We start from the raw sequence: 72,089 nt of genomic DNA on the forward strand, positions 1-72,089 counted from the left end.
CTATAGTGACCACAAGGAGGGCACCCTCTCCGGCTTTTCCAACGGGAAAGAGCCCATACGCTCTTCCAAGGGGAAAGCGCCCGTCTACGACATCAGGAAGGGCACCCTACAGCCGTGCTCTTCCAAGGGGAAAGAGCCCATCTGCGACAACATGGAGCGCATCCAGGGTCCGTGCTCTTCCCACGGGAACGAGCCCATCTGTGACAAGTGAGGAAACCCATGATTTGTTTTGCCGTGCCTCTTCACAGGCACTACTAGGGAAAACCTTATACACAGAATCTTAGCAGCAGCGTGGTTCAAAAACAAATGCTACTGCTACTTAGCAGTAGCAAGCTTCAGGAAACCGTGCTACTAATAGCTGAGTAGCAGTAGCGCTCTAGGTGAAACGAGCGCTACTACTATAATTGCCACGACGTTGCCTCCAGGCTAGATATAGTAGCAGCGCCCTTATCCTGAACGCGCTGCTGCTAAAGTACTTAGTAGCAGCGTTTTTCTTCAAAACTGTAATGCCCACGATGCGGCTATATCTCCCACGTGTCGAGGCACGACTTAGAGACATAACCGCATTGTGGTTTTGTCGCAAGAAGGGTCATCTTCACACAATCCCACGTAATGAACAAGAATGGGATAAAGGGTTGGCTTACAATCGCCACTTCACACAATACAGAAATATATTTCATACATCATCCAAAATACACACATAGACCGACTACGGTCAAGATCCAAATGAAAATAAGATAACCCCAAATGCTAGATCCCCGATCGTCCCAACTGGGCTCCACTACTGATCATCAGGAAAAGACACATAGTAACGACCACGTTCCTCATCGAACTCCCACTTGAGGTTGATCCCATCATCTGCACTGGCATCGTCGGCACCTGCAACTGTTTTGGTAGAATCTGTGAGTCACGAGGACTCAGCAATCTCACACCCGCGAGATCAAGACTATTTAAGCTTATAGGAAAGGATGGTGTAATGAGGTGGAGCTGCAGCAGGCACTAAGCATATATGGTGGCTAACATACGCAAAAGAGAGCGAGAAGAGAAGCAACGGAACGGTCGTCATCTAGCAATGACCAAGAAGTGATCCTGAACTCCTACTTACGTCATTCATAACTCAAACCGTGTTCACTTCCCGGACTCCGCCGAGAAGAGACCATCATGGCTACACACGCAGTTGATGTATTTTAATTGGGTCAAGTGACAAGTTCTCTACAACCGGACATTAACAAATTCCCATCTGCCTCATAACCGTGGGCACGGCTTTCGAAAGATAATACCCTGCAAGGGTATCCCAACTTAGCCCATCATAAGCTCTCACGGTCAACGAAGGATAAACCTTCTCCCGGAAAGACCCGATCAGTCTCGGAATCCCGGTTTACAAGACATTTCGACAATGGTAAAACAAGACCAGCAAAGCCGCCCGAATGTGCCGACAAATCCCGATAGGAGCTGCACATATCTCTTTCTCAGGGCACACCGGATTGTCCAAGCTTCCGATAGGCAAGCCCAGAGTTTCCCCTGGTGGCCACTGGCGACTGACAGGTTGGACCAATACTCAGAGGAGCACTGGCCCGGGGGTTTAAATAAAGATGACCCTCGGGCTCGCGAAAACCCGGGGGAAAAGGCTTAGGTGGCAAATGGTAAAACCAAAGTTGGGCCTTCCTGGAGGAGTTTTATTCAAGGCAAACTGTCAAGGGGGTCCCATAAATCACCCAACCACGTAAGGAACGCAAACTCAAGGAACATAATACCGGTATGACGGAAACTAGGGCGGCAAGAGTGGAACAAAACACCAGGCATAAGGCCGAGCCTTCCACCCTTTACCAAAAATATATAGATGCATTAATTAAATAAGAGATATTGTGATATCCCAACATATCCATGTTCCGACATGGAACAAACTTCAACTTCACCTGCAACTAGCAACGCTATAAGAAGCGCTGAGCAAAAGCGGTAACTTAGCCAAACAACACTTTGCTAGGAAAGGATGGTTAGAGGCTGACATAGCAATATGGGAGGCATGATATAGCAAGTGGTAGGTACCGCAGCATGGCAATAGAGCGAACAACTAGCAAAGCAAAGATAGAAGTGATTTCGAGGGTATGGTCATCTTGCCTGCAAGGTTCTCAGAGTTGTCGAAAGCTTGATCCTCGTAAGCGTACTCAACAGGTTCCTCATTCACGAACTCGTCTCCCGGCTCTACCCAAGACAAGAACACAAGCAATGGAACCACAATCAATCACGGGAAATGCACAAGCAACATGATGCAAAACATGAATGATATGCAAAATATGATATGCGATGCATATGCGTGCTCCGGAAGAAAAAATGATGAACAAGGCAGTAACTTGGCAAACCAAGCATGCCACTGGAAATATGAGATGATTTCGGTTGAAATCGATATAAAGATCACCGGAAACGGATGCACGGTTTGCAAATGGCAAGCAAAACAAAATGACACGAATCTGCGATTAACAGCATGATAGCACTTAGAATGCAACAAGTAACAATGCTACAGCACTCCAACATAGCAACAAAGCATATGACAGTAATCTACAGGAGATGCTTGACAAAAGATGAATACTGAGCTACGGCTAGATCACAACATAACAGCTCAAACAAGCATGGCAAAAGTGCAAAAGATAACAGGTTCACAGACTTGGTGAAATTACTGGACATGGCAGAAAACAGCATCAGGTAGCAATGTTGAGAGCATGAAATAAACATGATACAGGAAGTTAACATGGCAAAACAAGGCATGGCAGTATTCTACTAAATGCATATGACAAAAGTCCCTTACTGGCCATAAGCCAAAAAGGACCAGAAGATATGATGGCAACCATGTAAACATAGCAAGTTTCGTTAACAGGTTTCTGATTTGGCAGAAAACAGAGCATGGCAGAAACAATAATATGAAGGCATCTTGATGAGCTTGATGCACTCCCCCCGAGGCAATTCATGACAAAACAAGCATACCTACAGCAAGAGCAAGTACATAGCATGTATGAAACAACTACAACAATCTTGGAAAAATTGAATAACATGTAAACAATCTGCCAGAAATATTTTATAGCAAAAGTAGAGCAAGATTGAGTCATGCTATGGCACTCCATAATTGCAAACAAGGGCAGGAATGGATCAATTACAACAATATCTACAAAATATCCTTACTGAACATCTCCAAAATATGCATGGATCTCTCTGTAGCATCAAGTTTACATGGCAACAAAATAACAGCAGACAAAGACTTGGAGAAACCACTAAGTCCCTGAAATCAGAAACATTACGGAGCCTAGTTTGCATGCTTGTGCTAATCACCACAGATATCACAAAAATACATGGCATATACGTCTGGAAAGATGGCATGGCATACAACAAAACACATGTAGAGCTCATGCTCATAAGATGCACGGATTAAATGATACAAAAATAACAAATCTCCAAGTTCTGCTAAGTAACAGCAGACAACAGCAACTAGCACTCTTGCATCAGAGATTTGGGCATCAAGATGGACCCAGATGAACATGCTTCGATTGAACGAAATGTACAGAATCATGAGGCGAACAATTCGATATATTACACGCGCGAAACGGAGCTATATACAGAGAGTTACGATGCTATGAACATGGGCACATGCTGTAAAAATAAATGACTTGGGAAATTTTCGGGGGTCTCGGGAAAGTCAACCTTGACTGAGATCTGGATCGGGACGACCTTCGGCACGGCTGCTCGAGCTCGCCGGCGACGGGAGAGGAAGGAGCGACGGTGGCCGGCGTCGGGAGAGGAGAGGAGGCGCTCGGGCGCGCGGCGAGGCGCGGCGCCGCGGGCTCGCGCCGGCGACGGGTGGCCGGGGCGGCGGAGATGGCGGCGGGGCCGCGGGCGGCGAACGGCGGCGGAGATGGCGGCGGGCCGGCCGGTGGACGCGGGGAAGGACGGCGGCCTCGGGCGCGCGCCGGCAGGCGGCGGCGGCGGCTGCGGGCTCGCGCGGGCCCGCTGTGGGCCTGGCGGGCCGCGGCGGCGGGGCGCGAGGTGGGAGGCGTGGGGGCGACGTGGCGGCGGCTGATTCGTCGGGGCGGCGGCGCGATTTCGTCCGGCGGCGGTACGGACACGTCCGCCCGCGGAGAGGGGAAGGGGACTAGGGTTGGACTGCGAATGTAAATCGGGAGAGATGCAAATTTATAGGTAGAGGGAGCTAGGAGAGTCCAAATGAGGTGCGGTTTTCGCCCACACGATCGTGATCGAACGACCTAGAGCATGGAAGAGAGTTTGGTTGGTTTTGGGCTGTTTAGAGGGGGGTTTTGCTGCAACACACAGAAGGCATCTACGGTTACCCGGTTAACCGTTGGAGTACCAAACGACCTCCAAATGGAACGAAACTTGACCGGTGGTATACCAAGGCCACTTGACAAGCCTCGGTCCATTCCGACAATGTTTGACACCCACTCACGAAAGAAAACAAGAGGGGTGCGTCGGAGGAGATGGGAGCGCCGGATTGCAAAACGGACAACGGGGAAAATGCTCGAATGCATGAGACGAACACGTATGCAAATGCAATGCACATGATGACATGATATGAAATGCATGACATGAACAAAATGCAAAACGAAAGACAAAACCCGACCACGGAGGGAATATCATAGCACATAGCCGAAAATGGCAAGAGTTGGAGTTACAAATATGGAAAGTTACATCCGGGGTGTTACAACACTCCACCACTACGAGAGGATCTCGTCCCGAGATATAGGACTGAAAGAACTCCGGATATTCGGAACGGAGATGGTCCTCACGTTCCCAGGTGGCTTCTCGGTCGGAATGGTGTGACCACTTCACTTTCAGGAATTTGATTGACTTGTTGCGAGTCTTGCGCTCAGTTTCTTCAAGAATAGCAACGGGGTGCTCATGATAAGACAAATCTTCTTGGAGGTCGATCTCTTCGAAGTTGATGGTGCGCTCAGGCGTCTTGAAGCACTTGCGAAGCTGTGACACGTGGAACACATCGTGCACGTTCGCGAAGTTGGAAGGAAGCTCAAGTTGATAGGCGAGGTCGCCTCTTTTGCCAATGATCTTGAAAGGACCCACGTATCTAGGGGCAAGCTTCCCTTTGATACCAAAGTGACGAGTGCCTTTCATTGGAGAGACGCGGAGGTAGACATGGTCTCCGATCTCGAAAGCCACATCATGGTGCTTACTATCATAGTAACTCTTCTGGCGCGATTGCGCGGCTTTGAGATTTTCACGGATGACTTTACACATTTCTTCAGCTTCAATGATTAAGTCATTGCCAAGAAGTTGGCGTTCACCAGTCTCTGACCAATTGAGAGGAGTACGGCACTTTCTGCCATAGAGAATCTCGAATGGGGCCTTGCCCGAACTTGCTTGGAAGCTGTTGTTGTAGGAGAATTCAGCATATGGAAGACAATCTTCCCATTTCATGCCAAAGGAAATGACACAAGCCCTGAGCATATCTTCAAGAATTTGATTGACTCGCTCGACTTGGCCACTAGTTTGAGGATGGAAAGCTGTGCTGAAGTGAATGTTAGTGCCCATGGCCTTCTGGAAGGAGTCCCAGAACTTAGAAGTGAAGATGCTTCCACGATCTGAAGAAATCAATCGTGGAATGCCGTGCAAGGAGACAATTCTGGAGGTGTATAGCTCTGCCAACTGAGCTGCTGTGATGGATTCTTTGATTGGAAGGAAATGAGCCACTTTAGAAAGCTTGTCGATGACAACGAAGATAGCATCATTTCCGCGCTTGGACTTTGGAAAACCAGTCACAAAGTCCATTTCGATATGATCAAACTTCCATTCTGGGATAGCAAGAGGTTGGAGGAGACCGGCTGGTCGTTGGTGTTCTGCTTTCACTCTTCGATAGACATCACATTCATTCACGAATTGAGCAATTTCTCGCTTCATTCGAGTCTACCAATACGACTGCTTGAGGTCATGGTACATCTTCGTACTTCCAGGATGAATGGAAAGGAGAGAATTATGTGCCTCGTTCATAATGACTTTCCTTAGATCACCTTTAGGAACCACAATCCGGTCCTCGAAGAATAAAGTGTCTCTGTCATCAATGCGATAGCACTTGTATTTGGAAAGACCCTTGTCGATACCACGTTTCACCTTCTTCACCATGGCATCAAGAAGTTGTGCCTCACGAATTTGATCTTCCAAAGTAGGAGAGACTATGAGGTTGGCAAGAAAGCCTTGAGGAACAACTTGGAGATTCAGCTTGTGGAAAGCTTCACAAAGATCCGGTTGGAATGGCTTGAGAATTAAGCTGTTGCAATAAGCCTTCCTGCTTAAAGCATCTGCAATGACATTGGCTTTGCCTGGAGTATATTCAATACTCGGATTGTACTCTTGAATCATTTCGACCCATCGAGTCTGCCTGAGGTTGAGGTTGCGCTGAGTGAAGATATACTTGAGACTCTTGTGATCGGTGAATATGTCCACTTGTCTTCCCAACAAGAGATGTCTCCATGTTATTAATGCATGGACAACTGCCGCCAACTCAAGATCGTGAGTGGGGTAGTTCTTCTCATTGGGCTTCAACTGACGAGAGGTATAGGCCACAACTTTCTTCTCTTGCATTAACACAGCACCGAGACCTTGGAGAGAAGCATCACAGAAAACTTCAAATGGCTTGGATTCATCAGGAGGAGTCAAGACAGGAGCTGTGACTAGTTTCTCTTTGAGAGTGTTGAAAGCAACGTCACACTCAGGAGACCAGACATACTTCACATGCTTCTGGAGGAGGTTGGAAAGAGGCTTTGCAATCTTAGAGAAATTCTCAACGAATCTTCGGCAATAGCTTGCAAGACCAAGAAAACTGCGGAGCTGCTTGACATTCTGAGGAGGTTCCCAATTCACAATTGCGGACACCTTCTCGGGGTTAACAGCGATGCCCTTGGCAGAGATGATGTGACCAAGGTAAAGAACTTCATCAAGCCAAAACTCACATTTTGAGAACTTCGCATAGAATTGATACTCTCTGAGCTTGTCGAGCACCAATCGCAAATGTTTGGCATGATCCTTCTTATTCTTGGAGAAGACCAATATATCATCGAGATACACCAGGACGAATTCATTGGTATAAGGGTTGAAGATGAAATTCATCATCCGAGAGAATACTGGAGGAGCATTGACAAGGCCGAAAGACATGACAGTATATTCATAAGAACCAAAGCTTGTTCTGAATGCTGTCTTGGGAATATCTTCTTCACGAATGCGAATCTGATGATAACCCTACGGAGGTCAAGCTTGGAGAATACTTTAGCACCTTTGAGTTGCTCGAATAGCTCATTGATGTTGGGAAGTGGATACTTGTTCTTGATTGTCTTCTTGTTCAATGGACGGTAGTCGACACAAAGTCGGTCCGTGCCATCCTTCTTCCGGACAAAAAGAACACCACAACCCCATGGAGATGAACTCGGTCTGATCAAACCCAGACGCTCTTGTTCATCGAGCTGTTTCTTCAATTCCTTCAGCTCCTTGGGTCCAAACTTGTATGGAAACTTGCAAACGGGTTCAGTGCCTGGCTCAAGATCGATAACGAACTCAACTGGCCGGTGAGGCGGCATACCCGAAAGCTCTTCTGGAAAGACATCTTGATACTCACAAACGACTGGAATTTGAGAGATGGCATTCAATTTGCCCTTCTCATTGAGAGAAAATAACCGAATGGTTTCATCACGAGCGGCATAAATGATCACATCCTCAGAAGAGTGTGTCAATTGAATTTCTCGGGCAGCACAATCAAGTTGAGCCTTGTGCTTAGAAAGCCAGTCCATCCCGAGAATTAGATCAATATCCGAGTCACCAAGAACAACTTGAGAAGACAGAAATTTATAGGTCCCCATCTTGATGGAAACATCTGCAACCATGGAACTTGCATTCATGCATTTGCCCAGAGAGACAACTGCTAACGGTCTAGGCAAACCTTGAAAAACCAACTCATGCTTGGATGCAAAAGGTCTTGATATGAAAGAAAGCGATGCACCAGTATCAAAAAGAACTTTTGCAGGAATATCATTAACAGGAAGATTACCCATTATCACGTCAGTCGATTCCTCCGCTTGAGCTGCATTCATCATGTTCACCTTAGCAAACTTTGGATTATGCTTGACCACTGCATTGCTGGAAGATCTGACAGGAGGAAGAGGCGGAAGACGCCTTTGGTTGAAGCACTTGTTAGCATAGTGACCTTTTTGCTGACATTTGTTGCAAGTCACCTCTAAGAGTGGACGGTGATAAGGAGCATTGGACTTTGGAGCTTGATTCTGAGACTTGTTCTGATAGCCAGGGTTGGAAGAGTGGGAAGAACCATGGCCACCTTTGTTCTTCTGCTGGTAAGGCTGACGAAACGGAGGAGGAGGAGGCAACCAGAACTTCTGTTGCTTAGCAGCCACAAGTGAGGAAGAAGAAGACTGAACTGCGTCCCTGACTCTCTTCTTAGAAGCCTCACACTTGAGCTGAGCAGCCTCTTGCTTCAGTGCCATGTTATAGAATTGATCAAACTGAGTAGGCTCAACAAGAACGAGAGCTAACTGCAGGTCCTCTCTAAGGCCACCTCTGAAGTGATAGATCATGCTCTTTTCATCAGGAACGTCTTGTTTAGCAAAGCGAGCAAGTTTCTGAAACTGGATGTTGAATTGATACACAGACATGTTGCCTTGCTTGAGATTGCGGAACTCCTCACGCTTGCTTGCCACAACACTTTGTGGAATGTGGTGCGCTTTGAAATCCCGACAGAAGTCAGTCCAAGTGATCACACGACCTCCTCTGGAATCTTTGTATTGTTGATACCAATCAGCAGCTTGGTCCTTGAGCTGAAAAGAAGCAAACTTGACATAGTCCTCAGGCCTGACATTGCTACATTCAAAATGCTTGTTGATGTCCACGAGCCAATCATCGGCATCAAAGGCCTCGGCACAGTAGCTGAAAGACTTGGGCTGATTTGCAAGAAACTGGTTGAGTGTAGCGAAGTGAGGCTGATTGTTGCCTTGACCTTGATTGCCTTGATTGCCTTGCCCTTGGGTGCGTTCTTGCAAGAGTTGCAGAATCATCTGAGCATTGGCGTTGGTGGCTGCCATGATAGCTTGCCATGCCTCCGGAGGCGGAGGTGGTGGCGGAGGGTTCGCTTGACTCCCTTCATTGCGACCCGGATTCTGACGCGTTGGCGGAGCCATCCTGAAGAGGGTGACATCCGTTAGCATCTTGATAGACAAATAGACAAGTAGAATCAACGGATAGAAATTGCAACATATAGTCTTCACAATAAACATTCGAACGAGGATGAACGAATGAATTCCATAGTAATTCATCACACTTCCATAAGTTAAGAAGCCACTTAGAAAACGATATGGAATCAACATATGACTTCGAAGCAACTCGAATACCACAATACAAAACAAAACAAAGTATTGGCTTGCAGAATAAGCCGGAACAAACATATGATAGAGATTTCGTCCGAAGTTTTCGTGGTGGGGCCCACACGGGCTCGATCGTACAGCACCATCATGTACAAGGTTGTGCACATGACATACGAAGCGTCCCCGAGTCGGCATAGCCAAGGACTCTTTAAGACACTACGAGACCACTGTAAAACCAACCGTGTACAGGCGCACCACTAGACGTCGAACCCCAATCTCATATCATGCGTCTGTCGGAAAGATATCCTAAGAGCTACTTGAATTCGCACTTATAAACTCCCGAAACTTTCTGGTTATGCAATCTGGTGTTGGGGATACAGGGGACACAAAATATATCACCCAAACTAACAATCCCTAGATCCAGCTGTATCCATCCGTCAACACATAACCAAGAAACCTTCGGAAATCGTGTACCTCAACCTTCGAAAAACATCCGTTATACGAGTTATGGCAATACTCCCGAACTCCCGCCCCAGTACTGGGTGGCGTCGAGGTGATCTCACCAACAACTGCATAAAAGAGATTTCGATGTCGGCGAAACTCAGGTATTCCAGAACTGCAACGATAAAATTGTGACGACAACACCTCGGAGCTCAACTCCCCAGGACACTGCCACAACCCCTAAATGTCAGGAGGCACCAAGAACAATGTTCTCGTCACAAAACCATCGGAACGATTCCAAGATACCCGCGTGATCCTAAAAAAATTTAGTGAAATTTGAGAAGAGAACAGTCAAAACTTCAACGTCAGGAGACCTCACCAGAGCGACGCAGGGACTGAGGAGTAAAAAGAATCCTACTCTCCGATATATATAATCCTAAGACTCAAAACATTTTTGTTCTAGACTCAACAACGTCAGCGATTCGATCAAGCAGGAGGCTCCTAAGTCGGGGATGGCTCTGATTACCAACTTGTAACGCCCACGATGCGGCTATATCTCCCACGTGTCGAGGCACGACTTAGAGACATAACCGCATTGTGGTTTTGTCGCAAGAAGGGTCATCTTCACACAATCCCATGTAATGAACAAGAATGGGATAAAGAGTTGGCTTACAATCGCCACTTCACACAATACATAAATATAATTCATACATCATCGAAAATACACACATAGACCGACTACGGTCAAGATCCAAATGAAAATAAGATAACCCCAAATGCTAGATCCCCGATCGTCCCAACTGGGCTCCACTACTGATCATCAGGAAAAGACACATAGTAACGACCACGTTCCTCATCGAACTCCCACTTGAGGTTGATCCCATCATCTGCACTGGCATCGTCGGCACCTGCAACTGTTTTGGTAGAATCTGTGAGTCACGAGGACTCAGCAATCTCACACCCGCGAGATCAAGACTATTTAAGCTTATAGGAAAGGATGGTGTAATGAGGTGGAGCTGCAGCAGGCACTAAGCATATATGGTGGCTAACATACGCAAAAGAGAGCGAGAAGAGAAGCAACGGTACGGTCGTCATCTAGCAATGACCAAGAAGTGATCCTGAACTCCTACTTACGTCATTCATAACTCAAACCGTGTTCACTTCCCGGACTCCACCGAGAAGAGACCATCATGGCTACACACGCAGTTGATGTATTTTAATTGGGTCAAGTGACAAGTTCTCTACAACCGGACATTAACAAATTCCCATCTGCCTCATAACCGCGGGCACGGCTTTCGAAAGATAATACCCTGCAAGGGTGTCCCAACTTAGCCCATCATAAGCTCTCACGGTCAATGAAGGATAAACCTTCTCCCGGAAAGACCCGATCAGTCTCGGAATCCCGGTTTACAAGACATTTCGACAATGGTAAAACAAGACCAGCAAAGCCGCCCGAATGTGCCGACAAATCCCGATAGGAGCTGCACATATCTCGTTCTCAGGGCACACCAGATTGTCCAAGCTTCCGATAGGCGAGCCCAGAGTTGCCCCTGGTGGCCATCGGTGACTGACAGGTTGGACCAATACTCAGAGGAGCACTGGCCCGGGGGTTTAAATAAAGATGACCCTCGGGCTCGCGAAAACCCGGGGGAAAAGGCTTAGGTGGCAATGGTAAAACCAAAGTTGGGCCTTGCTGGAGGAGTTTTATTCAAGGCGAACTATCAAGGGGGTCCCATAAATCACCCAACCGCGTAAGGAACGCAAACTCAAGGAACATAATACCGGTATGACGGAAACTAGGGCGGCAAGAGTGGAACAAAACACCAGGCATAAGGCCGAGCCTTCCACCCTTTACCAAAAATATATAGATGCATTAATTAAATAAGAGATATTGTGATATCCCAACATATCCATGTTCCGACATGGAACAAACTTCAACTTCACCTGCAACTAGCAACGCTATAAGAAGGGCTGAGCAAAAGCGGTAACTTAGCCAAACAACGGTTTGCTAGGAAAGGATGGTTAGAGGCTGACATAGCAATATGGGAGGCATGATATAGCAAGTCGTAGGTAGCGCAGCATGGCAATAGAGCGAACAACTAGCAAAGCAAAGATAGAAGTGATTTCGAGGGTATGGTCATCTTGCCTGCAAGGTTCTCAGAGTTGTCGAAAGCTTGATCCTCGTAAGCGTACTCAACAGGTTCCTCGTTCACGAACTCGTCTCCCGGCTCTACCCAAGACAAGAACACAAGCAATGGAACCACAATCAATCACGGGAAATGCACAAGCAACATGATGCAAAACATGAATGATATGCAAAATATGATATGCGATGCATATGCGTGCTCCGGAAGAAAAAATGATGAACAAGGCAGTAACTTGGCAAACCAAGCATGCCACTGGAAATATGAGATGATTTCGGTTGAAATCGATATAAAGATCACCGGAAACGGATGCACGGTTTGCAAATGGCAAGCAAAACAAAATGACACGAATCTGCGATTAACAGCATGATAGCACTTAGAATGCAACAAGTAACAATGCTACAGCACTCCAACATAGCAACAAAGAATATGACAGTAATCTACAGGAGATGCTTGACAAAAGATGAATACTGAGCTACGGCTAGATCACAACATAACAGCTCAAACAAGCATGGCAAAAGTGCAAAAGATAACAGGTTCACAGACTTGGTGAAATTACTGGACATGGCAGAAAACAACATCAGGTAGCAATGTTCAGAGCACGAAATAAACATGCTACAAGAAGTTAACATGGCAAAACAAGGCATGGCAGTATTCTACTAAATGCATATGACAAAAGTCCCTTACTGTCCATAAGCCAAAAAGGACCAGAAGATATGATGGCAACCATGTAAACATAGCAAGTTTCGTTAACAGGTTTCAGATTTGGCAGAAAACAGAGCATGGCAGAAACAATAATATGAAGGCATCTTGATGAGTTTGATGCACTCCCCCCGAGGCAATTCATGACAAAACAAGCATACCTACAGCAAGAGCAAGTACATAGCATGTATGAAACAACTACACCAATCTTGGCAAAATTGAATAACATGTAAACAATCTGCCAGAAATATTTTATAGCAAAAGTAGAGCAAGATTGAGTCATGCTATGGCACTCCACAATTGCAAACAAGGGCAGGAATGGATCAATTACAACAATATCTACAAAACATCCTTACTGAACATCTCCAAAATATGCATGGATCTCTCTGTAGCATCAAGTTTACATGGCAACAAAATAACAGCAGACAAAGACTTGGAGAAACCACTAAGTCCCTGAAATCAGAAACATTACGGAGCCTAGTTTGCATGCTTGTGCTAGTCACCACAGAGATCACAAGAATACATGGCATACACCTCTGGAAAGATGGCATGGCATAAAACAAAACACATGTAGAGCTCATGCTCATAAGATGCACGGATTAAATGATACAAAAATAACAAATCTCCAAGTTCTGCTAAGTAACAGCAGACAACAGCAACTAGAACTCTTGCATCAGAGATTTGGGCATCAAGATGGACCCAGATGAACATGGTTCAATTGAACGAAATGTAGAGCATCATGAGGCGAACAATTCGATATATTACACGCGTGAAACGGAGCCATATACAGAGAGTTACGATTCTATGAACATAGGCACATGCTGTAAAAATAAATGACTTAGGAAATTTTCGGGGGTCTCGGGAAAGTCAACCTTGACTGAGATCTGGATCGGGACGACCTTCGGCATGGCTGCTCGAGCTCGCCGGCAACGGGAGAGGAAGGAGCGACGATGGCCGGCGTCGGGAGAGGAGAGGAGGCGCTCCGGCGCGCGGCGAGGCGGGGCGCCGCGGGCTCGCGCCGGCGACGGGTGGCCGGGGCGGCGGAGATGGCGGCGGGACCGCGGTCGGCGAACGGCGGCGGAGATGGCGGCGGGCCGGCCGGCGGCGGACGCGGGGAAGGACGGCGGCCTCGGGCGCGCGCCGGCAGGCGGCGGCGGCTGCGGGCTCGCGCGGGCCCGCGGTGGGCCTGGCGGGCCGCGGCGGTGGGGCGCGAGGTGGGAGGCGCGGGGGCGACGTGGCGGCGGCTGATTCGTCGGGGCGGCGGCGCGATTTCGTCCGGCGGCGGTACGGACACGTCCGCCCGCGGAGAGGGGAAGGGGACTAGGGTTGGACTGCGAATGTAAATCGAGAGAGATGCAAATTTATAGGTAGAGGGAGCTAGGAGAGTCCAAATGAGGTGCGGTTTTCGCCCACACGATCGTGATCGAACGACCTAGAGCATGGAAGAGAGTTTGGTGGGTTTTGGGCTGTTTAGAGGGGGGTTTTGCTGCAACACACAGAAGGCATCTGCGGTTACCCGGTTAACCGTTGGAGTACCAAACAACCTCCAAATGGAACGAAACTTGACCGGTGGTCTACCGGTGGTATACCAAGGCCACTTGACAAGCCTCAGTCCATTCCGAGAATGTTTGACACCCGTTCACGAAAGAAAACAAGAGGGGTGCGCCGGAGGAGATGGGAGCGCCGAATTGCAAAACGGACAAGGGGGAAAATGCTCGGATGCATGAGACGAACACGTATGCAAATGCAATGCACATGATGACATGATATGAAATGCATGACATGAACAAAATGCAAAACGAAAGACAAAACCCGACCACGGAGGGAATATCATAGCACATAGCCGAAAATGGCAAGAGTTAGAGTTACAAATATGGAAAGTTACATCCGGGGTGTTACAAAAACTCGCTGCTGCTAAGTATCACCGCAACTAATTAAGTTTAGTCCCATACTACTAAGCGAACAAGGTGTTTACCACCCAAATATGTTACTTCTCAAACTATCTCGAGCACCTGGTCTTCATTGAACTATCTGTGTAGGATTTGTGGCTGCAATATGAATCCTCGCCTGTACCTATACAGGTACAGTGAGGATTCATGTTGACTATTTAGATTCTACACAAAAAGATCGATGATGACCAATGTATATTTTTGATGTTTTTACATTTCTTAGAATTATAGCGTTTTTCTCTTAAAAATAACTGCTTCCATTAGCGGTAGCGTTTTTCTTCGAGACGCGCTATAGCTAAATTAGCTACGGCGCGTTTCCTCATGAGCGCTACTGCTAGTTCGACTTAACCACCCGCACGGGCATAAAATTTTGCTAAATCCCTCTCCTTTCTCCCCCTGTTCCCCTACTCCTCTGTCGCCGCCGCCCGAGCCCGAGCCTGCCCTCACCACCGCCGCCCTCAACCTCACCGCCACCGCCCGCCGCCTCTCTCGACCTCACCGTCGCCACCATTGACCTCACCGCCGCTGCCCTCAACCTCACCGCGGCCGCCCGAGCCCAGGACAGCCGCCTCCCGAGCCCACCCTCGCCGCCCCTACCTCCGTCGCCGAGCACCTCCCCACCACCGTCTCTCTCCTCTCCGTAAGCCCCCCACCCCTCCCCCACCCCCTCTCTCTGCTTAGTTAGTAGATGTTAATTTAGGTTTCATAGATAATGATTTTTAGTAGTAGTTGAACTAGTTTAGTTTTAGTTGAACTAGTTTAGTAAGTAAATTAATAAACTAGTTGAATTAATAGAACTAATGTATTTTTAGTAAGAAAATTAATATAACTAGTTGAACTACTTTATTTTTAGAAAGAACTAGTTTTTTCTATTTATAGTAAGTTTATATTTAGTAAGAACTAGTTGAATTAATAGAACTAGTTGAACATGTCATATTTCTTGTTATTTTTTTGCCCGAGTGGCCTATGTTTTGCCGGAGTGTTGATTAATTTCCGTTCCAGCAAATTTCAGGCGCTCGATATGTCCTTTTTTAGAAAAGGTCATGCCAGATTTCTCCATGAATTCTGGCATGACTTGTGCTAGAATATGTAGGAAATATTGAGTGGCCTGGATTTTCTCGAAAAAATAATGATCTAATTCAGGTTTAGTACATATATTTAATTGTACAAGTTTAATCTTTGAATTATAAATGTAGGAAATGTCATACTCGGATGACGAAAGTCTCCCGGGGGAGTGCAGCTAGTGCCACGACGATCGAGGTCTGTGCGACAGGTGCCCTCACCTGGACGATGATCGGCGCTTCAGCATTAAGCTCGAGGAGACCTTCGATGCTGAAACGGTACGCAACGACGACAAGTGTTTTTTCGTAATTAAGCACGACTTCAACTATTTCAATGTCTAATTTTCATCTTTTACAATTCGACTAGCTTATCCCATGCCATGCAAGACGCTATGTCTTGGAGAGGATGGGTTTTGAAGACCATGAAAATTTTAAAACAAAGAAAATACACCTAAGGACCCATCATGATATGGATTTTGAAGTAAATCTGTACAATTCTCAGAGCATAACCCTTTTTGGTTGCCAAAATTGGGAAGCACTTTTTAAAATGTATGGTTTTTATGAGGGTATGATTGTCACCATGGATCTTGGTGATCCTGACATCGAGCAAAACAATACGGACATTTGGGTCCTTGTTGATACGCTTCCGATTCTACCGCTATGTGAGTTTCTCAAACATAGTTATTAACTAATTTATATTGTTTATTTCAAAATAGTTGACAGCTTATTTCCATTGACAACTTATTTTCATTCTTCAAAGAATGTGCAGAAGATGGTAGACAAAACGCACTACACCGATGGCTCCGAATTAACTTACAAGGAGAAAAATCATCTGATCGCATTTTGTACTTTCTTTGAGAATTACAATACCTATTATTGAACTCCTCCAAATTATGGTGAATACGTGCCACTAGTGCACGTGTTGAACCACGATAACTTCTATGGAGATACCCTGGTAAGATTTTTTACTATTACGACATCCGTGCATCTTTTGCATACTTCTAACTAGTACATCATTGCTAACTACGAAGTTATTACTATGTTTTTCAACAGAAAATCCCGATGGATTGTGTGCCTCATCTGATGTATCAGAATGGTCGCCTTGAAGTTCTGAACATACAGCCAGGTCATCCTACGGATCTCACCTGTGCATATCGGATTTCTGAAACCGGTGAACACATGCTAATCAAAGAATGAAAAAAAATGTTTGGACATTCGTAAGGAGGTTCTTGGAAGCAACATTAAGCGAAAAGCAAGAATTTGAGACAGGATAATCTGCATTCTCCATAATGGAGAACCAGGGGCTATCTTGTTTTTTGCTATTTTACCTTAGAGAATATAGTAGGTCCTAAGAGAATGTAGTAGGTCCTATGAGGTACAATATGCTTATTATGTGGTACAATGTGTTAGAGTTGATGATGAGGAGTAGTTGCGATTATGACTAGTGACCAACTTGCTATGTGATGTCTCATTGATGAAAACGATGATCATGAGGAGGTGTTATATGACAATGATGTATTATGATGATAAGTTGTTAATGATATGATGGTGATGATGATGATATTTATTATATCATTGTATGAAACAACCGCGGATTAGTTTCAAGTGGATGTCCATCCACTTGAAACTAGTCCACGGTTCTTTCACCCAATGATGTAATAACTCATTATGATGTAAAAACAATCTCTAAATTGCTGCTGTATGAAAACTTGTATAGAGGTGTATGAATACAACATGAAATAAAAAAGAAATAAAATACAGAATAATAGTAGTAGCGCGGGCTGGGAGAAGCGCTACTAGTAATTACCAGTAGCGCCGCGTGGGGAAAGCGCTACTCCTAAGTCGGTGTAGCAGTAGCGTGGGTTAACCAACGCTACTTCTAACCTTTAGCTGTAGCGCCGTACCAGTAGCGCTCCTGCCCGTGCTACTGATAGGCCTAAAACCCGCGCTGCTGCTAGGCTTTTCCCTAGTAGTGAGGGGGAAACCCATGATTTGTTTTGTTGAGTCCCTTTTGTGGTGTACTGAGAATATGTCCAGTTTTAATTGCTATATCTGGTTGTTTGCAGTATGCCTTGTTTATTTCAGTTGTTCACAATGTGATGCTCTATATGTGTAATTATTTACTGTGCAGTACATTTCATCAATCCAGTTTTAAACATACCAATAGGAATGCATATATTTGCTTGCTGTTAAGCTTGTTATAGCTAGCATATGCCTCTTTTAAAGTTTTTTGATTGTTCGGTTGTTTGTAGTTAGCATATGTCTAGTTTCAAATGCTATCTTTGAATGTTTGTAGTATGCCTTGTTTATTCCAGTTATTCACAACGTGATGTTCTATATGTGCAAGTATGAACTGTGCGGTTCAATTTCTTTAGTACCAGTTTCAAAAATACCACTATGAATGACTACATTTGGTTGCTGCATCTTGTAGTTAACACGCCTTTCCATTTTTATTTAACAATAACCAGTGTACTTAGACTGGCACAATACCAGTTTGAATGACTATGTTTGCTTGTCGTTAAATGTTAGGCATGTTGCAGTTAGCACACCTTTCCACTTGTTTTGCTTTACTAGCGTGCTTAAACCTGCACACTGAAGCTATCTTTTGGAGATTATTTTGTCTGCCATGTATAATTTTGGTTGATGTTTAGCCTGTTGTGCTTAACATGCTTCTCGACGTACCTACACAGGACAATTTGGGAACGACTGCTGTTTTCCATCGAGGTTAGTTTCATCCCATGGCTTATATCTGCTCAATGTTCAGGATATCGGTAGCCGGTACCATATAGGCCGGCGGCTGATAGGAGACTAATCGGTGAATCGGACTTTTAACTGAATATATCTGCAACCCATTTATCGTTAGGTTAACTAGGGCCATATGTAATATATCTGAGGCTACATAGCAACATGCACTGTACTTAATGTCTAAATATGCAATCCTAGGCTACATAGCAACAAGGAAGTGTGTTACATTAATGTTCTAATGATGTCTAGATATACGTAGAAGAGCAGCAGCAACAACAACAACAACAACAACAACAACAACAACAACAACAACAACACAGCCCTGTTTGGATACTCAACTTAGCTAGAGGTTAGAGTTAGTTTCTAGCTCATTACTAACCCTGAACTAACTCCATCCACAGAGTTGTTTGGATGGCAGGGTTAGATTGACAATAAATGCACTAGGAGAACTAGCTCCAATTAGCACCCCTTGGGTTGGATATTTTTTTGGGTGGGTTATAAATGCAACTAGCTCAAACTAGCCCTCATGTTTAGATATACTTTAGGGCTATTTGAGCCCGAACTAACTCAAATTAACTGTAACCCATGGATACAACAATAGTTAATCAGCCGATAATTTGTAAGAATGCACTAAACTCCTTCCGGCCCATAATATAAGATGTTAATTCATCTAATATGTGAGTATATTGGATGTTATAAGATACTCCCTCCGTTCCTAAATATTTGTCTTTTTAGAGATTTCAAATGGACTACCACATACGGATGTATATAGACATATTATAAACGAGTGTTGTACTACATCATTGTGCAATTGTTGTTTAGCTTCTAATATTAACTTGGTGCTTTTAGGTACATATGTCATTGGTAAAGATCCATGCTTCGACCCTTTCTGCGTATGGGGCAATGAGATATCGATGAACCAGCATCAAGTGAGGAAGCTGATAAAGATTGTTAGTAAAATGGGTCCAAAGATGGCAATTAAACTATTTGTTTACACTTTATCCAAGACAACAACGAACTGCAGGATGGTAAGTAAGAACTCTGCAGCCTTCTTTTTACTGCTCATAATGAGTTGTGTTAGATGACAATGTCTGAATCTTTTTCCTTTGCAGTGGTTGCCAAAGCAGTTTACTCAAGATTACCTCTCAAACTACATGATTGGTGGGCATGCAAAGGTTAAAGTATTTCTACCAGAACACGATGATTATCTAGATGTTTTCATGAAGACCGCGAAGGATGGGTGGTCGGCCATCACAAGGGGTTGGACTAGAGTCGTGTGTGCCTTCTTTATGGAGGAGGGCACAAAATGGGCATTCCGCTTCACCTTGTTCAGCAACCAGAATATATTGCGCCTCTTTCTTTACCGTCTTTAATATTACAAGTATACAACTGTGGTTCATCATTCTTTATTTGGTTCTTATGTAATTCTTGAACATATGTACCTATGAATCGAATAATGCATTGGTTGTTTGAACCTGATGGATATGAATAAAGTTGTAGCATACATTCAAATTCAAATTCAAATCCGGTACAATTTGAAATAGCAACAATTAAATTATGGTGAAATTACGCTCTCCAGGTTGTTACGGCACACACGGTTGGTAAAACACAAACATTTGTGATATACACCATAATCCGAGACGATTCACAGAGAGGAAACGTGTGCAAGCATGCACACAGTTGTCGTTTGCAAAGCGTGTGTGATGTCAGACAATATCATAAATGGTGCGGGCAAACTAAACGTTTGTGTTAGTTGCATTAGCGTACACGATTCGCAAACATGAACTATTTCTGATGAAGTATGCATCCTAAACGTTGCACCACAGAATAGCGTGTGCGATAGTTGTCGTGTACGTCGATGTTACAACGGTCCGACGTTTCCTAATCCTATCCGACACTCGTACGATGATTAGCTAATCTTCTTGACAGTGAACCGTTTGTGATGGGCCGTGCATCATACACGTTCTATAATAGTGAACCGTTTGTGATGGGCCGTGCATCGTAAACGTAGCACCACAGAATACCGACTGTGATGGCAATGCGAGCAGAAACGAGTAGGAGTACTGTAGGGGCCCTATCCCCGACGGTTTCTGGGTTGTGTAGGAAGGACCCCCCTATCGCCCATAATGACTTGGCGATGGTTCCAAATGCCATCGCGGAAAGGGGTTAAAACCGTTTGTATAGCACCGACGTGCACCAGTGTATCGTCATAACTATGCGCTTTTCTATCAATTGCCCAACAGTAATTTGTTTACCACCGTATGATTTTTGTTCAAGAAAGAAGCCTCTAGTGAAAACTATGGCCCCCGGGTCTACCTTTATCATATATTAAAATCCAAAATTACCTTGCTGCAATTTATTTACCATTCTTTTATTTTGTGTTTTTGTTCATATATCTACCATTATCAGACTTGATCCTTGCAATTAACCGCCGAGGGGATTGACAACCCCCTTGATTGCGTTGTGTGCAGGTATTTGTTCTTTTGTGTGTAGGTGCTGTTCACGAGGTATTGCGTGGTTCTCCTACTAGATTGATAACCTTGGTTCTTAACTGAGGGAAATACTAATCACTACTTTACTGCATCATCCTCTCCAATTCGGGGAAATCCCAACACAGCTGACAAGTAGCAGTGATCAGCTCGTTTGCCACAGTTTGACATGGACCATAAAGCTTGAGCAACTTTTTGGCGTGGATGCACCCTACATCATCATGCCATGTGCCACCACATTCCAAGTTCAATATTGCAATCAAACTCATAGGCTGGCAAATCATGGACAACATTCAGAACAAACTCATAAGATTACCATATATATGTCAACATGCATGCTTATGCATCTCAATGATTCATAGATCAGAGCAACTATTTACTTCACAACTAAAGACATACAAAGAAAGATAAATCCCCACCATCATTGATGCCTCTCCCTTGCCTAACGATCAGTTGCACTGATGCGAGACTTTCTTATTTTTTGTCTTCTTATAAATCCCCACCATCATTATATTTGTCATCCAAAGTTCTAAGACCAAGGCTTGTAAATTGACCATTAAAAAAACTGCTAAGTAGTTGAAAAGGGTTCGTCAAAGATTTGATTACTTGATTGAAACTCTACATTGTGTCATGATAAGATGTTTCAATATGATAAAGCCTCGAGTGATTGGAGAAATGAATATGACATATGAGTATTGATCGGTATTACATGGAAACATTAATCCATGGAAAGCAATAGTGATTTTTGTTTACACATTTTGATCTTACTTATTATCAACTAAAGATTTTTTCTTCGAATCAGTTTTGTCTTGAGTTCACACCATGTTACCTCATTTGATCAAGATTATGTTGGGTAGCATTCAACATCAAAAAAAAATTTATCATTTACCTACTCGAGGACGAGGATGAATTAAGCTTGGGGATGTTGATACGTCTCAAACGTATCTATAACTTTGATTGTTTCATGCTATTATATTATCACTTTTATATACTTTTTATAGAAATTTATATTGTTTTTCTAGACTAACCTATTAATTTAGTGCCCAGTGCCAGTTCTTGTTTTAACTTGTTTTTTGTTCTGCGGGAAATCAATATCTACGGAGATCAAAATCACTTGCGATTTAATATGATTTTTTTGGCAACAAGAAACCTAGGCAGCTGCGGTAGAGATCAAGACAAGCAGCAGGGGGCCACATGACCCTCGGTGGGCGCCACCTGGTCGTGTGGGTCCCCCCAGCATCGCCTTATGCATTTCCATCGCTAGAATTCTCTATAAATAGCGAAACTCTCTGCCAATTCAGGAGAATTTTATCGTCACCGCAAGCTCCTGTTTCACGAAGATCCCATCTGGAGGCCTATTTCGGAGATCTGCCGGAGGGGGGAGCCATTGCCAGAGCCATCTTCATCAACCTTTCTATCTCCATGACCCTGTGTGAGTGGTTCCATTAGGACCTTAGGGTCCATAGTAGTAGCTAGATGGTTTCTCTTTTTGGACCTTCGATATCATGTTCCCGTGAGCCTTCTCACATGAATTCGATGTAATTGGTGGTGTGTTTGTTGGACATGATGAATTGACACTTTATGATCAGATTGTTCATCGAAATCAATTGAATCTTTTGAGGTTTTGATGTTGTGTAATTAAATAGCTTTGCATGCTCTCTGATCTATCTATCTTCTTTGGCCAAGTTTGATGGGTTTTTGTTCAGAGGGAGTGGTGCTTTGTAGTGGGTTCAATCTTGTAGTGCACTAACCCGGCGATAATAAGGGCCAAGACACGTATTTTATTGTTGCCACTAAGGATAAAACAACTGTTTTTTTGTCATATTGATTGACTTCTTCCTGTTTACATTATGTCATCCTGCTTATTGCGAACTCTGTTTTTTGCAAACTTAATACCTTGAGATGCATGTTGGATAGAGGTTTTAGGGTGGAGTATCAGTAGTAAATGCAGTTGGATTAACGGTATACTTATCATGGATGTAATGCCTATAAAAGATTATGCCACAAAATATCATAGTCATGAATATTGCAATTCGATCAATTGCCCAACTGTAATTTGTTTACCATATTACTTGCTATTTTTGAGAGAGATGCCGCTAGTGAACTTATAGCCCCCTAGGTATATTCTCCACTACTAAATTCTTCTACACAAATTCTCCTTTTGTTTGTCATGCTACTTTGCTACTATCTATATCTACCATTTGCGTTTAATCTTGTAACTAGCAAGACAAGGGGCTTGACAAACCCTCTTGAAGTGTTGGGTGCATGCTTGTATTTGTTTATGCATAGGTGATGCTCATGTTGCTACCCTGGGAGAATCCTGCTTGATTGATAACCTTGGTTCTTAACTAAGGGCAATACTTTGCTACTGTTCTGCTTCACCCTTCCTCTTTTGGGAATCTCAACAACTCCTACAGGAGTAAGCAAGCCACCTCAAGGTTTATGCCCTCAGGAGTGGAAACATCAATCAACGTGTCCAAGGTCTTCTCCGCATCTCAAGCCAGTGCTGCTAACTGCTCCCGAGTGAGTGTTGCAGCACCAACCCTAGCCCTGCCACCAGTCTTGACTCCAACATCGCCACCTCCTACAGTGGTGCCATCGTTGGTGTTCTGGTTGACCTGCTCTTTGCCATTCCTTTTGGCTGATGAATCACCCATTCTAGGAGGTGGATCTTCCGTGAAGACCTATGCGATGGATGTCAGTCTCCCATAGCTCTCTTCCTCCTCGCAATCATGGGCAGATGCAAATAAATCATGAAAGATTTGGTGGGATGAAGCATAGCTACATGTTGCGGAGAAGCTTGATAAAAAGTAGCGTGTCGATTCCAACGGTGAAGATGAGGCTTGCCAGAGCGCCTCTTGCAACGAGGAATCACTACCGCCCCGCTAGCCTGATATGCAACAGACTGCGGGAGGATTAGCATGCCGGCCTTGCCAGCAAGGTATTGTGTGCTGCCACGAGCGAGTAGCACATCACAATTCAGCGGGCATCTGGATGCCATGTCGATCCGTCGATGACAAAACTGAATGATGCGAAGGTGATGAAGTTCCCAATGATCATCTCGACGCCGAAGACTAGAGATGAAACCACCTGTGTTATCGTTTGCGAGATGTGGTGCCCCATGGTGGGCGCCAACTGTCGTGGTGTGAATTCTGACAATAATAGAGGGGGAGAAACAAGGCCTGATCATGCGAGACACAGGAGGGTGACACACGAAGATATGCATGTTCATTCCCCTCGCAGTGGAGGTAAAAACCCCTATGACATGTTCTCCGAAGAGCGTTTCTTGCGTATGGTGTGTAGGATCGAAGAAGATAGCTCTGGGGGTGAATAGACACTTAACTAACCAAAGGTGCATGATGTCTACTACGCAACTTTATTCTTGTAGACTCGTGTTGGGCCTCCTAGCGTAGAGTTTTGTAGGACAGTAGCAATTTTCCCTCAAGTAGATGACCTAAGGTTTATCAATCTGTGGGAGGCGTAGGATGAACATGGTCTCTCTCAAACAACCCTACAACCAGATAACAAAGAGTCTCTTGTGTCCCCAACACACCAAATACAATGGTAAATTGTATAGCTGCACTAGTTCGGCGAAGAGATGGTGATACAAGTGTAGTAATGAAAGTAGATATTGATTTTTGTAATAGGAACAATAAAAAATAGCAAGGTAGCAAGTAACAAAAGTGAGCACAAACGGTATCGCAATGCTTGAAAATGAGGCATAGGGTCCGTACTTTTGCTAGTGCAATCTCTTAACAATGCTAATATAATTGGATCATATAACCATGCCTCAACGTGCGATGAAGAATCACTCCAAAGTTCCTATCTAGCGGAGAACATAAGACGAAATTGTTTGTAAGGTACGAAACCACCTCAAAGTTATCCTTTCACATCGGTCTATCCAAGAGTTCATACTAAAATAACACCAAATTATCCTTTCTGATCGATCTATCTAAGACTTCGTACTAAAATAACACCATATGATACACATCAACCAACTCTAATGTCACCTAGATACTCCAATGTCACCGCGAGTATCCGTGAGTTGATTAGACGCTATGCATCAAAAAAATTCAGATTCATAATACTTGATCCAACACAAAGAACCTCAAAGAGTGCCCCAACATTTCTACAGGAGAAACAAAGACGAGAACATGCATCGACCCCTATGCATAGATTACCCGAATGTCACCTCGGGAATCCGTGAGTTGAGTCCCCAAACACACATCAAGTGAATCAATATGATACCCCATTGTCACCACGAGTATTCATAGCAAGACATACATCAAGTTTTCTCAAATCCATAAAAGTATTCAATCCAATAACAACGAGATCTCAAAGGTAAAACTCAATTCATCACAACAAGATAAAGAGGGGAAAACACCATATGATCCAACTATATTAACAAAGCTCGCGATACATCATGATCGTGCGAAATCAAGAACACGAGAGAGAGAGAGACTAAAGACATAGCTACTAGTACAAAACCTTAGCCCCGAGGGTGGACCACTCACTCCTCATCATGGTGGCCACCGGCATGATGAAGATGGCCTCCGGTGATGATTTCCCCCTCCGGCAGGGTACCGGAACAGGGTCGAGATTGTTTTTTCCTGGCTACAGAGGCTTGCGGCGGCAGAACTTCTGATATAGGGTTATTTATGCGGATTTCTGTATTTATAGGATTTTTTGGCGTTGGTCTCATGCTAAGATGGGCCTCGAGGTGACCACAACCACCAGGACGAGCCAGCCCCCCTGGCGCACCCTGGTGTCTTGTGGGGCCCTCGTGGCTCTTCTGGCCCTCCCACAAAGCTTCTAGTGCTCTTTTCTTCCAAAAATTGTTGTTAAAAAGTTTCGTTGCATTTGGAGAACTTTTATTTTTGCACAAAAAACAACACAACGGTAGTTCTGCTGGAAACAATGTCAGTCCGGGTTAGTTCCATTCAAATCATACCAAAACCATATAGAATTGTTGTAAACATGGGATGAATACTTCATAAATTATAGATACGTTGGAGATGTATCAGCAACACCAAGCTTAATTCCTTCTCGTCCTCGAGTAGGTAAATGATAAAAGAAATAATTTATGAAGTTTGAATGCTAGCATAGTGTGTAAGTTTGATCAATGATAATTTCAATCACTTTTCCTAGCATCATAACAACAACTCTTTCTCATAAAACTCATCATGATAAAGTAGCAATCTATTCACATGTTACGGTTCAAACAATGCCTACTCTTGAAACTTAACAACCTATGTTCTCAGTCACCAAGCAATTGCAATTCAACTTATTCTACAAAGTATAAGTAAGGGATCCACATACCCAATCCTCATATAGTCTTCTATGATTGCTAGTACTCAAAGCATATTTTTAAAACAAATGGCATCCATCAAACACAGAGAAAGATAGGGGCTCAATGTTTCGCCTCCCAACTCATTTATCATAGAGATAATTGTCAACAATAATAAATCATGATCAAATATATTTGACTGGCCATATGTGCCTAGATTTTTCCCCCACCACATGACGCTTCCCAACTAGAGAATAATTGAGGTTAAAATGAGAATGTATACAATTGACTCTTGCATAAAAGTAAATACTTGAAAGTAAAAGATAGGCCCTTCGCAGAGGGAAGCAGAGGTTGTCATGCACTTTTAATTTTTTTGATACCCAAGCTCTTAATGCAAAGGAACGTCACGTTATATTGCCCCTTATGATAGCAACCTTATTATGCAGTCCGTTGCTTTTAGTACTTTGCCATCACAAGTTTGTACAATGCTTATTTTCCCTTACAATAAAAGATCAAACATATTTAGGAGCAATTTTTATTGTTTTATGCACCGATGACAACTTACTTGAAGGATCTTATTCAATCCATAGGTAGGTATGGTGGACACCCATGGCAAGAAATTGGGTTTAAGGGTTTTGGAATGAACAAGCAATATCTCTAATTAGTACGAATTTTTGTCTAGCAAAAGATCCTAAGCAAACACCACATGTTGGAGGATCCATAACAATATAACTTCTCGGGGTTGAGCTTGATCTGGAATCGGCGCAAGTTGGCAAATGTTTCTCTGAGGTCTTCCAGCAGGGTGCCGTGCTTCTTCGTCTTCACCACAATATCGTCTACATAGACGTGGGCATTTCTGCCGAGTTGCCTGAGGAGGCATTTCTGCATGCAACGCTGAAAAGTGGCACCGGCATTCCTCAAGCCGAATGTCATAGTCAGGTAGCAGAAAGCTCTGAATGGTGTGATGAAGGCGGTCTTCAGGCGGTCGGCTGGGTCCAACTTGATCTGGTGGTATCCTGAGTAGGCATCCAAGAAACTCAACAGCTCGCATCCGGCAATGGAGTCTATCACTTGATCGATCCGTGGTAGGACAAACTGATCTTTGGGGCAGGCTCTGTTGAGGCTGGTGTAGTCTATACACATACGCCATTTATTGTTCTTCTTCAACACCAAGACTGGGTTGGCAAGCCACTCTGGAAAAAACACCTCCATAATGAAGCCGGCGGCCAGGAGCCGGGCTATCTCTGCTCCTACGATCCTTCTCTTCTCCTCCGACAGTCGGCGGAGAGGCTGCTTGACTGGTTTCGCGTCCGCTCGGACGTGTAGCTTGTGCTCGGCGAAATCCTTCGGAACACCCGGCATGTCCTTTGGAGACCATGCAAAGATGTCCCGATTCTCATGGAGGAAGTCGACGAGCTCGCCTTCCTATTTACTGTCCAGGTTTGCACCAATGACAGCAAACCTCTCCGGGTTCTCCGGGTCCAGAGGTACTTCTTCGTCTCCTTGGCCGGCTGGAAAGAGCCCTGAGAATCATACTCCTTGGGGCTGGGGGACAGGGCCAGCTGCTTGCCGGCCATGGCCACGACTCGGTCCAGCATCTTCTTCTCTTCAGCAACCACAAGGGACTCGGCCAGTCGGCTGCTGGCTGCAGCGCACTCGATGGACTTCTTGTAGTCTCCGGCTATAGTGATGATCCCCTTTGAAATCGGCATCTTCATCTTGAGGTAGGCGTAGTGGGGCACAACCATGAACTTGGCCAGGGCTGGTCGGCCAAGCAAGGCGTGGTAAGGGCTTTCTAGATCCACTACTTCAAACCAGATCGCTTCTCGGCGAAAGTGATCCTTGTCTCCGAAGAGAACATCCATCTTGATCTTGCCGATTGGGGAACAAGACAGGCCGGGTACGATGCCGTGGAACACAGTCCGGCTTGGCATGAGCTGCTTCGCCTTGAGGTTCAACTTCTCCATGGTGTCGCGGTACATTATGTTGATGCTGCTTCCACCACCAATCAGCACGCGGGAGAAACGGGCAGCTCGCCTTTCCGTCACGAGGGTGACGTCCAACACCAATGCGTAGGATCCGGGAGACGGCATCACCTCTGGGTGATCGGCCCGGCTCCAGCTGATAGGCCTTTCAGACCAATGCATGAACTCAGGGTTGCTGGAGGCGACCGCATTGACTTCTTGGTGCTGTCGGCGCCGACTGCGCTTATCTTCAATCTGGCTCATGAAGACGATGTAGGCGGCGTGCTCATCTGGGAACTCATCCTAAATGGCTCCGACTGCTGGTCGAACAGCCGGCTGTTGAGGGGCTGGAGGCGGCGGGCCGGGAGGCGGAGGTGGCACCAGCCCCTCGCCCTTGGAGATCCGCGTGAGCCAATGGCACTTCCGGGTCGTGTGGTTGGACGACTTCGCGCCGCTATGAAACTTGCAGGGGGCGTCGAGAGTTTGCTCGTAGGAGAAGGCCGGCTGCCAAGCCGGCCTGCCGCCCTTCTTCTTGGGAGCGGGCCGCTCTTCGGGCTGCTCGTCTTCGACGGTGGCCACCTGCCGACTGGTGGAAGGCGGCATAGGGGCCTTGCGCTGGTGATCGTTCTGGTAGGGGCGTCGGTTGGAGTCACCAGCCGGCGTCTTGGGAGCCGGAGCGAGCACCTTTACAGAGGCGTTCACTCGGAGTTCGGTCTTCATCGAGGAGTCGGCCGTGGCGTACTTGTCTGCTATGATCAGCAGCTCGTCGAGGGTAGTCGACTCGTCGTAGAGGAGTCGGTGCTTGAGGAGGGTGCCCTCTCGGCACCCGGCGGTGAAGTATTCTATGGCTTGAACCTCGTGCACCCCCTCGCAGGAGTTGCGGAGCTCGGCCCAACGCATGAGGTAGTCGCGAGTCAATTCGCTGGGCCCTTGGATGCATAAGGAGAGCTGGCGAGGCTTGGGAGGCCGCTTGTATGTGCTGGTGAAGTTGCGGACGAAGACTTCCGTGAAGTCTAGCCAGCTGTTGACACTGTAGGGCTTGAGCCTGTTCAGCCAGGTGCGTGCCGTGCCTTGAAGCATGAGAGGGACGTACTTCACGGCAATGCGCCTGTTGCCGTTTGCTATGCTAACTGCGGTAGAGTAGTCGATCAGCCAATCTTCCGGCTTCACGGAGCTGTTGTATTTTGGCGTGTCTCTAGGGAGTGAGAACCCCTTGGGGAAAAGCTCGTCGCGGATGCGGGGGCCAAAGCAAGGCGAGTCGACATCATCTTCTTCTTCTAGCGCCAGGGATCGTGCTAGGCGGTCGATCCGGTGGCGGGCGTCATTCTCGCCGACTCCTTCACGGTGGCCTAGTCGGCCACCGAGAGTCGGATGCGTGACAGGCGGCGGGGTGGGATATCTCTCCCCACGAGGAGGGGGAGAGGCGGATTGCCTTGTCGTTCCACCGCTCGGGGGCGGCCTTCTGCGTCGCGCTCAATGGTGATCCGAGTCCGGCTGCGGCTAGCAGCCGGCTCCTTGTCTTTCCTTGCGCGGGCGCCGCTTGCAGTCGGCGTCCGGGATGTCGCGGCGTGTTCTCGGCGTGGGGGAGGACTCTCAGCGCGGGCGCCGGCTTCATGCCGTTCTGCGGCCGCGTCGATCAGCTGCTGGATGCGTCTAGTCATGTAGGGGAGCTCATCAACCCCCAGCCCGTTCAGCTCTTCTGCGGCCGCCTGAGCGGCACGCAGGTTCTCGAGTGGCGTGGCATAGACTGGGCAGTCTGCTCCCAGCAATCTGGCGATGGCCGCGCCGCGCTTCTTGACGAGGCCGGCTCGGCTCGGCCCGCCAGGAGGCGGCGTACCAAAGGCGGCTCGGTCGACTTCGCGCTGGTGAGCCTCAGTGAGGCGTCTCATGGATGCTATCTTCTGGCCCTCTGCGATGAGGGCGAGGCGGCGTGCCTCCAGAGTCTCGGCGTCGGCGTCGGCCGGGATGGGGACGGACAAGTCGTGCAGCGCCGCTTGTAGGGCATCGTGGGCGTTCTCGCCCGAGACGGTGCCGTGGCTGATGACCAGCACCTCAGTGACAGCGCTGCTGCCACTGTCAGCTCGAGGGAGAGGGTCGTCGATGATCACCACGTCGGTGGGGAAGGCGTCAAGCGATGCCGTGTCGGAGTCGACAAGCATCGGGTCGGTGGAGCCGACCGACTCCAAGTCCACAGCAAGCTCGCTGGAGACGTGAAGCTGGTCGAGGAGGCTGACGAGGCGGCTCTCGGTGTAGTCTGTGCCCGCGTCGGACGCGGGCTCGTCGGAGATGCGAGTCTCGCCAAGAAGGTCGGCGAGGCAGCTCACCGCGTAGGCGTCGTCGACGCCTTGCTACGCGTCAGGGCAAGCGCCATCGGGCGTAGCGGGCTGGCTACGCCCGCGGGGGAGGAAAAGGGTTCCCGTCTAGAACAGGTCTCCGGACGACGGTGCACCTGGCCCCATGATGGGCACAAAATGTCGGGTGGTAGGTGCGACATATGCCAACGGGTGGCTTATCATTGTGGGAGCCAGTAAGACATCGCCGGTGCCTGGAAATGGGATAAGGCGAAGACATGCACGCCGGCGAATCTTACCCAGGTTCGGGGCTCTCCGTGGAGATAACACCCCTAGTCCTGCTCTGCGGGGTCTCCGCGTGATCACTAGATCAACACAAGTAGCTACAAGTGCTCCTTGAGCTGTTTGGCTAGGGGAGGAAGAAGGGCAAGGCTAGCTCTCCTTTTCTCTCTATGTGGTGTGTCAAACTCTATCAGATCAACCCTTTGCATGGGTGTCCCGGGGGATTTATATAGGCCTACCCCCCAGGGGTACAATGGTAATCCGGCTAGGCGCAGGTCCCAGCCGTCAGTGTATGTGCTCGCCGGCTTCTCCGCCGGCCATTGGGGCCCGCCGACTGGTAGGTCCCGCCGGCTGCCGGCCTCTTGGCCGACAGGCCGGCCCCACCGCCTGGGGGCCTTGTCGGCGGCTGGTTACTGTTGCCTCGCCCCTGATGACGAGGGCTTTGTCAAGGTGAGCGTGGCTACAGTGTCGCCGCCTTGCGGGCTCTCACTGTAGCCTCACGTCGTATTGTCTCCTTAATGATGCACATGTTTCGAGGGAGGGAGGTAGCCGGCTATTGGGAGCCGGCTACGCCCCAGGCCGACTAGGGGAGGCCGGGCTGCCTTCGAGCGTCTCTCTGGCTAAAGGGGCCCGCCGCCCGCGGGCCGTACTGGTGCCTGTCGTGGGTGACGTCGAGGTCAACATGGCTACAGTGCCGCGCCGGATGGGGGAAGGCTGACCCGTACGGCGCCCTGTGGCCATGCATGTTCCGGGATTCGGGGGTAGTAAGCAGTATTGTGGCCATGCCCCGTCTTATCACCGTTATGTGGGCGCAGTCTTGGTGGGTGCAGTCTTGGCCGGCTTCTGGGAGTCGGCCTTCTTCATGGCCGGCTTCTAGGAGTCAGTCCTCTTGGGGCCGGCTTCCTGGAGTCGGCTGTCTCATAGCTTTCTTTGGGAAGGTTTTTGAGGCCGGGTCGCCTTCTGGTAGTCGGCCTTGGGTATAGCCGGCCAGAGGAAGGCGGCCCCATGCTCTGGATGCTTGAAGGCTCGATTGGCCTGATAATTTTTCGAAGAGCCAGGGGGAGTCGGTTAGGCTACCCGTGGCCATTTACTCTGACAGTTGTGTTCCTTGTCCAACTTCAACTAATTTTCTCAAGTTTGAAAATAATTAATGGGTATTCACAATCATAAAAGATTTCCAAGATAATATATTTGCATGTGAAAGTTCTCTTCCTTATACTAATCATTCATGAATTGCTTGTATGACCAATATTGTGATTGTCAAGCTTCAAAAGATTTCACTTTCTAAACTCAATGTGAAGCTACTACTAGGCATGATATGAACATATAATTTCAGCCTCATGATATTCAATTTATTCAACAATTTACTCATAGGATATAAGTGAAGCACAAGAGTAAATGACAAACTACTCCAAAAAGATATAAGTGAAGATCAAATGAGTAGTTAAGTAAATAGGTAGCTATGTGAGGACTCTCTCTTATTTAAAAAATATTAGATATAAGTATTTTATTAAAACAACAAGCAACAAAATAAAATGACATTTCAAGAATAGCACAACTCATGTGAAGAAGCAAAAACTTAGGCTCAACCGAGGCTAACGGATAATTGTTGATGAATAATGGTGGGATGCCTACCCAGGCATCCCCAAGCTTATATGTGTGAGACTTCTTGGAATATTATCTTGGATGCCTTGGGCATCCCCAAGCTTGAGCTTTTGTGTCTCCTTAATTCCTTTTATATCATGGTTTCCCTAAATCCTAAAAACTTCATCCACACAAAACTCAACAAGAACTCGTGAGATAAGTTAGTATAAATCAATGCAAAACCTTATCATTATCTACTGTAGAAAATCACTAAAATTATAATTTAACATTGCATACTAAATGTCTCTGCATATTTAATACTCCTATGTTCAAATAGAATCATTAAACAAGCAAACATATGCAAACATAACAGCAATCTGTCAAAACAGGATAGTCTGTAAAGGATGCAAGAAAATTCATACTTCTTTAACTCCAAAATTCTGAAAATTTACCACACTGTAGAAAATTTATAATATCTTATTATGAATTAAATTCAACATTTTATCACTTTTTGACTTTTCTCAAGAATTCATGGACTAGTGTGCAACTTTCTGTTTTCAAACAACCACATATAGACTTGCAAAATAAGCATGGTAAAGGCTATACTTGACATTTCTATTAAAATTAAAGATGTGAAACATTATTATAAATAACAATAAGAAAATACTACGAAAATAAATTGACGCTCCAAGCAAAACACATATCATGTGACCAATGAAAACATAGCCCTAAGTAAGGTTACCGATATTGTTGGAGACGAAAGAGGGGATGCCTTCCGGGGCATACCCAAGCTTAGTTGCTTGGATCTTCCTTGGACATTACCTTGGGGTGCCTTGGGCATTCTCCTCATATCGACATCTCACCGAAAACTTGAAAACTTCAATCACACAAAACTTAATGGAACTTCGTGTGATAGGTTAGTATGATAAAGAGCAAACCATTCACTTTCTGTCGGTGGGAACAACACCTATGGGATCACTGGAATCCCTTCTACGGTTGGCGGGCGCGGGGTCGTGAGAAGAGCAGGTCTAACAGGAAGCACACAGATCGTTTACCCAGGTTCGGGCCGCGAGGATGCGTAATTCCCTAGTCCTGCTTTGGTGGATGTATTGAGTGTTCTTGTGTTCTTGAGCTAGCTACGGGGTGTAACTTGCCCAACAGAGCCGAATCCCCTTCCAGTATGCCATGGGCCTCCTTTTATAGTTGAAAGGGGCTGCCAAAGTTGCACACAGAAGGTGGAAAGGTCTACAGTGTTGCGAGCTTATCGCCCGTATTACAGGACAAGACACATTTAATGCATCGCTTAGGTGTCCCTTAACTTTATCGGGGACGGGAACGAGGCTCGTCCCGTCCGTCGCCGCCTCGCCTTGCTTCGACACGTGCCCAGGCCAGCGATGCATGTGGCGCCATGTAGGCAGGCAGGCAACTGAGGTGGCGCGGTGGTAGGGTCTTCACGAAGATTTGCATGACACCACGCAGGTGCTTGCTGAGTTGGCTTGGAAGCCGCCCGTCGCCACGCAGGTGCCTGCCCAGCTGGTTGAGCTAGCAGCTGCTTGCGAACGGCAGCGGAGTCTTGGTCGACGTGGGCCTGGCCGTGGCCCCGCTGATGTCCTCGGCAAGGGCCTTGCCGGGCGCCCGGCAAGGGTCTTGCCGTGGCGTTGCAGTCGTCCCCGGCAAGGCGCTTGCCGGGGGTCTTGTGGATTCCCTCGGCTGGGATCCCGCCGAGGGTCGCCGTCTTCTGGTCCTCATATTCTCTCACATGTTTATGATCTTGACAGATATCTGCATGCCACCGCGGAGGTGCCTCCCGAGCCTTGGTTCCAACGTAGCTGTTGGCGGCGTTTGGAGCTCTTGGGCTCGAGGGTGGCTCGCTCTGCCGGTGTTGGGCGGGCTGCCCCGGCAAGGCTCTTGCCGGGGGAACCTGCTTCGCCCCTCTGTTCTTTGGGTTCTTGGTCTTGGCGTTGTCTTGGGCTTCGGTTTCTCTCCGGCTTCCCTCCTTTGCCCTGCTAGGTGTGGCCGTGGCGCGCGGCTCCGACTGCCCGTGCACAAGTAAAGGGGTACAAAGGAGTGCCCCTACTTTTGTACACCGACAGGAGCCCCCGGGCCTGGGCCACACATAAGCGCGACGCGTTGTTGGGCCAGGCCCAGAATGGTGCGCGGGCAGACGGGGCAGATTTTTACCGGAGTAACTGTTTCCTCTGCTATGCTTCCCCACGACCCGCGTTGAACGCGCGACGTGGGGGGTCGTGCGTGACGTGGGGGTCATGCGTGGTGCGGTCTCTGCACGCATGCGTCACGTCGCAGTTAATGGGAAAGGAGGCGGGCCGCGCCTTCCCCGTAAAAAGGGATAACCACGGGCACGCTGCTCACTTTACCCCCCTTACTGCGTCTTCTCCAATCTCAGAGCCGCTGCCGCGTCTTCGTTGTCCTCCGCCCCTTGCTTCTCGCAGCTGCCATGGCTCCCAAATCCACCAAGGGCAAGGGAGTGGCCAAAGATGCTGGGGCGACGGAGCCGCGGAGAGTGAGCAGGCGGCGTGACGGACGCAGCTCGCCTACTTCCCCTCGACGGTCGATGTGTTTGAACTCCGGGACTGCTTCAAGCCCCTGTGGGGGTGCAAGACGGGGGAAGAGAGACGACGGGGCATCCAGCCATGCATGTCATCCCCGCCAATTACGCCGAGGCCGCCCCAAATCGGTATCCATTCTTCGTCGATTACTTCTCTTGCGGCCTCTGCCCCCCCCTTCTCTGATTTCTTCAATGACGTCATGCACACCTACGGCTTCCACCTTTTGGATTTTACTCCAAATGCTATGGCGTGCATGGCTCTCTTTGCGCACCTCTGCAAGGGTTTCGCCGGGGTGCATCCCAACACGGTGCTCTTCCGCCACTACTTCTTCCCTCGGATCCAACCGGGGGGCGCCATTTCTGGTTGCGTCGCCTGGATCCCACGGTCCAAGGGAGCATACCCGGAGGGCGCTTAGAAGGAGAGGTGGGAAGAATGGCGGGGCTGGTGGTGCTGGATTGAGGAGGATGATCCACAAGATTTCTGCCGGGTTCGCCAGGCGCCGCCGGTTCGACGGAGCGACTGGAGAGATGTTGATGCCGACGATGCGAAGCTCACGGTCGCCACCACCAGGATTCTTCGCCTCACCGAGGCCGGGGCTCACCCTTGAGATTATCGGGGCGGATTTCATCCGCCGCCGGATCGCTCCGCTGCACAACAAGGGGAGGTCGGCCTGGCTCTTCACGAACACCGCCGACATCATGAGGCTTCGCTCCGGCCTCGACCACAACTTCACGGTGATGGGGCATGCCCACTTCTGCCAGCGGCTCTTTCAGCGACGTGAACCGCAATGGCAAGGTCGAGCGGTCTGGCAAGGCCGCGAGGGCCGCCGCGAAGGGCGGCAAGGTCGCCAAGGGGCCCTTGTTTAAGTTGCCGGCGGGAGTGGTCCCGCTGAGCAACAACTCTCGCCGGACTGACATCATCGCCATGATGCCGGACTTCAACGTGCATGGCCTTGACCCGAGCTGGGTCGAGCCAGAGGAAATTCAAGTGCAGGAGTTCTTCAACACCTTGCAAGAGGGGTACGTCACCGACGAGTCGCGGCTCGTCCAGGACACCACCCAGGCGGAGCTGGACTACATCGCCGCCAGGGTGGTGGAGGCAGAGCTCACCAAGGAGGCCGGCAGCGCCGGCGGCGTGGAGGACAAGGCCACGACGGAGGCGGAGGAGAAGGAGCTCGCCCAGTGGGCGGAGGAAGCTGGGGAGGCCAGCAGCGCCAGCACCGGGGTCCCTCTTGTCAAAGATGTGGTCGACGAGTCGTCGGAGGAGGAGGCCGAGGCTGTCGACCCTCCGGCCACGGAGAGAGGGCGGGTCCTGCGGCGGGCCACCTCTTGCGAGCCGGTTCGGCCCTGCAGGGTCGTGCAGCCTCGGCAAGCTCACGAGGCATCCGCGCGCCAGACGAGGGCCACGGCTATGAAGAAATCGGTGAAGGCCGCGGTGGTGAAGGAGAAAGCATCTGCCTCCTCTTCATCCAAGCACGTCCAGACTCCGCCTTCCTCCCCTCCCCCGGCAGACATTGATGCGGACGTCGATGCGGAGGTCACCTTTGACTTCGGGTCCCTCAGCCCAAGGAGGAAGAGGAAAGCAGCAGAGGAGGAGGTGGAGGACGAGTAAGTATCTTGTCCCTTTCCGTCATCTTCGTTTCCTCGGATCATGCCACTTATCTTGATTCGTCTTCATCTTTGTAGGGATGCAGGGACACTGGCCCAGAGGGTGAAGAGGGCTAGGGCTTCGGCGAGCGGCCAGCCCCCGGTAGGCACTTCCGGCACACCGCTGGTGGTGATGAGCAGTCCGGACGGCAGCCCCCGGCACAGCCCCCAGCGTAAGTTCACCGCTCACCCCTTGTCGACATGTGTTGGGGGCACGATCTCTTGGTGCTGACCTTGCCACGGTTGCAGGAGGAGGACAGCAGCAGGAGGAGCCACAGAGGGCTACCCCCAACATGCCGCCCCCATCGACTACGCCGCCCCGAGGGGCGTCCCCGGCAAGGGCGCCAAGCACCGAGCCCATGCACACAGAGGAGGAGGAGGAGGAGAACCTGGGCGCTAGTGGCTTCGCCTCAGCGCCAAATGTTGGCGGGGAGGGGACTTCTGCTTCCCATCCCGGCACGGGTAAGTCGCTCGCCTTCCATCCCTGTTTTTTTCTGTTCTTTCTGAATCTTGGTCTTGGCTTTGCTTCATCCCCCTCCTTGGTATCCAGATCCCCCGTCGGCAGACCAGGAGGACATAGACACCGTCATCGAGGATGTCGCCAAGGCCGCCGAGGCGGAGGCCGAGAAGATCGCCGCCGAGGAGGCCGCCAAGGGCGCTGCTGAGGACGCCGCCAAGGGGCCTGCCGGGGAGGCCGGCAAGGCCGCTGCCGAGGAGGAGGTGGTTGTTGACCAGCCTTCCTCCTCCACTGCCTCTGGCTCCGACAGGTATCTGAGGGTGACCGACGACCTTTTCGTCCACCTCCCAGGGTCGTCGAGCTCCAGGGCGCCCGTCGAGGGAGAGGTGTTCGACGAGGAGGTGCTTGCCGCCGCCGGGCACAAGGTTGTTGACAAGCCGAGCACCGGTGGCGACGGTTCTCAGGAGGAGCGACTTCTCCAAGCCATGGGCGCCAATTTCCGGAAGCTCCAGGCGCTCCACTGCGCCCGCCTGGACAAGGCCAAGTCCAGGATGGCAATGGTGGACAAGGCGGAGGCGGACCTCAAGGTGCGCGTCGCCGAGACGCAGACTTCGTTCCGCCAGGCTTGCGAGGAGCTGAAGGTCGCCCAGGGTGAGCTGGCCAAGCGCGATGTGGAGCTCACCATGAAGCGGGCCGACATTGAGAAGGAGACGGTGGAGGGCTTGGCCGCCGCAGCCGAGGCCGCTCGAACCCAGCACCAGGCTGCGCTGAACTCCCACGAGGAGGATCTTGCCGCGCGTGAGGAGAAGCTTGCCGCAACGCTCCGCGGCAAGTTCGAGGAGGTGGAGAAGCTTGTCATGCAGCAGACCCAAGAGCTGGAGCAGAGGCACAGGGAGGCGCTCGATGCCCAGGCTCTGGTTCACGCCGACAAGGTGAAGGAGCTGGAGGTGGAGCGGGACGGGCTGAAGGACCAGACCCTGGAGCTGGCCGAGGAGAAGAACACGCTTAACGGTGCCCTGGTGGAGGCACAGGGCGCAGTCCTTGGCAAGGCTGAGCAGCTCTCCAAGGCCAACGACTCCATCAAGGACCTGAAGCTGAAGCTGGAGGGCCTTGAGGAGACGCTTTCGGAGGTCAGGGCCCGGGAGGAGACCCTGACCAAGAATCTGGAGGAGGAGAAGCTGCTGCGGACGAACGAGGCTGCCAACCACAAGGATTTTGTGGAGGGCGAGAACCGCTGGATCCGCCGCCTCGTGGACGTCGCCGGCAGGATCACCACACAGCTGGCTACCATGGGGATGCCAAATGTGAGGTATGCCCCGGAGCGCAGCGGGAGTCCCAATGCCAAGCTGACCCTATTCTTTGAGGGCGTCCTCGGGGCCCTGGAGCAGCTTCACTCCAACCGGGAGGCCTCCCTGGCCGATGAGTCCCGGAGGCTTTGCCGGGGTGCCATGACCAAGGTCCTCGCCAAGGTGGCGCACTGGAATCCTGACCTCGACTTCAAAGCTGTGCTGGAGAGCTTGCCGGAGGATGCGGACATCGCGGCGCTCAAGGAGCGTATCAAGCCCATCATCAGACGCATCGACGGAATCCAGAGGGTCGAGGGCCAGCGCCGGGATTAGGCACCCCGTTTCTTTTCGTTGTTGCAGGTTCACAACCAAGACAATTTTTATCTTTAGTTCGAACTGCGGCAACAAGTGATGTAATATAACTCTGCAGTACTTTTGATACAATGCATGTTATTTTCCTGTTCTATTTTCCTTTGTATGTCCACCCTACGTTAACCCGGTAGGCTTGCCAGCGCATAAACCCAGGGCGGCGTCTTGAGGACGGATCCCCAATGGCCTGCCGGGTGTGCTTGCTGCCGGGCGAACCACCTTACCACCCTTAACGCGGCCGCTCAAACTGTCGAGCTTGACTCGAGTCAGAATCGAGAGCGTTGCCGGTTGCGGAAGGCTACCCTGCCACTCTCGACGCGGCCGCTTGAGCTATTGAGCGGACTCGAAACAGAACAAGGGCATTGCCAATCGCGGGAGGGCCCCTTTGCGTGCACGTTTTCCATACAAAGAACAAGATCTCCGAGGGAAATAACCTTATATAAAAAGGAAATATTTGAAGTTCAGCATGACTTAGCTTTCATGTCGCCGCACTGGCGCCCTTCGCGCTTGCAGGCAGCGCCGTTCTTTTGGCCGTCTTCTTCTCCGGAAGCCATGGCCACGAGGAACTGTTAAGCTGGTTGCTAAACCAAATTCTCACAACCGCTCGCCCCTACCTGGCGCGCCAAAGATGTCGGTGGGAACGACACCTATGGGATCACTGGAATCCCTTCTACGGTTGGCGGGCGCGGGGTCGTGAGAAGAGCAGGTCTAACAGGAAGCACACGGATCGTTTACCCAGGTTCGGGCCACGAGGATGCGTAATACCCTAGTCCTGCTTTGGTGGATGTATTGAGTGTTCTTGTGTTCTTGAGCTAGCTACGGGGTGTAACTTGCCCAAAAGAGCCGAATCCCCTTCCAGTATGCCATGGGCCCCCTTTTATAGTCGAAAGGGGCTGCCACAGTGGCACACGGGAGGTGGAAAGGTCTACAGTGTTGCGAGCTTATCGCCCGTATTACAGGACAAGACACATATAATGCATCGCTTAGGTGTCCCTTCGCTTTATCGGGGACGGGAACGAGGCCCGTCCCATCCGTCGCTGCCTCGCCTTGCTTCGACACGCGCCCAGGCCAGCGATGCATGTGGCGCCATGTAGGCAGGCAGGAAGCCGAGGTGGCGCGGTGGTAGGGTCTTCACGAAGATCTGCATGCCACCACGCAGGTGCTTGCTGAGTTGGCTTGGAAGCCGCCCGTCGCCACGCAGGTGCCTGCTCAGCTGGTTGAGCTCGCAGCTGCTTGCGAATGGCAGCGGAGTCTTGGTCGACACGGGCCTGGCCATGGCCCCGCTGATGTCCTCGACTAGGGCTATGCCGGGGCCCGGCAAGGGTCTTGTCGTGGCGTTGCAGTCGTCCCCAGCAAGGCGCTTGTCGGGGGTCTTGTGGATTCCCTCGGCTGGGATCTCGCCGAGGGTCGTCATCTTCTGGTCCTCATATGCTCTCACATGTTTATGATCTTGACAAAGATCTGCATGCCACCGCAGAGGTGCCTCCCGAGCCTTGGTTCCAACGTAGTTGTTGGCGGTGTTTGGAGCTCTTGGGCTCGAGGGTGGCTCACTCTGCCGGTGTTGGGCGGGCTGCCCCGGCCTTGCCGGGGCTACTGAGGCTGCCCCGGCAAGGGTCTTGCCAGGGGAACCTGCTTTGCCCCTCTGCTCTTTGGGTTCTTGGTCTTGGCGTTGTCTTGGGCTTCGGTTTCTCTCCGGCTTCCCTCCTTTGCCCTGCTAGGTGTGGCCGTGGCGCGCGGCTCCGACTGCCCGTGCACAAGTAAAGGGGTACAAAGGAGTGCCCCTACTTTCGTACACTGACACTTTCGTACTGTCAAAGACAAGATTCATAATTGTTCTCACACAATGCCTACTGTGCCTTACCATTTCCACAATTTATATTGAGCAACACAAGCCATGGAAACTAGAAAACAAGCAAACTATGCATTGAAAGCAGAATCTGTCAAAAACAAAACAGTTTGTAGTAATCTGAACAATGACCATACTTCTATAAGTTAAAAAATTCTGAAAAAATAGTGCAACATAGAAAATTTGTATGTCAATCATCTGTAAAAATTCATAATTTATCACATTCCAGTGAATTTGAACAATTCTATTACTGGAAGCAAAAGTTTCTTTTTTGCACAGAATCGAGTCAACTATCATCCACACTATCCCAAAGGCCTTACTTGGTACTTTATTGAAACAAAAGCTATAAACATGATTACTACAGTAGCTTAATCATATGAACACACAAAAACAACAGGTTTATGTCGGATGTGGGGTTCCGGCAAACCCTCAAGGTTCAAACTCTGGGGTGCGCGCGAAGTCTTTCCCTCCTACCGATCCACGCCCTAGCTCTCTAAGATCTTGCGACGAACTCGACGAACTCGCAACACACAGAAGGCACGAGATTTATAATGGTTTGGGCCACCATTGTGGTGTAATACCCTACTCCGGTGTGGTGGTGGTGGATTGCCTCTTGGGCTGATGATGAACAGTACAAGGGGAAGAACATCCTCCTGAGGTTGAGGTGTTCTTGTGCTAGGGTAGGCTCTCGATCGGATCAGATCAAGTTCAGATCAAGACGAGATCAAGACCAGATGAAGACGAGATGAAGATCAGATGCCCCTACTGTGGTGGCTAGTTCTACTTATATAGGCCATGGTCCTCTTCCCAAATATCGAGCGGGAAGGGAGCCAACAACGGCGGGCCAATTTGAAGGGGAACAGCTAGTACAAGCTATCCTGACAAAAGCGGTCTTCGCCTGCAAAAGGCTCTGGTAGTGACGCCGTCTTGGGCTCCACGATGACCTCCGTCTTGCCGTCCTTCTGGTCTTGGTCTCGTTGCACCGATATGGCAACCTTTGCCTGATGCCACGGTACTCCTCGCCTACGCTTGCCTCCTTAGCACCAAAGAGGAAACAAGGATGCTGCGCGCGCTGGCGCCCGCCTGGCGCCCGCCTGATGCCGATCGTCATGGCTCACATCACGAAAGCCTCGTGAGGTTTGCCCCGCCTTGATATCTCCGCTCCTCGTGAGCCTGCCTGTCTAGGCCACTCCTGAGGAGGTCTTGCGTCGTCCGCCTCGCGAGGCTTGGCCCCTCGCGAGGGTCTTGGATGCTTTGCTGATGAAGATGGGCCGTATGGGCCTGCTAGCTTAGCCACGCCGTGGGCCGCAGGCAGGCAAGTCTAGGGACCCCCGTTCCCAGAACGCCGACAATAGCCCCCGAGCCCAAGGTGCGCTCGGGCTTGGCTTCACGGCGAAGCCAAGGGTCAAGTACGGAGCACCGCGGGCCCCAAAAGCCTGCGGCCTCGGTTGACGCGTGGCGGTTGATTGGACGTGGGCGTCTCCGCTTCCCCACGCTGCCTCGGCAACTGCCTGACCTGACAAAAGGCTGGCGTAGGCAGTACTTGCCTTCATTGCTTCTACCTCGCCTCGCTCCAGATCCCCTTTCTCGCTCCTCGCCACCGCTACCTCCGGATCCGCTCCAGTCTCATCCTGCATCTGCGATCCATGGCGCCGCGCAAAGTCAGGACTTCCTCGGCACCGGCCTGGTATGAGAGGGCTCTTGAAGCGCCCACCATCACGGAGAAGAGCCTCACCTCCGTGCGCTTGCTGACGGTGGGTGAGAGCAATGAGTGGGGGGAGACCGAGCTCCGGCTTGCCTCCGACGCGCCGGAGCCTGAGGAAAGCACTTTCTTCCCCTTCTTCTCGAGCAGTATTGCCGTCGGGTTGGTTCCTCCCTTCTCCGATTTCTTTTATGAGGTCCTCGACCACTACGGGCTGCAGGCATTGCATCTCCATCCCAACTCTGTCCTCCTCCTGTCTATCTTCGCCTACTACTGTGAGGCGTATCTGGGCGTGATGCCATCCGTGGCACTCCTGCGCCACTTCTTCTTCCTCCGTGTCAGCGAGGGGCACATCTCCGGATGCGCTAATTTCATCGCATCCGGCAAAGCCAACTCGATCTCGAGCACCGGGAAAAGGGCCGACAACATTCGATCCAAATGGGTCATGGTGGACGCCAAGCATGCTGATCCGCGTCTGGCGTTGCCAACGGTGGCGCCCTCTTCCAACGGGGGGTGGCCCAAGGCGGAGCTTGCTGATGAGCGGGCATCGTTAGTGTTGGGGCAGATGATGACCGACTTGAAGCCGGGCAACGCGAATTCGGCCAAAGTGACGGGGGTCATGCTCCTGAGGGAGTTCTTGACGCTGCGAGTTGCCCCGCTCCAGGCACGCACGCGCCCCCTGTGGGAGCTTGAAGAAGAGGGAAACAAGACCCGCCTAAGGCCGGGGGCCCTGCCTGACGACGAATTGGCCGTTGTCCTGCGTCTCATAGTTGGGGACAACAAGGAGTACCTGCTAAGCGCCTTTGTTCCCTGTTCCAGCGCAGGGACCGGGAGGAATTCGTCGCCTCCAGGCCGACCTTTGACGCGGTGCGGGCTGGTGCCGCCGGCGCTCCCAGGGGTCCCTGCGGCACCGAAGCCGGTGGAGGTGTCCTCTGACGAGTCCCGTGGGGAGGAGGGAGAGGAGGTGGACTCAGAGAAGACTCTTGAAGAGGTGGGGGAGACTTCCCCTCTGAGCAAGGCCGAGATCCTCCGCACCCTACCTGACGATGCCGAGGCCGACACTCGCCAGGGGGAGAGGGGGCAGCCCCTCATCCCGACAAGGGTTAGGTCGTCGCTGGTGCCTCGCGATGCCGCCTCCGTCCCGACACCTCCTGGGGCCGACTCCGGCTCTGCCTCCGCACCGCCTGCCGCCGTTGGAGCCCGCTCGCCTGCTCCTCAGGTCCCGATGCTGTCAGGCTTCAAGCTCCCCAAGCGGAAGTATGTCGCGGTGGACCGGTAAGTGTCTTAAGCTTCGCCTTGTCCCTGTTTGTACTTGTTATTTCTTGACATTCGCCCTCGGTCGATCAGGCCGGCGCCTTTAATGAAGAGGAGGAAGGAGGATACGGCGGCCGTGCCTTCCTCCGCAGAGAAAGGAGGCAGCGGCACCCGCATCTCCCCGGCCCGGTCGTCCTCGCGAAGCCAAGAGGAACATCGCCGTGTGGAATCATCCCCCATGGCCCCGCCGGCTCCGGAAGTGCCGGCGTCTGGTTCGGCTGGAGAGGTCCCGGCTGCTCCGGAACCTGCGGTCTCCCAGGCCTTGGTGACGACGTTGCCTCCTCCCACTGCTGCACCCCCACTCCCAGGTTCTTCTACTCCTGCTGTTGTTTTGGAACGCGCTCTTTCGGAGATGACCCAGTTGCAGGCGGATCTCCTGAGCGTGGACCCACGCTTGGTGGCCGGGCGCCTGGAGCTGGCTTCCGGCTGGCTTCACTCCGACTTGGCGGTTCGCGTGATCCTGAGTCAAGCCGCGGCGTCTTCCGAGAAGGAGAAGCAGAGCGCCGCCAATGCTGCAGCCGATCGCGAGGTGGCACTGAAGGACGCCGAGGCCGCCCGCGACCGCTGCCGAGAGCTGGAGGATGAGCTAAAGAGCCTGCGTGACGAGCGCGCCGAAGAAGCACGCTGCCGCCAAGCAAAGGAGGAGGAGGTGAAGGCCCGGGAGGACACTGTCAAGAACCGTGATGCTGAGCTGGCGGAGTTGGGGAAGACGCAGGCCGCCGAGCGCAACCGGTTGGAAGAGTTGGAGCGGAAGGCGAAGGCGAGGGAGGCCGATCTTGACGCCAAGGCGCGAGTCCTGGCCAAAGACAGCGCGGCCTTTGCCGACCTCGAGAAGAGATCACGCAAGGCACTGAAGACGCTCTACGAGCATGGCCTGGAGAAGTCGCTAGCCACTGATGAGGACGGCCCCGCCCGGCTGCTTCCTCTCTTGGTGAATGCGCTCGAGGAAGTCGTTGACAGCATCGGTCCAATGGCGGAGGCAGAGGCTCGCTTCCTGTCCTCAGCTGCATTGACCCGCGTTTTCAGCCACTTGTACCTTCGCGACCCCAATGCTTGCCTTGAGGAGCTGCTAGAGCCTGTGGCTGGGGATGACTGCGAAGCCGCCGCCGCAGCTATGCAAGGTCAGGTGAAGGCCCTGCTGGAGAAGTTCCGCGGCTTTGCCCCCTCACCCTTGTCTGGCGATGCCGATCCTGCGGCTGGTGGTGAAGGTGAAGACAACGTCACTCACGAAGGAGCACCTTCCGCAGGCGAGGGCGGCGTCCAGGGGTGACATGCGGCTATTCTCCCGTTTCGTTCCTGCAACATGCATTAGGCCTCGTGGAGGCGTTTAGAATTTTCATTTGATATTGTGAGGACAATGTGTTTGTAATATTTGCTTCGAGATTTTGCGATTTCCTTCCTATTTGCTTTGCGTTCTGCGTCGGCAGAGTCCGGCCCTGCGCATACCTCAACCGCCATTGGGCCGACCGGAGACCGGGACAGACCAAGGAGTGAGGGGCTACGTGACCAGTTAGGCTCCTGAGTCGCGATGCTCAGGAGTCCCCCTTGACGCGCAAACAGCTTATAGGGAGAGTTCACGAGGATAGATTAATGTTCTACGTCGGCAGAGCCCAGCCCCGCGCATACCTCAACCGCCATTGGGCCGACCGGAGACCAAGACGGACCAAGGAGTGAGGGGCTACGTGACCAGTTAGGCTCCTGAGTCGCGATGCTCAGGAGTCCCCCTTAACGTGCAAACAATCTTCATACCTTCCCTCGCCGAGGCCTCGGGAGGGGCGCGCGATGCCCAGGTCTGGGAGACCTGGTTGGGTGGCGTGCGCTTGGGCATGACCCGAGTGCAGCCCCCGTGCCCAGCCCCCTCGCGCGGCTCTCCTGAGGGGAGGCGTTGCGGTGAGGCTGGACGCTGAGCTCTGGGCTCCCTGAGGTTGGTACGACCGTGGGGCCACCCCCAGTTGTTTATCACCAGCGCGTAGCATAGTGCTTCCGCTTGTGCACGGGCATAGCCGCTCCTCGGCAGTGTTGACGGCCAGCGCGGAGCATGGTGCTTCCACTTGTGCATGGGATGGGGGCCCCCTCCGGGAGGAGCCCTCGGGGCGTGTACAGCCCCGCCCTGACACGTGGCTTGCACGGCAGGGCTGCGAGGTGTATCTGGGCACTCGTGAGCCAGCGCGGGACTCATGAGGCCCTACTTCAAGGCGGGTTGCGCCTGGTCTTGAGTCTTGGTGACTGTATGTTCCTGCAAGGCGGTTAGGTGCAAGCACTCTACGTCCTCAGGTCCCGGCCCACGAGCGAGCTCAGCCGCCGCTGGTATGCCAGGTCGCGATGCCGTGGTCAAGGCCAGGGGGTGAGGGCTGGAGAGCCAGTAAGAGCTCCTGAGTCGCGATGCTTAGGAGCCCCCCTTTTTAACGTGCAAGCGAATTGCACGGGGTGAATGGACCCGCGGCGGGTGGCGATCGAGCAAGTGATAACCGTAAGCAGGTTAAGCAGGGAAGGTAAATCAACTTGGGTAAATGCAGGAAGATACATGCCATTGGGTCCGGCCTGAGCGGCTTGGGGATGATGCAGCCCGAGGGGCGCCCCCAGCGAGGTAAACTAAATACACAAGCAAAGGGATACATGCCACAGGGACGGACCCATGCGGCCTGGGAATAATGTAGCCCGAGGGGCGCTCCCAGCTAAACGAGCTTGGAGAATGTCACCTGGTTCTGTAGACGAAGTAGAGTTGGTGCAGCTGAAGGCGTGCGTTGAAGGAACGACTCTTCACGAGCCACCGGGGTCCTGAGCCTCGGGAGGCTCTGGGGGCTCAGGAGGTTCCCTAAAGACCGTCTCCATCTCTTGCAGGACGGCGTGGTACCTGGCCTCCTGAGCCGCCAGGACACGCCGCATGATGCGCTGATAGGCTGACGCCACGCTCGGCAAGCCGAAGGGCATGCGAACGTAGCTGTGTGGCGGACGCTCGCAACGGTCCACACGCGAAGGCCGGAAACGCTCCTGAGATGCGGCCCTGTTGAGCCCTGGGACATCGATCCAGACACGCAGCCCAGCATCCTCGCCTGGATGGGGAGCTGCGCCTCGTGAGCGGCTGTCGCCGCGCATGGCTCTTGCGTCTTGCAGTTCCTGAGTGGTCTTGGTGATGAACTCCTGAGTGGTGGGCACTCCTAGCCCTGTGTTCTCCTGAGGGAAACGTGCCGCGAAGCACGCCTCCAAGTGGTGCCCAAGCGCCTCCCTCATAAGGTTGGCAAGGTCTGAGGCCCTCCAGAAGAGAGCCCCCGAGCCCTGCCCGAGGAGGCACTGGGCGCGCCTTCCTATGCGGCAGAGGGAGGCGCCCCTGGCGCGGGCGCTGATCCTGATGAGGTTCCAGCTACGACGCCATCCTCCTGAGGTCCGGTGCGATGCAGCTGCTTCTTCTAGGGGATGGCCTCCGGAGGGCCCTCACTTCTGCTGTCAGGGTCGTCGATTGCTGCAGCTTGGAAGGCACGCTCGAGGGAGCACACCGCGTCTCTTTCTTCACACGGGACCGTGATGATCCCGCCACTTCCTGGCATCTTGAGGACATTGTAGCCGTGATGGGTGACTGCCATGAACTTGGCCAGGGCTGGATACCCGAGGATGGCATTGTACGGCAGGCGGATGTGCGCGACGTCAAAGTCGATGAGCTCGGTGCGGTAGTTCTTGCGCTCTCCGAAGGTGACGGGCTGGCGGACCTGCCCTATCGGTGTGGTGGAACCGTCGGTCACTCCTGAGAAAGGCTTGGTAGGCTGAAGCTGCTCATATGGCACTTGAAGGTCGTCGAACGTGTCGACGGACAGGACGTTGAGTCCTGCGCCGCCGTCGATGAGGGTCTTGGTGACCTCCACATTGCTGCTGACTGGAGAGCACATCATTGGGAGGACGCCAGCGGTTGCTGCGCACTTGAGCTGGTTTGCCGAGTTGAAGGTGATGGCGCACTGGGACCATTTAAGCGGGCGCGTGGCCTCGAGCTTGGGGAGGACTGCGTTCACTTCACGAGCAAACTGTTTGAACATGTGTTGTGAAGCTGGGGCCTGCGCGCCACCCAAGATGCAGGCGATTACACGCGGCTCCTGGAAGCCCCCAGCCCCTCGTCCTGATGGTGATCGTCGTTCCTTCTTGGTGGCGGCGGCAGCGGGGGAAGACCAGCGTTGCCCTGAGGATGGTCCTCACGAGGCTGATCCCTCCAGGCGCCCTCGCGAGGATGGTCCTACCAGCAGTCCTCACGAGGCCTGTCGCGCCACTCCTGGCGCGGGCCACGGTCGTCCCAGCGTCCGCCTCCACGTCCTCCGCGGCCGTAGCCCCGGTCACTACGCTCGGGGCATCGACCGAAGCGTCCTTCGCGAATGGCTCTGAGCTCTTGACAGTCGTTGGTGTTGTGGGTGTTCAGGTTGTGGAAGGCGCAGAACGGCCGGCTGTTCTTAGATGACTCGGGCTGATCTCGGCCCCTCTTGGTGTCCGGCTCCGCTGCGAGCACATCCGCTTCCTTGCGCTTTACATCCTTGGCCTTGGCCTTCTTCTCCTCTGCTCCCGTAGCTGGCAGCTCGAGGAGGGAAAGGCGCCCCTCCTCAGCTCTCGTGCACTTGGTCGCCAGGTTGAACAGCTCCTGAGATGTGCATAGCTCCTCGTGGATAGTGAGCTCTTCCTTCATCTTGAAATCACGGACGTCGTCTGAGAACGCGAAGATGATGGCCTTGTGCGTGACCTTGGGGATCTTGAGACGAGTGTTGTTGAAGCGCTGGATGTACTTCTGGAGGGTCTCCCCTAGCTGTTGCTTGATGCGGCGCAGGTCGCCCGCGGCCGGCGGGCGGTCGCGGGTGCCTTGGAAGTTGGCGATGAAGCGCTCGCGCATCTCATCCCATGAGGAGATCGAGCCGTGCTGCAGGTTCAGGAGCCAGGAGCGGGCACCATCCTTGAGAGCCATGGGAAACCAGTTTGCCATGACTTTCTCGTCGCCGTTGGCTGCTTCGATGCTCAGCTCGTAGAGCTGCAGGAACTCCGTGGGATCGGCGGTGCCGTCGTAGCGGGGAGGCAGATCCGGCTTGAACTTGCCCGGCCAGGCGACGCTACGTAGCTCAGGGGTGAAGGCGCGGAAGCCAGCCATGGTTGCCGGGGCCGGCCTCGGAGGTGGAGCTTGGTCTTGATGAGGTCCGCGCACTGCCGCTGCAGGCAGCGCGCGGTCTTGACGAGGCGGTGCGGGGAGCGCTGGTGCAGCTTCCCGTGGACGAGGGATTTCTTGACAGCTTTTCTCTTCGCACGCGAGCGCCGGGCATGGTGGGTCACGCCGTGGGGCCGCGCGCCTTGGTGCCAAGGCACTGTCTTGGGGCAGAGGTGGCGGAGGTGCGCCATGAGCCTCGTCGCCCGTGGCTGGTGGAGGGTGACGGCGCCGGGGAGCCCCCTGCGGCGCGGACGAGCTCGGCGACGCGGTTGAGCCACTCCTTGTAGAGGTCGTCGACCGGGCGGTAGCACAGAAGCTCGTTCGCCACGAGAAGCGTGGCCCGCGCCTCCATGGGAGCGCGGCGCGCATGAGACGAAGAACCGGCAGGGGTCAGCGACGGAGTGGCGGTGCGGCCGTCCTGCCGCACCGATGGATGCAGCGAGGACGCCTGCTGCTCGTTCCCCGCCGGGCCGGTGGCAGCGTTGGCGGCGGGAGACAGAGAACAACGAGGTGGCCCACCGACCGGAGCCATCTGAGCGACGCGGGCGGTGAGGGCAGCCCGGTGCTCAGCTCGAGCACGGCGAGCATCCGCCATGGAAACGACGGAGCGACGGATCGACGAGAAGGGAGCTACGGCGCACCCCTACCTGGCGCGCCAAATGTCGGATGTGGGGTTCCGGCAAACCATTAAGGTTCGAACTCTGGGGTGCACGCGAAGTCTTTCCCTCCTACCGATCCACGCCCTAGCTCTCTAAGATCTTGCGACGAACTCGACGAACTCGCAACACACAGAAGACACGAGATTTATAATGGTTTGGGCCACCATTGTGGTGTAATACCCTACTCCAGTGTGGTGGTGGTGCATTGCCTCTTGGGCTGATGATGAACAGTACAAGGGGAAGAACATCCTCCTGAGGTTGAGGTGTTCTTGTGCTAGGGTAGGCTCTCGATCAGATCAGATCAAGTTCAGATCAAGACGAGATCAAGACCAGATGAAGACGAGATGAAGATCAGATGCCCCTACTGTGGTGGCTAGTTCTACTTATATAGGCCCTGGTCCTCTTCCAAAATATCGAGCGGGAAGGGAGCCAACAATGGCGGGCCAATTTGAAGGGGAACAGCTAGTACAAGCTATCCTAACAAAAGCGGTCTTCGCCTGCAAAAGGCTTTGGTAGTGACGCCGTCTTGGGCTCCAAGATGACCTCCGTCTTGCCGTCCTTCTGTTCTTGGTCTTGTTGCACCGATATGGCAACCTTTGCCTGATGCCTCGGTACTCCTCTCCTGCGCTTGCCTCCTTAGCACCAAAGAGGAAACAAGGACGCTGCGCGCGTTGGCGCCCGCCTGGCGCCTGCCTGATGCCGATCGTCATGGCTCACGTCACGAAAGCCTCGTGAGGTTTGCCTCGCCTTGATATCTCCGCTCCTCGTGAGCCTGCCTGGCTAGGCCACTCCTGAGGAGGTCTTGCGTCATCCGCCTCCCGAGGCTTGGCCCCTCGCGAGGTCTTGGATGCTTTGCTGATGAAGATGGGCCGTACGGGCCTGCTAGCTTAGCCACGCCGTTCCCAGAACGCCGATAGTTTAAGTGTTGGGTTGTCTCCCAACAAGCGCTTTTCTTTTATGCCTTTTAAGCTAGGCATGATGATTTCAATGATGCTCACATAAAAGATAAGAATTGAAACATATCGGGAGCATCATGAATTATATGACTAGAACATTTAAGCCTAACACACTTACTATGCATAGGGATTTTGCGAGCAAACAATTTATGGGAACAAGAATCAACTAGTATAGGAAGGCAAAAACAAGCATAACTTCAAGACTTTCAATACATAGAGAGGAAACTTGATATTATTGCAATTCCTACAAGCATAAGTTCCTCCCTCATGATATTTTTCAGTAGCATCTTGAATGAATTCAACAATATAACTATGACATAAAGTATTCTTTTCATGATCCACAAGAATAAAATAATTATTACTCTCAACATAAGCAAATTTATTATCATGAATAGTAGTGGAAGCAAACTCAACAAAATAACTATGAGGAGATACTTGATTGCCATAATCAAATTGAAAATTAAAATCATGATGAAAAGTTTCATGGTTATCATTATTCTTTATAGCATACATGTCATCACCATAATCATCATAGATAGAATTTTTTTATCATAGTCAATTGAAACCACTTCCAAAATACTAGATTCATCATTAAATAAAGCCATGACCTCTCCAAATCCACTTTCATAATTATGACAATAAGATTCAACACCCTCCAAAATAGTGGAATCATCATTACATAAAGTTGACGCTCTTCCAAACCCACTTTCATCAATATAATCATCATAAATAGGAGGCATGCAACCATCATAGTAAATATTCTCATCAAAAGTAGGAGGACTAAAAATATCATCTTCATCAAATAAAGCATCCCCAAGCTTGTAGCTTTGCATATCATTAGCATCATGGATATTCAAAGAATTCATACTAACAACATTCCAATCATGCTCATCATTTATGCCAAACATTTTATTGAATTCTTCTTTTATCAATTGAGCACAATTTTTCTTTCCATCATTTTCAAGAAACATATGATAAGGACGAATAATATGAGGCCACCTCAATTCCATTTTTTGTACTTTTCTTTTATAAACTAAACTAGTGATAAAATAAGAAACTAAAAGATTCAATTGCAAGATCTAAAGATATACCTTCAGGAACTCACTTCCCCAGCAACGGCGCCAGAAAAGAGCTTCATGTCTACTATGCAACTTTATTCTTGTAGACTCGTGTTGGGCCTCCAAGTGCAGAGTTTTGTCGGATAGTAGCAATTTTCCCTCAAGTGGATGACCTAAGGTTTATCAATCCGTGGGAGGCGTAGGATGAAGATGGTCTCTCTCAAACAACCCTGCAACCAAATAACAAAGAGTCTCTTCTGTCCCCAACACACCAAATATAATGGTAAATTATATAGGTGCACTCATTCGGCGAAGAGATGGTGATACAAGTGTAGTAATTATAGTAGATATTGATTTTTATAATAGGAACAATAAAAAACAGCAAGGTAGCAAGTAACAAAAGCGAGCACAAACGATATTGAAATGCTTGAAAATGAGGCCTAGGGTCCGTACTTTCACTAGTGCAATCTCTCAACAATGCTAATATAATTGGATCATATAACCATCCCTCAGCGTGCGATGAAGAAACACTCCAAAGTTCCTATCTAGCGGAGAACATAAGACGAAATTGTTTGTAGGGTACGAAACCACCTCAAAGTTATCCTTTCCAATCGATCTATCCAAGAGTTCGTACTAAAATAATACCAAGTTATCCTTTCCGGTCGATCTATCTAAGAGTTCGTACTAAAATAACACCATATGATACAAATCAACCAACTCTAATGTCACCTAGATACTCCAATGTCACCGCGAGTATCCGTGAGTTGGTTATACGATATGCACCTAATAGTTTCAGATTCATAATACCCGATCCAACATGAAGAACCTCAAAGTGTGCCCCAAGATTTCTACTGAAGAAACAAAGACGAGAACGTGCATCAACTCCTATGCATAGATTACCCCAATGTCACCTCAGGAATCCGCAAGTTGAGTGCCAAAACTCACATCAAGTGATCAATATGACACCCCATTGTCACCATGGGTATTCATAGAAAGACATACATCAAGTGTTCTCAAATTTATAAAAGTATTCAATCCGATAACAACAAGATCTCAAAGGGAAAAGTCAATTCATCAAAACAAGATAGAGAGGGGGAAACACAATATGATCCAACTATATTAACAAAGCTCGCGATACATCAAGATCATGCCAAATCAAGAACACGAGAGAGAGAGAAATTAAACAGATAGCTACTGGTACAAACCCTTAGCCCCGAGGGTAGACTACTCCCTCCTCATCATGGTGGCCGCCGGGATGATGAAGATGGACTCCGGTGATGATTTCCCCCTCCGGCAGGGTGCCGGAACAGGGTCCGGATTGGTTTTTCGTGGCTACATAGGCTTGCGGTGGCGGAACTTCTGATCTAGGGTTATTTATGGGTTTTTTGTATTTATAGGATTTTTGGCATCGGTCTCACGCTAAGATGGGCCTCGAGGTGACCCCAACCCACCAGGACGATCCAGGCCCCCCTGGCGCGCCCCGGTGTCTTGTGGGGCCCTCATGGCTCTTTTGGCCCTCCCACGAAGCTTCTAGTTCTCTTTTCTTCCAAAAAAATTGTCAAAAAGTTTCGTTGCATTTGGAGAACTTTTATTTCTGCACAAGAAACAACACCACGGTAGTTCTGCTGAAAACAACATCAGTCCGGGTTAGTTTCACTACAAAAAAATACACTTCTGTGGTGATACATGTTTGTCACAGTAGGTCACGTTTTTTTCATGCATGTACATCCATGACGATTTGATGACAGAATCAAGATAGTCATACCTGTGCTGTCATAGAAATGTTCCATGACACTACCAAAATTATCACTACTAGGAAAAACACTACCAGTACCATAGGTTTTTTGCATACCAGTAGCATGGGTTCCCGCGCTACTACTACGACGCTACAGCCAACTTTTAGCAGTAGCGTGTTTTTTACCCCGTGCTACAGCTAAAAAAGTTAGTAGTAGCGCGGTGCCACCCACGTTATCACTATTCCACACCTACTCTACTGATATCTAAATACTAGTAGCGCCCCATTTACACCTATGCTACTACTAGCCAAGTACTAGTAGCGCCACATTTTACCCCCACGCTACAACTAACTAACTAGATTTTTTTTTGAAGTCAGATGCAGTATTCATGGATGGAAATCAAGACACGTCCAGTGCAAATAAACTAAGTTCACAGAACCATCTTAGCACTTGCAGCATTCATGGATACAGCATTCAACATCTCAACTCGAGATCCCATTAAACATCAGATGCAAACAACTAGAACACTTCTCTAGATGTATCTACCAAGGCTAGGAGTTCAAACGTCGGTGGATCCGAGCACTCCCTCCCGCCGGACGGTGGCGTCGAGGTCCTCCACCTCGGCGACCTCCGGCGTCGCAATGACCTGGACAATCATCTGTGCGGCGCGGTCGCCGGGCTTCACGATGAAGTCTGCCTCCGAGTGGTTGAATAGCACGACGCCCACCAGGCCGCAGTAGTCCACGTCGATCACCCATGTGCCCACGACGAGGCATGTAAGATTTACCTGAGTAGCATCAGCATATCCTCTGATCCTTGCAAGAACTTAAAGGCCAAGGTTCTTAGCTTTCTCCCCTCTAACTAGCACAAGTCCAGTAGCACCATCGATGTACATTGAATAATTAGAATGGCACTAGAGTTACACTCAAAGTAAACATTGCTTTGCATAATTTATATTAACCACGGAGAAAGCCTAAAAAATGAGCTACAAAATAATCTAGCTTCACAACACTCTTAAGATGATACATTTACTACTAAAGATATATAACATAGTGTGGCTGCATACTGCATACAGAAGGTAGTTTGATCATGTAAAAATAAAGCTACAATGCTACACTAAGAAGTGTCAGAATTCTGAATGGCAAGTGCCACATTTTCCATGCACTTGCAACAGGTTTTTGTATAAAGTCAGCCCAATAGCATGATGTAGCATTTCTATATGCATGCTGAGTTTACAGTTCTAATTCAGCAAAAATAAATAAATGGTTATGCTATGAATTCAAAAGTTTGCTTCAAATCTATCCATTTTGCGCATGACTTTAGAGTATCGACCGGAGAAATTCATAGTACTGACAAAAGCAAGAACAGCTGAACATCCTATAGCATGTCTACAATGGCACGTGAATTGACGAGAAAGTACGGGTAGATTTACTATCCAAAACAATGATTTAATCTAAGCAAGAAACAGCAAAGTTGAATTCAAAAGGCCTACGCTATGAATTTAGAAGTTTGCTCCAAATTCGACGCACAAAAATTCCCTGGTGACTATAGATGAAAGTTTTTCTGATAGAACTATTTGTATTTTGGTGTGCCTAGAGTTACATGAATGATGTGCAAGCAAGCATGCCAAGGTGTGTAGACCATCCATGAATAGGCAGTAAGGCAGCGCGGAAGAACAAAGGCACCAAGTAGCTAAAGTAGAATGGAACAAAATTTCACCACTCTTGGACAAACTAATTAACGGACATATTTTTGACCTTTAAAGGGTACCAACTCAAGCCCAAATATGTGGAGTTGGATGCTTTGTGAATGACGCACAAATTTGTTCCCTCGATATGTCAAGCACTATCATGCATACCAGAACTAGTATAATAAATAATAAATAAATAATTAGCTGGTCATGATTGACAAAGAGATTTCAGCTGGGATTGCGATCAGGAGGATGCAAGGGATGACAGGGAGATTTCAGCTGAGATCCACGAGCTTACTGACAATGTATAATGTACTTCTGCAATTTAACATCAGTTTTAAGCTGAAGAAAATTACTTCAGGTTTCATGGTGGTCTGAAATATTGCGTCTAGTGTGGTCATACAGTGAACTTATAGATGTAGATCAAGCCTTTGATTCATATATCTAGCTATGCATAATCTCAGATTTTGGTTCCCGAACAATCTTATGATGTTATGTACCCGACCTTGAAATCAAAAATTCTAATTTATTTCCTTTCCCACATTCTTGCCAAGCTGCTGCTTTTTAGATCGGCTACAGGCGTAGTGTTTTTGTACTAAACTAGATACAGGCGTAATGGCGCACCAGATTACAGAGGGCGAGTGTTGGTGTCAATATGCAAAAAGCTACCTCTGTCTCGTAGCGTGGAAGAGGCTGAAGCACGAGCTGCCCTCATCGGCCTTCAGACAATGGCCAAGTACTTTAATGGAGAGGTGGCTCTTGAGATGGATAACAAAAATATCACAACAGAATTGTCCTCTCAAGCCCCAACTCGATCCCCATGCTATGGCCTAATTGTGGACATTAAGAAGGCAATGACTGCTTTCGCTGTCTGCAGCGTTCGATGTGTGAAGAGGCAGAGCAATGTCTTGGCACAAGGTTTGGCTGCGCTGACCAGGAGCACAGGCGACCAAGGGATGATCTTAGATGTCCCGCATAGCTTACGACCTCTGATGATATCTGAATGTAATGCGCTCTCTGAGTAGAAACTTTCTACTCTGATATAAAAAAAGAATATTTGGGCAGATGGCGAGGGAGAGGGAGGGGCCGATCTGGGGACGGCGGGAGCATGCATACCAGAACTTGAACTCCGGGAGCCTCCTGACGAAGTGCTTGAACTCGCCAGATCTGCGGTTGGGGAGGGCGTGCCCGTCATGGGCCACGGACGGGTCGAGCTTGGGGTCGACCATGGGGGAGAGGAAGCCGATGAGGAGGTAGATCCCGAGACGACGGCGGCGACGACGAGCGTGCCGGTGTGGGCGGTGGCAGCGGCGACGAGCGTGCCGGCGTGGGAGGCAGCGGCGGCGGCGAGGAGATCGTGGGGGAGAGTAGCTCGACCGAGGGGTGGGGTGAGATTGGTGAGAGAGAGTTTTTTTAGGTTTCGCGAGAGAGTTTGGTGGGGTGGGAGTGGATGGTGCGGCGGTGGACACGCTCGTAGTAGCGTGGGTCTCTCACCTGCACTTTCGCTATTCACTTAGTAGTAGCGCTGGTTTTATAATCTGCGCTATTACTATGTTTTGTCTACTTGGGATATATACTAATAGCGTGTGTTTTTTTGGCAGGCGCTATTAGTAATTAGCAGTAGCGTGGGTTAATATAGCGCGCTACTAGTAAGCGTCTACCTATACGCTATTTCCTAGTAGTGTATCATTACGGAAGTGCCCACTTCCATCACGATAAATCGCGCGTCATAGAAGTGCCTTTGTCAAGGGTGATCGACACGTGGCATCCACTGTAACGGGTCACCGGTAAGCTATCAGGTCTGGTTTTGGATCCGATAACCCGTTAACAGCCTGGACCAATGGCGTTTTTCCACGTGTAAAATTCTCATTGCCCGAAGGAAACACGTGTCAGCTCGTCATTGGGTCAAATAGGCACCTATGATATGTCGACATGTGTGACAGCCCACCACTAGCCCATTTAGCTTACAAAGGCCGGCCCGTTTGCCTTGGTCAAAAGTTAGCGGGTCGGCCCATGAAAAGTCTGTTAACGGTCTGTTCGCAAATAGCCCATTTTACGGCCCGATAACTCACGGCCCGTTAGGGCCTTCCCGAAATCAGCACAACAGTGTCATGTGGGCCGTCGAATATAACACCAGTCCGTTTCACTTTCGGCCCATGTATGGCCCACAACGTCTTTCTGCCCATATGAGGCCTTTCGTATCTTTAGGCCCTTTAGTGGCCCACGGTGACTCTAGCCCATAATGAACAGTAAATTTCTTTGTACCTCGATTACTTCCATCCCGTTACTGGCATGTTCCCCTAATGGGCCAAATTCGGCCCGTGGCTAGAATCGGCCCGTTTGTGGCCTGTTAACCCGTTGCGCCATTTCCAGCCCCTCCTATATTCTGGCCCATTAACGACCTGTTATGCATGTGACAGAATTAAGGCTTTGACGTCTTCCGGCCTGTTAACGCCCCGTTACCGTGCTGGCCCGATACCAGTTAGGCCCGTTTACGGCCCATGTGCACCCATTTATCCAACGGCCCGAGGCCCACCGATTCTATGGCCCGTTGGAGGACCATTTATCCGACGGCCCATAGGAGGCCCATGGATCCTACGGCCTGTAGCAGGGTCAAGGTTACCATGGTCTATATATGGCCCAATGGTTGTTGCGGCCACTAACAAACTAGGGAAAAAGAAGTCTAGGAAATAAATAAGCCCGAAACTAACGCTAGGCTATTAAGGCAATTGCACAGATTACATCCACTGGGCATCAAAGTTCGCCACCAGTGCAAATATAGGGAACACCCTACACTATACAAAAATGGCTTGTTGTTTTCTTCAGCCGGTGGCTGCACGTTAAGAACAAATTTTGTATCATAACAAAACAAATTACAACCATAAAACAAAAGGAAGGTTGGCATAAAAGTTAACAGTCTGGCAGATAAATGCACCACCAGAAGCTCAGTTCATTTGACCTAACTGTTACATTTTCATGCTGTATTGTCCGATGGAGCACCATAGCCTTCGCCTTCATTTCTCCTAGGCTCCTGAACAACATAGCAAATTTCTGATAATCTGGTTTCAAAACCATGCATATCTTGACGACATCGAACAATGGTTGTCCTTGTTTCACAAAGGGTCTCTGTTAGGGAATGGACTTGTGTCTGGAGCGCAGATATAACATTGTTTTGAGCTTGCATATCTTGATCATTAGGCATTTTGGACGAGATTTCCTTAACAACCAACCAAGTATTACGCAGGAACGTGCTTTTGGCGCTGTTAGTGGATAGGTACCGACCCACTGCAGCAAGAGGTGACATTGCGGTTATAGTTGCTTCGTCACCTTCAGAAGGTGGCGGTTCCACCATTTTTTCCATAGCTTGCTGAAAAAGTTGAGTTTTTTTACATTAGTAGTACCAGAACAGAAGATATTAAGGAGGCAGCAAAACCAAACAAAATATCTTTGGTCTATATACAGAACTTATTCTGGTGAACCGATGTGAAATATTAGTTGTATTTTACTACAAAGTACATAATAAAACCAGATTCCAAACATATGACCATGTACCATGGCTAATATATTGTCTATTTCTTCACATTTTATTGACAACTAAGGATAAAGAGACAAAGTTTATAATACGGTAAGCATAGTATGACATCATTCATATCACAAAACAACTGAGAACAGACAAACAGGCAATTGTAACATTGTGTGGGCAAGTCCAGCACGGAACTAGATTACAGATCAAGATCAAGGGAACATCACTCCTCTCTTTTAAACCTTGTAAGGTGCAACGATACGCTAAGACAATTTTGTATAAAATTGAAAAGAGTAATAGACATTGGCTGCAAACCATGCAGTTCAATGCACAAGTTAGAGTAAGTAGTAGTTGAAAGGCATGAGGATTAAGGACTTACAACATCGGCTTTGACTGGTGTAGTCATGCCCTTCGTCTTGCTGGTGCGACAGTCCTTGAAGATTTCCACAGCATTTGGTTCAGGTACTTTTTGGTCCTTGCGGGCTTTCCTCTGCATTTGGAACAAGTCAATATAGATATGATAATATGGTATAGAGAAAAGAGTGAAACAACAGCTAATTACAAGAGCCTCGCAGTGTGCAATATAGCTACGAGATCCTGTCGTCTGTTGGAATTCGACTTTCATACGGTTGACCTTGTTCTTTGAACAGTTCACCTACAAGAAGATAGATTTGTGAGGCACATGCACAAATAGGAGTGATATGATCACATACATATAACGTACCTAATACTTTGGATCAGACCAGTGTTTAACGAGGCCTCTCCAGCCTTCATCCGATATATTTTCCACTGGAGATGTTTGGGCAAGTTCAATGTTAGCCTTGCCTTCAAAGTGAGTTTTCCTCAAGTTATACCGATACTGTTGCAGAGCAGACTTGAAAAATGGGCGCAAGCTTGTCTGGTTGCATCATCTTGGCTATCCAACTTGAACCTCATTTGTTAAAAATTATGGGAGTCTCATTATCAGCAACCTAGAAAGTATGGAACAGAGCAAGACGATATTACTAGTTTCCATACATAACCATACTTACAGATTAATGGTCGAGGAAGGTGTGGAACTGGGTTTCGTCTTTGTCATTCCTGTACTGAATCCATGTTGGGAGGATACGTACATGACACCTAACGGCAACCGCTGCCTCTAATACTAAGAGCATCTCCAGCCGTTGGCCCCCCAGGAGGCGCTAAAAATCGCCGCCTGGGGGCGTACCAGCGCTAAACCGCGTGCTCGGGGCGTGATGCTCCCCAGTCGCCGCGCCCACGTTTTTTTTAAAACAAAATCCAGCCCCAAATTCGCACAAACAAGGCCCAAATTTAACCAAACTTCGGCAAGTTCATCAAATATTTTACAAAAGAAGAAAAAAACACTACTAGACCCGTCGTCGCCCTCGCCGTTCCTCGCCGCCCACCGCCCTGAAGCTCTACATGCCGAGGAGCCTGTAGAACTACATGTAGTCTCCGCCGTCGTCGTCATCGTCGCCTCCTCCGCGGCCGCCATCCCTGCTGCTCCCCTGCCCATGGTCGCCGAGGCGCGACGGGTTGGACAGTCCGGGGGCGTCCTCGTCCTCGTCGCTGTCGAGGATCACCACACCGTTCTCGTCCTCACGCCCACGCTGGCGGGCGGCTATCTCCTGCAGGGTCCGGTGCTGCCGGACCATCTCGTCACGGAGATAGTTGTCCCGCACCCACTTTAGGGCGGCCTCGTCGGAGAAGCCGGACCGGGCTATGGCCTCGTACTCCGCGGGGAGGCCGGACTCCACCTTTGGCCTGACGAGCCAGGCAGAGGTGGGGGAGGACTCGGCAATGCGGACGCCGCAGCTGCGGGTGCAACGGCTGATCGGCCCGTCCTGGGGCTCCAGCTTGACGGGGAGGAGGGAGGAGGAGGACGCCTGGTCCATGCCTCTCGGCGTCCATGAGCTTCCACGCCGGAGGGAGAAGGTGGGGGAGCGGGGTACTCCAGCCTCGGCGTGTTGCCGCCCTGATGTACTCGAGGACGGCCTCCAGCGTGCTGCCGGGCATGCCCCACCATCGGCGGCGCCCGTCGGCGTTGAGCCTCCCGGAGGGGACGACACCGTTGGTGGCCTCGAGCTGCTCGGCGTGGCGACAACGGAAGTACGGCTCCCACAGCGAGCTGCCGGGGGGTACCTCGGCCCTTCTCTCGCCTCCTGCGGCAGAGAGGCACGGATACGGGCGATCTCCGCACGACGCGCCACCCCGGTGGGCGGCGGTGGCACCGGGACCCCGCCGGCGCTTATCCTCCATGCCCCGGGCACTCGCATGTCCGGCGGGACCGGGTACTCGGCCTCATAGAGAAGCCGGGCTTCGTCCTCGTGAAGGTGGCGGCGGCCGAAGCCGTTCGCCGCCGCGCCATCGCCTGGGTAGCGCTCGGCCATTGGGTGAACTGGAAATGGCGAGAAAAGAGGGAGGAACGGGAGCGTCGGCGGTGGAGAGCGAGGTCTATGCATGGCTCACCGGTGCGGGAGGGGGCGACTTATATACGCAACGCCCGCGTGGCCGCCGTGTGTACGCGTGGCAGGCGAGGGACGCTCGTCGCCCCGCCTTCACTGCGCCGCCCGTGAGGCATCAATGGAGGCTAACCGGCGCGGCAGCGTGCGGCAGCTTTGGCATTGATTCCCCCGCGGGAACCGAGACGATGAGGACGACGAAGCGACAAGAAGAGCCCGAGTCGCTGCCATGGAGGGCCCGCCAATTTTCGCGCCAAAAACGATTCGGCCGGCGCCCCCAAGCGCCCCCCAGCACGCCGGGTTCGGCCTAGGTCCGCCGGCACCAATTTCGGCCCGAGCCGGCGAAAAAAGGGCCTTCGGGGGCGCAACTGGGCCGATTTTTCTGCGCCGGCGGCCAAAAAATCGCCTGGGGGCCTTGTTGGGGGCGCGGCTGGAGATGCTCTAACTTGGCTGACTCTGTAGCATCACGTGGCCTTTAACCTGCCTCAAAACGGATCTCCATTCTTCCTCCTCTAGATTTAGTTAACCTATCGAGCATTATCCCTGATGTTTGTTTCCTCTTGCGCCTAGGTGCTAGTCCAACAACGAACATAGGAAGTGTTAGTGTACATAAAACTGTGAGACTACATATAAAAAAGCATGCAACTGTAACTTGACTCCAGCAACTACCTTCTTGCTATTGAAGCTCGCAAAGTTCATCTGATCTTGCCAACTCGTTTTGTGTCAAGAGTTCTTCGGAAGTAGTGTCAAGTGGCAAGGGAGCTTGGTAACGTGCTGCTAGCTGAGTTGCCGAACAAGTAACTCGTGCAGCTGGTGGAACCGTGGAAGGTGTTGCAACAACTAGGGATGTCTCTGCTTGTTTGGTGGCAGCTATTGGTTTTTGTTTGTTGTTCTGCAGCTCGTGTAGCACGGGATACCCCATTTGTACAATTTTCCACTAGACTTTGACCTTCTATTGCACCATCAGTACCAGCAGAATCTGCAGGATTCTTCCACTCCTTTTCCGTGTGTCCTTAGTACTAACACCATCCCCTGTTATTCTGTGTTCCTTCCTCTTTCTCTGTGTCATGTTAAGTCAAGCCGACATGAAAAAGGAATAACAATTTAGTTCTTCAGAACAAATTGATGCGTGATACAGACGAACTGAACTTTGATGTTAGACAACCACATGATAGGAGGATGATTAATGTACGAAAAACAGGACGACATGTGATAATCAGAACTATGATGTGTAAACTAAGCAGAAGACACCATATGAAAGATGCTACAAATATCGCTCTCCCAAGTTAACAGTGTCTCGTCATAATTGGCATTTAAAAAAATGTGAAGCAGTACAATAAATAAATCATATGCAAGATGCAAACAACATCACACTACCAAGTTAAAGGTCTCTCGTCATTAGTGCCATTGCATATTCATAGCATTGCATGTTCACAACTTATGATGTGTAAACTAAGCAGAAAGCATTTCAACAAACTAGAAGCAATGAAAGCTAGACACCATATGAAAGATGCAACGAATATCACTCTACCAAGTTAAAACTATCTCATCATAAGTGCCATTTCAACAAATTAGAAGTAGTACAAGCTAGAAAAGAATGCGAGATGTAAGGCAAACACATGATACCAGGATGGAATATGTACGAAAAACAGGACGGCATGGCATATTCACAATTGTTTGTGTAAACTAAGCAGAAGCCATTTCAACAAATAATAAGCAATGCAAGCTAGACACCGTATGCAACATGCAAGACAATATCAAACTGCCAAGCTAGAGAAAGCACTTGGGATGCCGGTTTCGCCGGAAGACCGCCATCAGTCCCTGCCTTATTTTTTTTCCTTCCTCTTTCTTCGTTTTATTACCTTGTCAAGTCAAACCCACAAGAAAAATGAATAAAAATTCGCTTTTCAGAACTCATTGATGCAGGATGCTGATGAGCACTACTTTAATGTAAGGCGACCGCATGATAGGACGATTTAATGTGTAACAAAAAAGGATAGCATTGCATATTCACAGCTATGATGTGTAAACTAAGCAGAAGACATTTCAACAAATTAGAAGCAATGAAAGCTAGACACCATATGAAAGATGCAACGAATATCACTCTACCAAGTTAAAACGGTCTCATCATAAGTGCCATTTCAACAAATTAGAAGTAGTACAAGCTATAAAAGAATGCGAGATGTAACCTATATCACACTCCCAAGTCAAACGTGTCTTATGATAAGTGATTGTTGTAGGTTACACAACAGTGGTACTTTGATGTAAGAACATGGTGTGATAGACAGATATTGTATGTTCTAGAAACAGGAACACGTGTCTTATTCACAAGTATAATGTGTAAAGTAAGCAGATGGAATTCAACAAAATTAGAAGCAATACAAGCTAGACATCATACATAACATGCAACCATATATAACAGTGCCAAGTTAGAGGGAGCACGTGTGATGGTGCACTAGGGGAGACTTGCTCATCATCAACACAACTACGTTGAGTGTATATGCATGCGTTGTCTTGCAAATCATCTTGGGGGGTGGAGGAGTAGAGTTTGTAGAGGCCCTCCGTTTGGAAGGAGCATCTTTATCCGCTGCCTTACTAATTTTCTTCCGCTTTATTGATTTTGAATTGTCAAGTAAAACTGATAAGAAAAAGCAATAAAATTCACTCTTTAGAACTCATTCGTGCATGATACTGACAATCACTACTTTTATGTAAGGCAAACACATGATACTAGGATGGAATATGTACGAAAAACAGGACAACATGGCATATTCACAACTGTTTGTGTAAACTAAGCAGAAGCCATTTCAACAAATAAGAAGCAATGCAAGCTAGACACCACGTGAAAGATGCAACCAATATGACTCTGCCAAGTTAAAAGCGTCCCATCATAAATGGCGTTTCAACAAATTAGAAGCAGCGCATGCTATAAATCATATGAAAGATGCAACTAATATCGCACTGCATATACTAAAGGTGTCTCGTCATATTGATTGATGCGGGATACAAAAATAATAATAGTTTTATGTAAGGACGTGCTTAATAGACAGATGTACTATGTACTAAAAACAGGAAGGCATGTCACATTAACATGTATAATGTATAAACTAAGCAGAATTAGCACATGTAATTTAACCAGATTGGAAGAATTACAATCTAGACACTATATGCAACATGCAACCACATATCACGTTGCCAAGTTAGAGCAAGCACCTGCGATGCTGGTGTAGGGGAAATGTGGTAATTAACTACAGAGCTACGTTCACTATCTTCATCCAGCCTTATTGTTTCTTGAGAATCATGTGGGGAGGCTGACGCTGCATTCTTTAAATGAGGATCTTTTCTCATAGTAGTCCACTGTCCTGACTGTCTCATCATAAGTGATTGATGAGGGATACACAAGAACATTAGTTTGATGTAAGAATATGGTTAATAGACAGATGTACTAGTACTGGTACGCGTCGGTGCTATACAAACGGTTTTTGACCCCTTTCTGCGACGGCATTTGGAACCGTCGCCTAGTGAGTGACGGCGATAGGGGGTCCTTCCCACACGACCTAGAAATCATTGGGGATATGCCCTCCTGGCACACATGCTCAGCAAAATGAGGTCGTGTGCGACCGACGAGCGCTCAAATACGGAAATACATACAGTAGAGCTAAAAATACAATTATACAGGCGAAATTCTTTTCGGTCGCAAGTACATCCCACATAGTCAGTCCTCGCTAAACGTTTCCATTCGTATGTACATCCACACAGTCGCTCCAAGGAAAACGTTTCCGTTCATAGGTACATCACACAAAATTTTCCCCATTAAACCGTTTGTGATAGTGTTGCCATTGCACACCATATTAACAATTTTATCGTTTGCGTTATTGAATGCATCACAGATGGTGCGTAGAAGAAACTATGTGGCAAAGGTTGTCCAGCACACACAATTTTTATGTGGTAAACGTTTGCGCAAGGTGGCCTAACGCAAAAAAATTTCAAGAGAAGGTCGTGTGTGATTGTTCATTGATCCAACACGGTTATTCCTAGAAACTGTGTGTGTTGCTTGAGGTCATCGCCCACGGTATTTTCTCAATAACCGTTTGCAATAGCAAAACCCAATTAGCAGGCTAATTCGCCATTAGCAGGCTAATTGCCCTATTATTAATAATCCATTTATTAATCTAGTTGACATTCATATTAAGCACATAATAGAGTTCATTTCCATATTAAGAAAGCAGGATTTCATAATTGACATACATCAGAGTACAACATGATATAGCTTCAGCACTCAGCTACCCCATTACACAACTGCACCAGCACCAAGTTTCACATGCAACATGTAGAACCTTTCGATATTAGCATCATAGACGGTATATAGACAGATGCATCTCATCTGGAAAACTGCTGAAGCGGAAGGCGGATATTGAGCCTTCATTCATGTTGAAGGTCTTTGCAACTTTAGGCCAGTGCCTGTGGATGATTGACCGTCCGTCCTTCGTCCTCTTCAGGAACACTTCAATATTGAACCGTGGGTGTTGTATGAAAACCTTTCTCGCCTCCTGACCATAGAGGAGGTTTGAGAGGTAATCATCAGTGAACTGCTTTGGAAAGGCCTGAAAACAAGGATGTGCATAAATATCTTCTCTATATTGGAAATGGGGCAAAGGAATAAAAAAGGCAAGGTATAATAGTTAGTACCGTCTTGTAGTGAACTGATGTCTTCTTCATTGTGCAGACAAAGATCTTGTTGTTTTTATCGCTAATTTCTTTATCCTAACAATCTTTCTGAGTTTCTTGACTTGATTGATATTCATGTACAACTCATTTCCCCATATGCAAAAAAGGGTCGAACAGTGGGTCAAAACCTCCAACAGCAGGACCTACATGTGCAAGACCAAAATTTTAAAAACCAAGATATTAGAATGGTTCCTGCAATTGCACAATACTGTGCTATTAGATAACGGACCATGCACGTGCAGTTAACTAAACACCACAACAAATGAACCAAACGTTAACTGAGCACCACATTGCACAATATAACATACGCCTAATAAAAGATCAGACAGTTAACCAAACCAAGCATGCTTAACAACTTGCAAATATAGCAATTGTATTTGTTTCTCATGTATTTAGTACAGCCAAATTCAGTTTATTTCTCACATGGTATACAATAACAGAATGCACCCACAACAATTAAATATTGCATTGCAGAATTGAACCAAGCAGTTAACTAAACACCACAACAAATGAACCAAACGTTAACTGAGCACCACATTGCACAATATAACATACTCCTAATAGAAGATCAGAGAATTAAACAAACCAAGCATGCTTAAAAACTTGGAAATATAGCAATTGTATTTGTTTCTCATGTATTTAGTACAGCCAAATTCGATTTATTTCTCACATGGTATACAATAACAGAATGCACCCACAACAATTGAACATCGCATTGCAGAATTGAACAAAACAGTTAACTAAACACCGCAACAAATGAACCAAACGTTAACTGAGCACCACATTTCACAATAAAACATACTCCTAATAGAAGATCAGACAGTTAACCAAACCAAGCATGCTTGACAACTTGGAAAATTGCACTCTGAAGAATTGAACATTACATTTGCAGAATTGAACCAAACAGTTAACTGAACACCACATTGCACGGCATATAGAACATATACACTATAGCAGAAGATTGCATGGTAAAAGTAGATAGCACAATTCACTAGAATTTGTTAAGGAAAGGCAGTAGCTAGCAAACTGAACATGGGTCCTTATAGTGAGCTAATAAGACAAGCTACTCCTCATTGTCGGAGATATCGATGACGATTGGCTCCTTGGACATGGAAGAGGGCGAGGCCTCCGCATCATGGGTGCCCTCGTCATAGTGGTGAGTTGCCTGAGCCGCTCCGGGCACCAACCTGCTGGCTCTCGAGATGAGGTAAGCACGTGCACGCTGAGAAAACACCTCGTAGTCTTTGTCGAAGGCACCGACGGTGGCCTCGAGACAACGCCATGAACTGTCGTTTAAAGTAGCCAACCGCGTCGCGGCGTCGGTGCGCGAGGCATCGATGGTGGCCTTGACGGTGAGGTGCTCCTCCAAGATCTGGGGGTCGGCACGAATGGCAGCCATCGCGACCTCATCCGCACGTGCGGCCGCGATTTGCTTCTCCGCTGCCAAATGCTCCTTGAGATCCTGGCTATGCTGCGTGCACCATGGCTTAGGTTGGCGCTTATTTGGTGGAGGGGTCGGTGATTTGGGTGGAAGGTGTCGCGCTCGCGCCGGCGGTCGGCGCATGTGGGACGTGGAAGGAGGAGGAGGATGGGGGTCGGGTGTGGATTACCTGCCTGGATAGGCGAGGCCGAGCAGCGTGAAGGAGGGTCGCCTGCGAGGAGGCAGCGCTTCTAGCAAGGAGTGAAGGTTTAAACTTGGAAAGGAAGGCGGAAACAGTGGAAATGTGGCTTTTGGTAAGGGGGAGGGGGCGCGGAGGTAGATATTTCCGCGGAAGTCGAAAATTTGGAATCGCTTCAGCGAAAAAACTGGCGCGCAAAGTGTCATCATACACGGTCCCTTATTCAGAGCGGGTTGTGGACTATAGCCTTCGCACCTTCTCGCGTAAGCCGTATGCGTACTATAATCCGACGGTGCTCCAAGATATTTTGTGCTGCTTCTCACACGGTTGGTGATAATAAACTGTGTGGGGTCTACTTGATTTTTCGTCTTGATTTGAATTACATAATGGGGTCACAGCGGTGTTTGAATTGCTAGACCTTTTATCTGCAGTGAACATGCAACTATATGTGTGTCGTAAAAAATTGGAATTATTCAGGGTTTGTTTGGAAATTTTATACATTAAATTGGTTTTCTAGCCATTTCAGGTGCACAATTCAAAATTAAAGCACATGCACATGCTCCGATGCAACAACATGGGTAAATCATATATGTGTCCATGGGTTTATGCTTATGTCCCATGCAAGAAATGGGGATGAATTTCGAACACCACGGCAGCGTGGCTCTCCGGCAAATGTTGAGGTACTTGCTTTTCTAATTCTAGTAAATCCAAAACCCGTCAGAAATTCATGAACCTTGGCATGCTAACATGGAATGGCATCAACATGCTGGGGTAAAAAATATTGTCCCATTTGGGGCAGGTTGTGGTATAAGCTTCTCACAAACCAGAGCTTCTCACAAGAAAGCCTCATGGTTCCATTAGGGAAACGTGTCACCTTTGTGGACAAAACGATATTCGTCGCCTCTTCTTCCTTCCAATATTTTTCCTGGTGTCAACATAGAACAACAGGAGTTTCGTGTTAAATTTTGGATTTTTTTGGGGATCGTTTGGACTTTTTTATACGTTAATTGAGTTTTCTAGGCATTTATGTGCATAATTCAAAATTGAACTAAATGCACATGCTCCGTCCATAAAAACGGGTTGCAAAATTAAATGTTTGTCCCTGGTTGCAAGATTAGGTCACATGCAAGAAATGAGAATGAATATCAAACACCTTGACACTGTCGCTCGGCCGCTAACATTGAGATACATGGTTTTAAAATTCTAGTAAATCGAAAACTCGTCTGAAATTCATGAAACTTGACATGATATGATGGAACGGCAGCGACATGCTGTGGTAAAAATATCGTCCCATTTGCGGCAGGTGCGCGTATAAGCTTCTCGCAAACCAGAGCTTCTCTCACAACAAGCCTGGTGGTTTCGGTAGGGTACGTGCCACCTTGGGGGCCGAAACAATATCTGTTGCCTCTTCTTACTTCCAAAATGTTTCTCGTGTCAACATAGAACAACACGAGTGTTGTGTCAATTTTTGGGATTTTTTGTGGTTCGCTTGGACATTTTTATGCATTAACTGACTTTTCTATGCATTCATGTGCATAATTCAAATTTGAACTACAGGCACATGCTCTAATCCATATAAATTAGTTGAAAATTCAAATTTGTGCCTTTGGTTGCATGCTTAGGTCCCATGCAAGAAATGGGAATGAATGTTAGACACCCTGCCACCGTCACTCGGCCACAAACATTGAGATACCTGGTTTTTAAATTATAGTAAATCCAAAGCTCGTCTGAAATTCATGAAACTTGGCATGCTATCATGGAGCGGCATCAACATGCTGTGGTAAAGTTTTTGTCCCATTCAGGGCAGGTTTGGGGATATGCTTCTCACAAACCAGAGCTTCTCACAACAAGCCTGGTGGTTTCGGTAGGCAACGTCCCACCTTTGGGGACGAAACGATATCCATTGCCTCTTATTGCTTTCAAAAAGTTTCTCATGTCAACATAGAACAACAGGAGTGTTGTGTCAATTTTTGGGATTTTTGGGGTTCGTTTGGACATTTTTATGCATTAATTGAGTTTTCAATGCATTTATGTGCATAATTCAAATTTGGACTACATGCACATGCTCTAATGCATTTAAATTGGTTGAAAATTCAAATGTGTGCCCTTGGTTGCATGCTTAGGTCCCATGCAAGAAATGGGAATGAATGTCAATCACCCTGCCACCATCGCTCGGCCGCAAACATTGAGATACCTGATTTTTAAATTCTAGTAAATCCAAAGCTCGTCTGAAATTCATGAAACTTGGCATGCTATTATGGAGCGGCATCAACATGCCGTGGTAAAATTTTTGTCCCATTTGGGGCAGGTTTGGGGATATGCTTCTCACAAACCAGAGCTTCTCACAACAAGCCAGATGGTTTCGGTAGGGAACATCCCACCTTTGGGGACGAAGCGATATCCATTGCCTCTTATTTCTTTCAAAAAAATTCTCGTGTCAACATAGAACAACATGAGTGTTGTGTCAATTTTTGGGATTTTTCGGGGCTCGTTTGGACGTTTTTATGCATTAACTGACTTTTCTATGCATTCATGTGCATAATTCAAATTTGAACTACAGGCACTTGCTCTAATGCATATAAATTAGTTGAAAATTCAAATTTGTGCCCTTGGTTGCATGCTTAGGTCCCATGCAAGAAATGGGAATGAATGTCAAACACCCTGCCACCGTCGCTCGGACGCAAACATTGAGATACCTGGTTTTTAAATTCTAGTAAATCCAAAGCTCATCTGAAATTCATGGAACTTGGCATGCTATCATGGAACGGCATCAACATGCCGTGGTAATTTTGTTGTCCCATTTGGGGTAGGTTTGAGGATATGCTTCTCACAAACTAGAGCTTCTCAAAACAAGCCTGACGATTTCGGTAGGGAACGTCCCACCTTTGCGGACGAAACGATATCCATTGCCTCTTATGGCTTTCAAAAATTTTCTTGTGTAAACATAGAACAACAGGAGTGTTGTGTCGATTTTTGGGATTTTTGGGGTTCGTTTGGACATTTTTATGCATTAATTGATTTTTCAATGCATTTATGTGCATAATTCAAATTTGAACTACATGCACATGCTCTAATGCATATAAATTGGTTGAAAATTCAAATTTGTGTCCTTGGTTGCATGCTTAGGTCCCATGCAAGAAATGGGAATGAATGTCAAACAACCTGCCACGGTCACTCGGCCGCAAACATTGAGATACCTCATTTTTTAATTCTAGTAAATCCAAAACTAGTCTGAAATTCATGAAACTTGCTATGCTATCATGGAGCGGCATCAACATGCCGTGGTAAAATTGTTGTCCCATTTGGGGCAGGTTTGGGTATAAGTTTCTCACAAACTAGAGCTTCTCACAACAAGCCTGATGGTTTCGGTAGGGAACGTCCCACCTTTGGGGACGAAACGATATCCGCTACCTCTTATTGCTTTCAAAAAATTTCTAGTGTCAACATAGAACAAAAGGAGTGTTGTGTTAAAATTTGGAATATTTCGGGGTTCGTTTGGACATTTTTATACATTAACTGGGTTTTCTAGGCATTTTATGTGCATAATTCAAATTTGAACTACATGCACATGCTCCAGTGGATATAAACTGGTTGGAAATTCAAATATGTGTCCTTGGGTGCATGCTTAGGTCCCATGCAAGAAATGGGAATGAATTTCAAACACCAAGGCACTGTTGATTGCCGGCAAAATGTTGAGATACTTTGTTTTAAAATTCTAGTAAATCCAAAACTCGTCTGAAATTCATGAAACTTGGCATGCTATCATCGAATGGCACCCGACAAATATCTCAAACGTTTGTATAATTCAAATCGTGTGCGTTCTATTAACCATTCACGTGACACCACGTGTCTTCGTTTTAATGGCTATAGGAGGTGTCGTGCGGACAGTTGCTTGACTGAACGGGAGGCGTGCGTGTGACAGCCTGGTTTTTGCCCTCTCTTCCTTGTCTGATTTTCATTTGGTTTGGATTTGAATTTGGAATTTTGAATCACTTCAGATGGACTTAAGCACTTGGGTACCACCTTGACTTTTACCCAAGTGACTCATTTCTCTCTCTAGCCATCATTTCTTCTCTGATCCACCTCAAAATAATATTATGAATATTTTTCTTAAATAAAAAATATTCATTTTCCCTCCCAAAACCCTGACTAGCCCATTGTGTTCCAAAGCAACCCCAATTTTTCTAGCCCACAAAAATCTGAGAAAATTCCCAAATATTATTTGAACCCTAGGGCACCTTCCTGAGCAAAAATATTGCATCACTTTTTGGAATATTTTTGCTACAGAAAATAATTTCTGTTCTGGACAGAAATGGTAGTTTCTACAACAACTACCATTTTACTTGCTCAAATGCCGCTGAATTTTCTTGTGCATCACTACCCTCCTAGATGATTGCTAACCTCCAAAGCCCAGCACCCAACTCTTAGTATTTTGACCACAGTAAGCTCTCAAAGTTACTGTCCAGAAACTTACCATGGAGTGAAACCCCAACTTACTGCGCTTGAGCTCAACTCAAAGTGTTGTAACCACTCAAACCACCAAGGACTACACGCCACACATGAAGTTTAAGCTTAGCGTGACCTGATGTCACAGTTCACACGGTGACCGCGTTTGTCCGGGCGTGCGGGCATACGGCCGACGCGCTCTGTGACGCGCCTGAGCCGTTGTTGAGCGCGTGCTCGCTTCCCCGCCTGCCGCGCCTTGCCAATCTTCGCCACGATCATTGTCCTGACCCCCTTAACTCTCTCCTGGCGCTCGCCGACGCCGGAGCTCACCGCAGCGAGCACGGGCATGGTCCGGCCAACCCAACAGTGTGCTACACACTGTGTTCGTCACCACCCTCTCACTCCTGTGCTCGTCTCCGCTCGCCCACAGTGCCCGCGTGAGCTGCGTCGCCTTCCCCCTCGTTCACTGACGCCGTTCGTCACCGGGCGCCGTGTCCAGGTGTCCTCTGGCGGAGCCCGAACCCCTCACCTTGCTCGGCTAT

At 49.0% G+C, this 72,089-nt stretch overlaps 1 long non-coding RNA gene across 1 annotated transcript; it reads right to left on the minus strand.

Annotated features, from left to right (window-relative positions):
- Positions 1-53,493: 53,493 nt before the first annotated feature.
- Positions 53,494-56,225, minus strand: LOC109746217 (uncharacterized). Its single transcript, XR_012188040.1, has 2 exons — positions 55,886-56,225; positions 53,494-53,936 (listed from the first exon to the last, which is right to left on the minus strand). It is a non-coding gene; the product is annotated as an uncharacterized lncRNA (long non-coding RNA).
- Between the last annotated feature and the right edge of the window lie 15,864 nt (positions 56,226-72,089).

The sequence above is a fragment of the Aegilops tauschii genome, chromosome 6 (assembly GCF_002575655.3).
Source record: "Aegilops tauschii subsp. strangulata cultivar AL8/78 chromosome 6, Aet v6.0, whole genome shotgun sequence".
Lineage (NCBI taxonomy): Eukaryota > Viridiplantae > Streptophyta > Magnoliopsida > Poales > Poaceae > Aegilops > Aegilops tauschii.